At 43.5% G+C, this 72,089-nt stretch overlaps 1 non-coding gene across 1 annotated transcript; it reads right to left on the bottom strand.

The window, feature by feature from the left end:
• Positions 1-47,885: 47,885 nt before the first annotated feature.
• On the bottom strand, positions 47,886-47,992 carry LOC119926303. The gene has a single exon (XR_005450190.1). It is a non-coding gene; the product is annotated as a U6 spliceosomal RNA (small nuclear RNA).
• Between the last annotated feature and the right edge of the window lie 24,097 nt (positions 47,993-72,089).

Here is a 72,089-nt window from a genome sequence, read left to right as displayed (position 1 = left end):
TAGTCTAGTTCTTCGTGCTTAATAGGTGTTCAATAAATACCAGTGATTGGGATATTTCATTAAAGGCATTTGTTTGAATTTGGGTAGCTTCTTGAGATGAGGGTTTGCCCCAGGGAGATATGGAGGCTAATGAGTATTCAGTAATGAGCCAGTGTTGCCATTGACTATTTATTTACTCAGGCAGCTACTTCCCCTTCACTCTGAACTTCTTTCTGATGAACATGGCAGCTCCCCTTGATTGGAGGCAAATCTTCGTGGGTCAACTCCTGACACAGTGCACTAGCCATATCAAAGGCAGGTACCAAAGCCATCCTAGTCACACTTAACACAACAAGTTCCCTTATGTCCTTACACAAGCCTCTGTAATTATGGAGCTTCTAACCCCATGGGGCCTCTTTATGCCTGCCCCAGCACTAAATACCTCAGCTAGTCTTACCGATCCTAGGTGAGGAGTCCGCACCTCCTGTCAAAATGACTCCAAACATGAGGATTTCTGGAACCAGGAACCTTCCACCACCACTGTTCCTGAAACCACTTCAGCATCTTCTTTGGCCCATTTCATTCCTTCCTTTCTGTAAGAGCTTCTGTTACCACAGTGGTTTCCAACCCTAAAAAGGTCTTCTGTGAAGTAGAACCCTGTCCTACTCACCACTACAGCCGCTCCAACCTCCACAGTCTTTTGTCCTCCCTTCAGCCACCATTCCCCCTCCCACCATCCCCAGAGTCACTCTAACTCTTCCCGTGGTGCCCCAGCCATCAGAATGCCTCACTCTCCAACCCCTCTAGCCTTGGCAACTCTTTCCACAGCCATTCTAGCTCCCTTCCTTTCCCTACCTGCAGTCCCCTGCACCTTCCACAACTGCACAAGCCATGAAGTTACCTTGTATGCTCCTCAAGAGAATTACTGATTTTGTTTAAACTGAAGATTTTTCCCATCAGACAGTGTGAACTTTGATTCTTTCTAATGAATGTAGAAAGTGCTAGCACCATCTGCCTTGGAGTAGGCTTTCCATCAGTGCAGTCCTTGGCCTGGGCATATATGAAGACACAGTGAAGGGAATAGAAATAGATTTATCCCATATGTTGGATAGTAAAATGTCTTTCAGGTTAATAGAAATCTTTCTCCACCAATCCATCCATCTCTATGAGCACTCTTTTCCTATTCTTCTTTGACTTTTTTTTGTCAAAGGGAAGAAGGGACCGTAAGAGTTCACTTCGCCTATTCTTTAGACTCCACTCACATTGTACTTGATCTATCCTGAAATAATGGTTGTTTTCCCTTTAGGTATCCTGGAAAGAAGCTTCCATAATTTCCTCTCATTTTGCATTACAGCATCTCATAAGCAGTCCAACATGGAAGTTCTTCCTATTATCTAACATAAATACCTCCTTCTTCAGTTAAAGCAGTGTGGTCTAGTGGAAAAACAGAGGACTTGGGTTCTAATCCAGACTCTGCCACTTGTGTGCTGTGTGACCTTGGACAAGTCGTTTCATTTCTCTTTGCCTCAGTTACCTCATCTGTGAAATGGAAATTAAGACTGTGAACCCCACCTGGGACATGGGCTGTGTCCAACCTATCTTATATCTACCTCAGTGCTTAGTACAGTGCTTGACACATAGTAACCGCTTAACAAATACCAAAAAAAAAACCCCAAAACTGTAGCCTGCCAATTACAACATCCTTGGATGACAAATTCCTGGTGATGGGACTAATCATACTTCCCTTTAAAAATGATAGTTTGATATGTATGGGGCAAACCTTGAGAGCAGAAATTGTGTCTGCTTTATGTTACTCTCCCAATAATAATAATTGTATGTATTTTTTATTTAAATGGAATTTGTTAAACACTTAGTAAGTGTCAAGCAGTGTACTAATAGTTGGGGCAGATACAAGATAATCAGGTTGGATGCAGTCCCTGTCCCACAAAGGGCTCACAGTCTTCACCCCCATTTTACGGATGAGGGAACTGAGGCCTAGAGAAGTGAAGTGACTTACCCCAAATCACGCAGCAGACAAGTGGCAGAGCTGGGATTAGAACCCAGGTCCCCTGGCTCCCCAGCCTGTGCTCTATCCACTAAACCACGTTGCTTCTCTGATAAATTCCTACTCTTTGCCAAGCTCTGTACTAAGCACTGTGATAGATACCAGCTCTTAGTACAATGCTCAGCACAGAGTAAGCACTCCATAAATACCACTGTTTGATTGGTTGATTGAATAATTGCCATCCAGAAGCCCCTGGGCAATCCTGGACTTCAAGATGGTGTGGCTGCTCCTCTCCCTTTTCACCACTATCCCGTTTTGCCCCTCCCTCTCACCACTGTCCCAATTTTCCCCTCCCTCCCCCTCCTCCTTTCCCTTTTCACCTTCACCCTTCTCCTATCCAAACCCCCCATGCCTTCCTCTCACTTAGATGGTTATGTCTCTCACAAGACTATTTACTCCCAATAAATCCAAACCCCCCATGCCTTCCTCTCACTTAGATGGTTATGTCTCTCGCAAGGCTATTTACTCCCAATATTTCTGGCTAGCAGGACTGACAGCTCTTGCCCAGGGTTACGGGGACAGGGAAGGGCTGCTTCCTCCAAACAGACAGGGAGACATACTCCATCAACACTTCTACACAAAGACACTCTCAGGCACAAAAAACCACCCAGACAAAACACACTTCAGAATCCTCACCTAATCTCTCATCCTCTCAGTAAGTAAGCCACAGCTCTCCACTTTCTCACACAGTGAACAACAGACCCACCCTCTCACCCTACCCTCGGCACTCCCTCAATTTTAGACCCTAGCAGATACACTCATCCAATCAAACACTCACACATACCAACCTACTCACGGATGTATATGCATTTCCTCAGACACATAATCAACAGTGTTTATTCACACACTACACACACACACAGAAAGACATACTCACAGAGGTATATATACTTCCTCAGACACAATCAACCAACAGTATTTACACACACACACACACACACACACACACACACACACACACACACACACACACAGAAAGACATACTCAGCAGGCACCAGAGAAGTGCCTGCTCCTCTCCTCTGCAGGCACCAGAGGAGATAAAGGTGGGGAAGTAGAGCTATAATAGATCTAGTAACAATTGTGGTATTTGTTAAATACTTACTCTGTGCCAAGCACTGGGGAAAATCCAAGACAATCAAGTCAGATACAGTCCCTGTCCCACAGTCCAAGTTGACTTGAAAGGTTTCATCATCCTTATTGGTACTTACTGAATGCTTACTATGTGCAGGGCACTTTACTAAGCACTTAATAATAATAATAATGATGATGGAATTTGTTAAGCACTTACTATGCGCAAAGCACTGTTCTAAACACTGGGGAGGTTTCAAGGTGATCAGGTTGTCCCACAGGGGGCTCACAGTCTTAATCATCATCATCATCATCATCATCAATCGTATTTATTGAGCGCTTACTCTGTGCAGAGCACTGTACTAAGCGCTTGGGAAGTACAAATTGGCAACATATAGAGACAGTCCCTACCCAACAGTGGGCTCACAGTCTAAAAGGGGAAAAATCCCCATTTTACAGATGAGGTAACAGGCACAGAGAAGTTAAGTGACTTGCCCAAAGTCACACAGCTGACAATTGGCAGAGCCAGGATTTGAACCCATGACCTCTGACTCCAAAGCCCATGCTCTTTCCACTGAGCCATGCTGCTTCTCTGCTTCTTCTTTGTATTGGACTCTCACTTGGGAGAGTCCAATACAAAACAGTCGGCAGACACATTTCCTGCCCACAGCCGTGTCCGTCCCAGAACCCCAACATAAAGCTGCCTCAGCAGACAGCAAGACAGGTGAACCAATGGTAACACTCTTCACACACACATCCACACACATGTATTTATACTTGTTTTTATGTGTGTGCTATGGGAGGGGAGGTTGTCATCCATTGTGCAGGGATGGGTTTGAGGATCGGCATGGCAGGAGTGAAGACAGGAGTCAGAAAGTCTGAGCCATGTGAGATTTATTCTGTGTGGCGATTTGAACCTTCCTTTCTGGAGGAATACATTGAATTTGTTACTTGCATGTGGCACAGGACCTAGGTACCTCCCCACGAATGCTTCCCTCTCCATGTCCAACACGGTCCCTCTCTTCTAGCAGTTGGTGGAACCTTGAAGGAGACCCCATTTGTCTCCAGGGGCTACTTTTCAAATCACCCTGGCATCAGCTACCTTTCAAGTCTCCAGGGCTAAAATCATCCGGCCATCGAGTCTCCAGGGACACCTTTCAAATCACCCCAGCATAGGGCTACGTTTCAATTCATCTGACAACTGAGCTCCTTCCTCAAGGGGTTACTCCCTCCTCCTAGCTCCAGTGAGGAGATCCTATCAGTCACTCGGCAGGCACCATGCAGGGGCTGAAAGAGTGGGCGTCCCCGATTCTGGGTACAGGACACTCGGTGTGATAGACTTCCAACCTGCTACCAAGATGGAGAAGCAGCCTGGCTCAGTGGAAAAGAGCTCGGGCTTTGGAGTCAGAGGTCATGGGTTCAAATCCCATCTCCTCCAATTGTCAGCTGTGTGACTTTGGGCAAGTCACTTAACTTCTCTGTGCCTCAGTTATCTCATCTATAAAATGGGGATTAAGATTGTGAACCCTCCGTGGGACAACCTGATTACCTTGTACCCTCCCCAGTGCTTTGCACATAGTAAGCACTTAATAAATGCTATTATTATTATTATCATTATTATTTCGTGGCACCCCCTCCCCAGATAATAGCCTGCTACTTCTCCATCCTCCTCCCTTCCATATTTGCAGTGGAGGGGATCGTATGACAAGACCCAGAGAAATCTTCTTGTTGCCACCTGACTCCTGGGGTTATTAGTGACCTTGTGGGCCTGGAGGTAAGTGGTGTGTTCATTCAGAGCTAACACAATTTCATAAAGAGAGACCTTTCTGGCCAGGGCTTGACTAGCCACTGTGGTGGAGCTGAGAGACTGAGGTGTGGATCTGAAAACAACTGGGGGATTGCTTCAATCCATTCCTTGGTCTGTAAGAGATCAGTCAATCAATCACATTTATCTAGCACTGACTGTTTGCAGAGGGCTGTACTCAGTGCTTGGGAGACTGCAATATGTCAATGAGGTAAGCTGTTTTTCTACCTTCATGACCAGTATTTCTTTAATCTCCTTATCTTTCCAGGAAAAAGGATGTTTTTGGGGAGGGTAATCTCCCTAAGCCTCTAGCCCTCTGGCTAGGTGGTTGATAAAATGAGGCTTTTTCTTTTGTTTTTTTAAAATTGTATTTGTTAAGCATTTACTATGTGCCAAGCACTGTACTAATCGCTGGGGAAGATACATGTTAATCAGGTTTTTTTAAATGGCATTTATTAAGTGCTTACTATGTGCAAAGCACTATTCTAAGTGCTGGATTTGGACATAGGCCGTGTATCACATGGGGCTAATGGTCTTAAATCCCACTTTACAGATGAGTTAACTAAGGCATAGAGAAGTTAAGTGATTGCCCAAGGTCGCACAGCAGACAAGTGGCAGAACACAGGTTAGAACCAGGTGATTTTGACTCCTAGGACCAGGCTCAATAAGCCATGCTGCCTGTATCTGGACTACGGAGGAGACTGAGTTTTGACCTAATATTGCCTTATTATTTTCTTAAATCGTGAGCCCCTTGTAGCCAGCAACCTTGTCTAATTCCCATTTCTTGTATGCTTTCCCAGCACTTAGTACAGTGCTCTGCACATAAGCCCCACCCCCAACCCCACAGCACTTAAGTGCATATATTTAAAAAATACATTATGAATTAGTCATTCATATTAATTTCTGTTGCCCCCTGTCTACACTGTAAGCTCATTAAGGTCAGGGACTGTATCTGCTAATTCTCTTGTATTGTACTCTCTGAAGTGCTTAGTACAGTGCTCTGTACATAGTAAGTGCTCAATAAATACCATTGATTCAATACCATTGATTGAAAAAAGCCCTTAATAAATGATTTCACTTATTGAAACTTTAACCTGACTTGTGCCCCAAATCTTAGCTTTAGGACAGTCCTTTTGATTTCTCTTCTGGGCTCACATCATTTTAGGATTACGCTACTGGGAAGAGGGACAGAAAACCCTCAAAAAGTATTTTATCTCTTAAACTAAAAGCTTGGGTTAGGGAGCGCCTTAAAGTTCCTGCTAATACTTCTCATGCTGCTTTAAGAAGCTGAAATTCAAGACACAGGTTGGTGGCAAAACCTAAGGAAGGACCCCAGGATGCTCTAGCTAGTAAATTTTGATTTTTTTATGGTATTTTTAAAGTGCTTATTATATGCCAAGGCACTCTTCTTAGCACTGTAGATATACGTTAAGCAGATTAGATATAGTCCCTGTCCCACTTGGGGCTCAGAGTCTTAATCCACATTTTACAGATGGCATAACCGAGGTACAGAGAAGTGAAGTGATAAGGCCTAGGTCACACAGCAGATAAGCAGCGGAGCCAGGATTAGAACCCAGGTCCTTCTAACTCTCAAGCCCTTGCTTTAGCCACTAGGCAATGTTGCTTCTCAGGATTATGCACACTGACAGACGTGAGTTGGGAAAGTCATGGTTCATGTAATCAGTCAATCAATCATAATTATTTAGTGCTTACTGTGGGTAGAGTATTAAGCGCTTTGGGAGAGTGCAATATAACAGAGTTGGTAGGCCCATTCCCTGCACACAACAAGCATGGTGTAGTGGGGTTGGGAGTCAGAAGGTCACGGGTTCTAATTCCCGCTCCTCCACGTGTCTGCTGTGTGACCTTGATCAAGTCACTTCACTTCTCTGTGCCTCAGTTACCTCATCTGTAAAATGGGGATTAAGACTGTGAGCCCCACATGGGACAGGAATTGCGTCTAACCCAATTTGCTTGTAACAACCCCAGTGCTTAGTACAGTGTCTGACACATAGTAAGTGTTTAACAAATGCCACAATTATTATTACTGTTATCACTGTGCTCAACAAATACCAAAATTATCATCGTCATCACTATTATTATTTTTATTACAGTCTAGAGGAGCCTGCAGGTAGATTTGGTCCAGGCACTGCTGAACACTTTGAGGATTCTGCTTTTTAAAAAGAAATTCTGCGTGAATCGTCCTTTGTGATTGAGAGTGATGTCTCTGAGTTCTCTGTGCAAAGTCACTTGTTTCGAAGTCATTGTCTCCCCCGTGTTGTCTCCCCCTTCTAGACTGTGAGCCCACTGTTGGGTAGGGACCGTCTCTACATGTTGCCAACTTGTACTTCCCAAGAGCTTAGTACAGTGCTCTGCACACAAGAAGCGCTCAATAAATACGATTGAACGAATGAAGTCATTGGGTGTGAGAAGAAGCCACAAGAGAGCAGCATAGAGTCAAGCAACGGTATTTATTCATTCAATCGTATTTATTGAACGCTTACTGTGTGCAGAGCACTGTACTAAGCGCTTGCCCTTACTGGGGGCAGAACACTGTACTAAGCACTTGGGAAAGTAGAATACAATAGAGTTGGTAGATAAAATTCCCGTTCACATGGAGTTTACAGTCTTGGCACAGTAAGTGCTTCAATAAAAAATAAAATAAAACAGAAAAAAAAACATTATTCCTGCTGGGAACAACAACAACAACAATAATAATAATAATAATAATAATAATAATAATAATAATAATAATAATGACATTTGTTAAGCGCTTACTATGTGCCAGGCACCATACTAAGTGCTGGGGTGGACCCAAGCAAATCAGGTTGGACACATTCCCTATCCCACATGGCGATCACGGTCTCAATCCCCATTTTACAGACGAAGGAACTGAGGCACAGAGAAGTGAAGTGACATTCCCAAGGTCACACAGTAGACAAGTGGCAGAGGTGGGATTAGAACTCGTGGCTTTCTAACTCCCAGGTCTGTGGTCTATCCACTATGCCATGCTGCTTCCCAGTAATAATAATAATGAGGGCAACTTATTAAGCGCTTACTGTATGCAAAGCACCGTTCTAAGCGCTGGGGAGGTTACAAGGTGATCAGGTTGTCCCACATGGGGCTCACAGTCTTAATCCCCATTTTACAGATGAGGGAACTGAGGCACAGAGAAGTTAAGTGACTTGTCCAAAGTCACACAGCTGACAAGCGGTGGAGCTGGGATTTGAACCCATGACCTCTGACTCCAAAGCCCAGGCTCTTTCCACGGAGCTTTGCTGTTTCTCTAGATGAGTAGATGAGTGTGTCCTGGCATCATAAGCTCCTTGTGGGCAGGGACCGTGGCAACCAACTCTTTTGCTTTGTACTCTCCTAAACATTTAATTCAGTGCTCTGCACACAATAAGTGCTCAATAAATGCCACTCATTGAGCGATTGATTCAGCATAGTGATGGTGGTTTGCATAGAGTCACTTATGAGTGGCACAACTGTCCCCACCTTCAAAGGCTTGTTGAAGTCACATCTCCAGCCAGGGATTCCCTGACTCTGGTTCATTTCCCCATCCTATGTGCCATCTGAGTTCTTTCTGAGTTCTGAGGTCCGTCTACACTTGAGTCTGTTCTCCTTCAGTCACTCAATCAGCCAATCGTAATTGTTGAGTGCTTAGTGTGGAGCACTGTACTGAGTTCTTGGGAAAATACGATATAATAAAACCATAGATACAGTCCTTTCCCACAGGGAGCTGCGCACTGATTCATTCATTCATTCATTCAATTGTATTTATTGAGCGCTTACTGTGTGCAGAGCACTGGACTAAGCACTTGGGAAGTACAAGTTGGCAACTCACTCAATAGTATTTATTGAGCGCTTACTGTGTGCAGAGCACTGTGCTAAGCGCTTGGGAAGTACAGGTTGGCAACATATAGAGACGGTCTCTACCCAACAGTGGGCTCACAGTCTAGAAGGGGGAGACAGACAACAAGGCATTTTAACAAAATAAAATAGAATAAATATGTACAAATAAAATAAGTAGAATAATAAATACGTACAAGCATATATACAGGTGTGGTGGGGAGGGAGGTAAGGCGGGGGGGATGGGGAGGGGGAGGAGGGGGAGAGGAAGGAGGGGGCTCAGTCATTCATTCATTCAATCACATTTATTGAGCACTTACTGTGTGCAGAGCACTGTACTAAGCGCTTGGGAAGTCCAAGTTGGCAACATATAGAGACGGTTCCTACCCAACAGCGGGCTCACAGTCTAGAAGGGGGAGACAGACAATAAAACAAAACAAGTGGACAGGTGATGTTCACCCTTCCTTCAGCCCCACGGTATTTATGTACATAACCATCTGTAATTTATTTTAATGTTCATCTCCCCTTAAAGTCTGTTAGCTCCTTCTGGGACAGGAATGGGTCTACCTACTTTATTGTATTGTACTCTCCCAAGTGCTTAGTACAGTGCTCTGTACTCAGTAGTGCTCAATACCTACCGCTGAATGACTGATTGAAGTGTAATGAAGGCATTTTACATGAAGGACCCATTGTTAGCCCAAGGGAGCACAAGCACAGTGCCAATGCCTTACTTCAAGCACTCAAGCATGGAGGGGATTTTCTTGGTAACCCCTGCAGTCTTTTATTATTATTATTATGGAACCAATCAATCAATCAATCGTATTTATTGAGCACTTACTGTGTGCAGAGCACTGTACTAAGCGCTTCGGAAGTACAAGTTGGCAACATATAGAGACGGTCCCTACCCAACAGTGGGCTCACGGTCTAGAAGGGGGAGACAGAGAACAAAACCAAACATATTAACAAAATAAAATAAATAGAATAGATATGTACAAGTAAAATAAATAAATAAATAGAGTAATAAATATGTACAAACATATATACATATATACAGGTGCTGTAGGGAATGAGGTAAGACGGGGGAATGGAGAGGGGGACGAGGGGGAGAGGAAGGAGGGGGCTCAGTCTGAAGCAGCATGGCATAGTGGATAAAGTAGGCGCCTGAGAGTCAGAAGGTCCTGGGTTCTAATCCCAAGTCTCCCACTTGTCTGCTGTGTGACCTTGGGCAAGTCACTTCACTTCTCTGTGCCTCTGTAAAAATGGGGATTGAGACCATAAGCTTCATGTGGGACAGGGACTGTGTCCAACCTGATTTGTTTGTAACCACCGCAGTGCTTAGTACTGAGCCTAGCCCACAGAAATAACATGAAGAAATGTCATTATTATTGTTATTATTATTATATGGGACAGGGCCTGTGTGGTTAGGATTTATTTATCACAGTGCTTAGCACAAAGTAAGCACTTTACAAATACCAATCAATCAACAGTATTTATTCAACACTGTGTGCAATGCATTGTGGCAAGAACTTCATCCTGGTAACCATAATGAAATGCAAGTAATCATTCTGTTATTGTCTAATTCATCAGTTGTCAGTAATCATAATTCGGATTTTTCACTGTTACCAGTTTCAGTTACTGTTTGGTTTTGGTTAATTAATTGTCCAGCATTATTATTGATGTTCAGATCTATCAAATAAAAATGTCCCCTACTCACCTCTGCACGTCTACTGATTTAGAATTCACTATGTGTAGGAAGAAAATCTTTTCTTTACAGTTTCATCTGTGGACAGGGACCATTTCTACCAACTCTATTGTATTGTATTCTTCCTCTGCTCTCCCAAGTGTTTAATACAGAACTCTGCATTCAGCAAGTATTCAATAAATAGCACCGATTGATTAATTGATTGATTGATTCCATTGACTAAGCCAGGGAAGGAGATGGTGCCATTACTCAAGCTCGGCCCTAAGCAAGCCTCACACTGGGAGAGAGATAAATAGGGAACACACCTGCTAATTCTGTTGTATTGCATTCTCCCAAGCACTTAGCACAATGCTTTGCACACAGTAAGCATTCAATAAATACCTTTGATTTCTTACTGGGAGAATCAGATCATTCTCATAAAGCAAGGGTTTTGGATCATCCCTTTGTCATAAACATGGCAACAGTTTTATGGATAAATTTCTTTATCTTTCGACCTCCAAAGTTATCCTGGAGGAAATGGTGTTGTAAAAGTACAAAGTTATAACAAACGAGATGAAGCATGCACCTGGTTTGCCGGTGACTCAGATTTTATTTGCCAGTATTGTTGATGTTAATATCACAAATAGATGTTTATACTTTCCTTAAAATTTATGATGTGTGAATAACAAGCTATCCTTACAATACCCTGTTGTTGGGTAGGGATTGTCTCTATCTGCTGCCAAATTGTACTTTCCAAGTGCTTAGTACAGTGCTCTGCACACAGCAGGAGCACAATAAATATGATTGAACGAATACCCCAGTGAGTTAACATTTATTATTGCCATACATGACCCAGAGACAGCAAGTCAGATTTTCAAAGTCCCACTCAAATTTGGTATTATTATTATTATTAATAATAATAACAATGTTGGTATTTGTTAAGTGCTTACTCTGTGCCAAGCACTGTTCTAAGCACTGAGGTAGATACAAGGTAATAGGGCTGTCCCACATGGGGCTCACAGATTTGATCCCCATTTTACAGATGAGGGAACTGAGGCCCAGAGAAGTGAAGTGACTTGCCCAAAGTCACACAGCTGACAAGTGGCGGAGTCGGAGTCGGGATTAGAGCCCACGACCTCTGACTCCCAAGCCCGGGCTCTTTCCACTAAGCCATGCTGCTTCTCAAGGGTGTTGGCTACTGGATTCCTGCTCTTTTTTCAAGCTGAGGTAGACATGTTTCACTCTCAAAAATCTCCTAATCACCTATCCTACAAATATTTCATAATTTTCATTTTTTAACACCTTCGATTGAACTACTTTCAGGTTACACATCAAATTCCCTCCTAAAATCAACCTGGCATTATTACTATTTAGCTGGTAGATATTCTACCAAGGAATTAGCTAATTGCCCTGACTAATTTTGTTTTATATCATTGTTATAATAGTATAATTAATAAATGACATTTATTGAATGCTTACTGAGTGCAGAACACAATACTAAGCACTTTGGAAACTACAATAGCAGCATAAGCAGCTTGGTCTAGTAGAAAGAAGAGGCAGAGGACCTTGATTCTAACCCCAGCTCTGCCAATTACTTGCTGTGTGACCTTGGGCAATTCACTCAACTTCTCTGTGCTCCAGTTTCTTCAACTGTAAAATGGGGATTAAATCCTATTTACTCCTTTCTATTTAGACTGTGAGCCTCATGTAGGACAGGGACTGTGTCCAACCTGATAAACTTGTATCTACCCCAGCTCTTAAAACAGTGTTTGACACATAAATGAGCGTTTAACAAATGCCATTAAAAAAATACAACAGCGTTGGTAGACACATTCTCTGCACACCAAGAATTTACATTCTAGAGGGAATTCAGCATTAATAGGGCAATCAATTAAGGAATGGTGTTTATTGAGCATTTACTGAGACCAGAGAACTGTACTAAGTGCTTGGGAGAGTACAATACAACAGAGTTGGCAGACACGTTCCCTGCCCACAGTGAGCTTGCAGTCTAGAGGGGGAGACTAATAGAATAGACTATGTAGAATCAATGTAGAATTAAGATAATATTGTAGATAATATTCACAAATCTCTGTATAAAATGATTTGTACTTTCAACTGAATGATGACATTGATAAAACGGACAAGGATTCAAATATTCTCTTTCCCAACCAAATTCCTGTACTTCTTCAAGCTTTCTTGGGCAGACTTCATCATTAACACTTGGAAAGCATGCAAAGAAAGTAGCACTGCTTTCACAAACTTCCAGGTGGTAGTTAAACCAAAAGGAACCATCTTTCCTCTTCCCTTTTTCATTTATTTTTTGCTTTCCTCCTAATTCACCTTTTTATGAAGGGAAAGGACTGTCTCTCTGCTTGGTGAATTGGAATAGGGCAGTCTCGTTTTCTAGCTGAAGCTGGGTGGCTTTTTTTGTTCATAATTACTTTACACCAGATATTTTTCTCCCAGAGGTGTAGTCCAGGTTGTGAAATGATTATTGTACATTATCCTGCTCATTCCATACCTGTTTAGATGCATCATAGGCAACTTAGCACCAATTACATGTAGCATTCCCTAAAACTTCAGATATAAAAGGCTTGAGACAAGATGGTATGCGATTTTGAAGAAGGTTTAGAGCTAACAGGAGCTCAAGAATGGAAGGGAAATACAGAAAATATCCTCCAGATATTGAACAGCCACATATCAATCCAGTAAACCCAGTGAGTATTGCAAATAATAGAATCCTTTAACTGATGGCAAGGGTCTGCTTTATTCTTTTTCCATTTTTAATGAAAAATCTAATCACTTTATTTGAAAAAATATAATTCTTTGTTTTCATTTATATAGCCACAAGGAAGGAAATGAGCATAAATAATATGCAGAAGTTATATGCTGCAGTGTCTTTTGAATACTGTCTCATTGCTTTGTTTCTGTAGGACAGCTGAATTTTAAACTTTTTCAAAGCCCCTTCAGGAATTCTTTCTGTAGGGCAATGAGAACAATTTCAGGTTCAGCATGTTGATTAATGAAAGATGTGTGATTTAAAGTTATTATTATTATTGCTAATAATAATAGTAATATTTGTGGTATTTGTTAAGCACTTACTATGGGTCAAGCACTGTACTAATTGCTGGTGTAAATGCAATAAAATCAAATCTGTCACAATCCCTGTCCCACAAGGGACTCAAAGTCTACCTAGGTTAATACCTGAGATGGTTCGGAAGATGGCAAAGATTTCTCTTCATCAGGGAAATCCCGATAAGAACTGCTTTAAACGTTCCAGAAGGGAAAGCCAAAGCAACATCTTGTTCAGCTATAAACATTTCATTTAAAAGGTTTTTTTTGGCTCCTAGGATAATGAGCTCACTGTGGGCAGGAATGTATCTGTTATATCGTATTGTCCCAAGCTCTTAGTACAGTGCTTTGCACACAGTAAGCGCTTAATAAATACAATCGAATGAATGCACAATGTTTATTTAAATGGATACTCACAGATGATTGTTTAGTTCACCCATTCATAATTGGCTGGTAACAGCCCAAGATGTCAGAAATGCATGTAATTACTGGCACAACAGACTATAACCTCTAAAACAATTGGCAGGCAACTAAATATGCCATTAAAAGATCTTCCCCCCATAGGGAGAGATTAGCAGAAAGTATCAAGAAATAAATACTATTCCAAAAAGGTAAAAGAGTTACTGCATTAAAAGGGATGATTACATATATATGCTTACATTTGGATGGCTATGAAGAATTCCCCCGCAGACGGTTATATGAAGCCAGGTCAGAGATATTAGCAGCTCCATGATTTTATCTTTCTTCTACTGTCGGACGGATGAGTTTCTAGCAGGGCAGGGAGACTTCCAAAAACCGGCCTGGTGAGTAAGGATACGTTTTCCAAAAACATATCATATTTTCAAGCTCATCAGCCTCAGGCAAGTTGACTATTAATGGACTCTGAAGCCAAGAAAGGAAAAGACTCGATTTGTTCAAAGCTGCCTTTTGGTGAACAGGGGGAATGACTTTTTGGTCATATTTTCAAGAAACACTGAAATCAGTCAATCAATTATATAGATTGAGACTCTGAAATCCATTGAACAAAAAAGACTTACGGACCTTAGTTCTTTGAATCAGCATGGTCTAATGGATAGATCATGGGTCTAGTAGACAGAAGAACCTGGATTCTATTCCCAGCTCTGTGACCTTGGGCAAGTCACTTAACTTCTCTGTGCCTCTGTTACCTCATCTGTAAAATGGGGATTAGGACTGCAAGCCCCACGTGGGACAGGGACTGTATCCAACCTGATTTACTTGAATTCACCCCAACACTAAGTACAGTGCCTGGAATAGTAAGTGCTTAAGAAATGCCAGAGTTATTATTAATTAAGATTGAATACATTCCTAAAGAAATCATAAAAGCCAGAATCCATAGGCGTTTCCTTCTCCCAAAGGCATTTCATTCTCCGTGTTCTTCCCTGTGTTCCTAAAGGAAATCTAGCCACAGTGAAGGAAACTGGAATTCAGCCCAAGTGAATAGGAAAAAGTCCCAGAAAGTGGGGAGCAGGTGGGGCAGTTGGTTTTGGGGGAGGCAAGAGGGGTGGCAGCAGCAGCAGTGGTGGCACTGCCCCCAGAAACCATCTTCTGCTGCCTCTTTGGTAGGAGAGAGTCTCAGCTCTGTCTGGCCCATATTCCCATTTTAGGGGAAGCCAGCGTGGCCTAATGGATAGTGGGAGTCAGAAAGACCTGGATTCTAATCCCAGCTCCACCACTTGTCTGCTGTGTGATTTAGACAAATTTCTTCATTTCCACTGTGCCTCGGTGACCTCAGTTGTAAAATGGGTTTGAAGACTGTGAGCCCCATATGGGAAGGGACTGTGTCCAACCCAATTTACTTGTTTCCACCCTAGAGCTTAGTACAGAACCTGGCACATAGTAAATGCTTAACAAATACCACAGTTATTATAATTATTATTATTAGGGCCACAGGGTGATTTTCTGGATGCAGCTCAAACCCAGCTGCATCCAACTGGTCTGGACCTAATTGGGCTCCCGGGTTTGAGCGCCTAGAGACCTGTGGGGCAGGGCCGGATCCTTCCTAGCCTCCAAGATGTTGGATGGATGTTGGACGTGAGCCAGCCTGCTCCTCCTTTCTGGGAACCTGCATTCCAGTAATCCAACGAAGCACATGGCCTCGTGGAAAGTGCCTGGACTGGGAATCAGTAGTAATCCTGGCTCGGTCACGGGCTTGTTGTGTGACCTTGTCAAGTTAATTCACTTCTCTAAACTGGAAACCTGGAAACCTTTCCTCCATTACTCCCTTAGGTGGGCTAGTAATTTACTTTTACATTTCATCTTGTAGTAGTGAGTTCCAAAAATTGGCCTACCTAATGAGCTTGCATTCTCCTTATAGCAAAATTCTGAGTTTGGAATGTTTCTGGATGGTTTCCTTTCATGCATTTAGTGGTGTTTTCTCCCTGCAGTCATTCCTGAGTCCATGTGGAAATGTCACTCATGGCTTCACAAGTGATATCCCATCATCAGACAACAGCTGCGGAGGTGGACATCATGGCTCAACAGAAAGCTGCACAAATCCAAGACCTGTTTGTCACACAGGATATCTAAACGCAGAAGTCCGGGATGATGAGGTAACTTCTTTGGCCACACAATTTTGGCACGTTAGATGTAGCGGGCCCAACTTTCTTTCCCACGAATTGATTTTCATGTCCGTTTTTCCCCCTCGATTGTACACTCTTTGAATGCAGAGACCATGCCTACTTACTCTATTGTACTCTCCCAAGTGCTGGCTACAGTGCTCTGCACACAGTACCTGCTTGATTAATACCATTGATTTACTGACCAATATATTGGGGAGTCATCTGCTGATCTTCACAGAGGGATGCATTGTGCGGTTATGTGATATTTCACCCACAAGGGTTATTGGCCATGGTCTCTTTGAGAGCATATCAGTAGATCACTCACATCGTGTCTGGGACAAACTAAACACTTAACAAATACCATTTTAAAAAGAAAAAAGATAGCGAAGAAAATCAGGGGAGGCTATTCTCTCCTCCTTGGTTTGGGAATGGGCATCACAACTTTCTGACCTGGAAGAGTTGATCCAAATACTCAGTATTCTCCAACATTCTGGGGCAGGAATGGAGAGAAAAATAGGAGGGAAAGGTGACTTGATCTATTTTGCTTCGGGACAGTCTGTCTCCTCTCTCACTATTATCCGAGGGCATAGCAAGTGTCCTCACCAGTTGTTCCTTGGAAAATATTCAGTCACTCCAGGAGACAAGAATGAGACTAAACGCAGATACTGACTTGGAATGTGGGTCTTTTGGCCTATATGATGGGATGTCTGAGTGGTTTCCATGCAGAACTGAGTAATTCAAACAAGATGGTCACTTACTTTCTACTATATTGCAGTTCCTGGGGCCCCTGAATACTCCAGAGAAATCTACAGTATTGGTAAAAGTTCCCGCTTGGTTTAGAAAGTCTCTTGCCCTCTCCAGCCACATGTTTCTCCACCTCTGAATAAGCGTATGCTGGATGTCCTGGAGTAATTATAAGGGAATACGTTTCCTCTTCCTACCCAAGCACAGGGGAGAGAATAATGGAGTGAAAGGAATTATTTCTCACCCATTTTCTGAGACTGTCCAAGCAAACATTTTTGAACTACATTTGTTTCCCGGACAAGACTTTATGAACAGTGAAACCACTCCTTGAATAAAATGGTGGGCTTGTTTTCTTTTTTAATGAATTTGTTCATTTCTCACAATCCTTTCTAGTTCAGCGCAAGTGGCTGCAAGAGCTGGTCGCTGTGGAGGATCTTTCTGGTTTGTCTCTTAGCCTGTCTCATCACCACGGCCATAGGTGTGCTGATCGTGTGCTTGGTGTATCGCGGGACGAACAGCGGCACTCCGTCTGTGATCGTCCAAGTCCCCCTAGTCGATGGGAAGATGACGGTTAGCGTCCCTGGGACTGCTGGGCCGATTACATCAACGGCTGGTTCTGGGACCACTGGAGTGAGCACTGGAGCTACTGCTATGACTATAGGGTCTGCAAGCACTGCCGCAACCTCAACATCAGCAACCACAGTGACCACAGCTGGCACCACAACGGGGACCACCTCCACAACTGCAACAACAGCGGTGCCTGTGACTACTGCCACTACCACAACAACTGTGGCTACATCTACGGCAGCTGCCCCGGTCACTACTGATACAACCGCAACCGCAGCTGCCCCAGTCACCACTGATACAACCGCAACCGCAGCTGCCCCTGTCACCACTACTGCAACAACAACCACAGCTGCCCCAGTCACCACTGATACAACCACAACTGCAGCAGCCCCTGTCACCACTGATACAACCACAGCCGTAGCTGCCCCTGTCTCTACTGATACAACCACAACAGCAGCTGCCCCAGACACCACTGTTGCAACCACAACTGCAGCTGCCCCTGTCTCCACTGCTGCAGCCACGACACCAGCTCCTCCCGTCACTACTGATACAACCACGACAGCCGCTGCTACTGTCTCCACATCATAATCCTAATAGACCCTTTGGACACTGACCTTACCACCACAACAGCAGCCCCTATCACAACCACTGCAACAATGACTATTGAAGCCCCTCTGGCCACTGACCCAACCAGGTGAACAGTAGTTCTTGTCACCACTGATAGGACCATGACAACAGTAATCCTCATGGCCATGGACACAACTCAAACAATGGCACCATGTGTTATCACATCAAAGTCCTGTGCCAACTGTATTGGCCAAAATGATAGCAAAGATGACCATTGCAAATATATTACAGTCCATTAATCTGGATCCTGTGATAAGAATGGGCTAAAATTGTAATAGGAATGGAAATCCAGTCTTATACTATTCTCACAGCTTGCAAATTATTTAACTTTTACATAGATAAAGAATTTGGCTACTGGTCGACCCCCTTTTTAAATAACTTCTTAGAATTAGAAAGTGTTTGGAACCAAATAGCCATTTCTTCACACTAGAGAAAGATCTTGTCTGCTGAGCTTGTTTTAGGCATTTAGAATTCCCTTTGGCAATAAATAGATATTTCCTGAATGTTAGAAATGTCTGCAGGGTAATAGACATGAAGATTCTTTCCACCCTGTCTCCTCTGTGTATATGGGTCTTCACATCGGATGATTCCTGCTAAACCACTGGAACTCCCCACTTTGCCATTCTTGCTATTGGGTTCCAAACTCCTTCTAAAATTTTCATCTGTTTGAATAAAACATGATTCATTCCTGGGCACTTTTGTTGTAAGTGCATTTTCACTTTGCGTAAAGGGGAAACAGCTACTCTCTTCTCACCTACCACGTATTTACTCAGTCAGTCAACAAATGTTACTGAGCACTCATTACCTACATAATATTACCCTAGGTTATGCAGGTAATATCATGCATTTATACTTCAGACGCATGCTGCAGTTATTAGTCTCAGGTTTTTCTGTTTTGAGTAAGCAGGGAAAAAAATACATTGGCTTTCATGCATATCTGGCTTTCTGAAAGACCTCCCCCTACTTCCACTTGATTTTTGCAGAACTACTCTTCCCCTCCTACAGAGTTCAAGCAAAAATAACCACTTGCCCCAAGAAGCCTGTTCTGACAACGTGTTTCTAGTCAGAACAATCATCCTGGTAGCCTTCTCATTTTATATTTATCATCATCATCATCATCATCAATCATATTTATTGAGCACTTACTGTGTGCAGAGCACTGTACTAAGGCTTGGGAAGTACAAGTTGACAACATATAGAGACAGTCCCTACCCAATAGTGGGCTCACAGTTTAAAAGATAGTGGGCTCACAGTCTAAAAGATAGTGGGCTCACAGTCTAATGCAGTCATTTCTTCCTAACATGAGTTTCACTACGCATTTTGTGTAGTGCCCTGCTGGGGTATTTTGGGAAAAAAATTCTTCCAACAATGTGCTTCCATCTGAATAAAATGTGATTCAGTGCCTGAAGAAACCTGAGTACACAGATTTGGCCTCAGTCACACTGTATTGTAGCCTGAGTGTTCCCCTGTCCAGTGTTCACCAAATACATGGCCATCATATTATAGAAGAATGGGTTGTACTCACGCTTTTCTATCATTTTTGTGTTTGTTAGAGGTACACATCTTTATCGTCTATCTTGATTCCATTTCATTCTATAGATGCCTCCATTATCCAGATATATCTGCTTGGATCCAGTTTTCTCCCATTAGGTGGTAAGGGCTTTAAGCCCAAGATATGTGTCTTGTGCCCATAATGTCACACAAACACACACACCAAAATTCTGTAAACAGTGGGTGGGTCTTCAATCAATACTGTTGTCAGACTGCTGATTTCCTTTATGTTTGTTCTGAGTTCCGAGAGGCATATGGATCATTTAGTTATGCAGAAAGTTCTTGTAGCTATTGAACTCAGACTACAAATGGGTTCTTTCCTTCCCTCAAAGCTTTTTGATTTTCTAGCTCCATCCAGAAGTTTTTAAAACCTGTACACCACAGACAGTAAAGTCAAGGGCTGGGCAAATGATATGATAACCAGGCTAAGACAAAGAATGTTCATTAAATTATTTTACATAGGCTCCAAGACACTGAGACAGTTTACCTGTCCCAGAGTCGTGGTTGGTATTTAATTCTTCAAAAATTTAAAAGAAAACATTTTGGGTTTTTTTCTTTGACTGAGGTGAAGCAATCCCTCATATTAATACTTGCTTTTATGGTATGAGGGGACAATAAATAGTCCCATAATTTAATCATTCATTTTGATATGAATAAATATTAAAAACTTGAATAATTCATTTTTTTCCCTGCACATTGAACTCAGCTCTTGAGTCCTTACCTCTTGCGATTTGTGGGGACATGAAAGGGAGAGCTCTTTTTCCCTCTAACCAGTCCCTCATTTTCTGATTTCAGGAGATAAATTCTGCCCTGAAGTCCATAAAGTCACTAGACTTAAACCATTCCAATTCCCTCTTTCCCCTCCATTCCGCTCTCCCCCCTCAACCCTCCTTCCCACCTTCCCTCATTTTGAAGGGGAATAAGGGTCTACATTTTGAACTGAAGTGCTTACTTTGGAAAAAAAAAGTTCCACATCCCGAAATTAGTTTGGAGGAATATATTTGGAACCCCAGACAAATCCATTTTGGTACTACCTCGTGGCAACAGGTTGAATAAACTCCCAGACATTAGAGCTTTAGGTGACAAACTGAGGGTCCTAGGTCACAGGGTCGGGGATAGTCTTCACAGTATGGGAGGGAGTTTAGGAGGACTGCTCTTCCCACTTTCCCCCACTAAACACTTAGTACAGTGCTCTGCTCACAGTAAGCGCTCAATAAATATGATTGAATGAAGTTTGCTTACTTTCGCAGACCACCAGCAATGACATGACACATCTCTGACATAGTCCAATCTTAGAAAAGCAGCATGGCATAGTGTATAGAACACTAGCCTGGGAATCAAAAGGTCATGAGTTCTAATCCTGCCTCTGCCACTCTTCTGCTGGGTGACCTTGGGCAAGTCATTTAACTTCTCTGTTCCTCAGTTACCTCAACTGTAAAATGGAGATTGAGATTGTGAGGCCCACGTGGGACAAAAAGGACTGTGTCCAACCTGATTTGCTTATATCCATTCCAGTGCCTGGCACATAGTAAGCGCTTAAGAAATACCATCATATTAATAATTATTATTATGCATAATCTTTCTAAACACATTTGTTCTTTTGTTCAACTGTTCTGAATCCAAAAAATTGTCCACCTGTGTTTCAATATTCAAACCACAAGAATACACACATGGAACTTTATGAAATCAATCAATGGCATTTCCTGAGCACTTACAATGTGCGGAGCACTGAGTAAAATACAACAGAATTAGCAGAGACGTTCCCTGCCATAAGGAGCTTACAGTCTAGAGGGGGAGAAGACATCAATATAAATATATAATTTAAAATATATTATTTAAAGATATGTACATAAGTGCTGTGGGGTTGGGAGTGGGTTAAATGTCAAGTGTCTAAAGGTCACAGATCCAAGTTCAAGAAAGAGGTAACCAAAGATAACAATTTACTTAGAAACAAGGGGTAAATTTAGACAAAACCTGGGGGGCTTACTGCTATGACAATGAACTTTGAACATCAGCAGGATTTTATCAAAGCAATGGAAAGGTTTCTTTAGTAGGGGGCTCTCTGAAGGAATCAGCCAGCATTTAATGAGAGATTCTGGGGCAAGGCAAGGAATGGGAGAAGCAGTCTGCTTTGCAGCCAGAGCTAGACAGGAGTAGCCATTTGACTTTCCACAGCTCTGGCCAGAGGAAGAGGGGCTAGCTCACCGCCAACCCCTTTCCCACTTCCTCCTTCTGGCCTGGAACTCCTGCCGCCTCCATATATGCCAGGCTGCCCGTCATCTCTCCTCATCTTCAAATCCTTATTAAAGTCACATCTCCCTCCAAGAGGTCTTCCCTGATTAAGCCCTTTTTTCCCCGGCTCCCTCTCCTTTTTGCATCATCTGTGCACTTAGACCCCCTCTCGGGGTCACACCTGGAATATTTCCTGGACTCTAACAGTCTCAGCTAGAGGAGGGAGAGTCAAGCAGAAGCCTACCTATTCCATTCCTTTAGCTTGGGCAGTGGCTAGTGAGTAGAAGGCAATATGCTACAAGTCAAAATTCACCTGTGCTGGGCAGCAGCGGCATGGAAGAGAGCCAAGGGCAGAGATAATAATAATAATAATAATAATAATAATAATAATAATAATAATAATAATAATAATAATAGCATTTGTTAAGCACTTACTATGTGAGAAGCACTGTTATAAGAACTGGTGGGGGGGGATACAAGGTGATCAGGTTGTCCCTTGTAGGGCTCACAGTCTTAATCCCCATTTTAAAGATGAGGTAACCGAGGCTCAGAGAAGTGAAGTGACTTGCCCAAGGTCACACAGCAGACATGTGGCAGAGCCAGGATTAGAACCCATGACCTCTGACTCCCAAGCCTGGGATCTTTCCACTGAGCCACGCTGCTGTCTAGCTGACTGTGCGAAAGGAGGTGATGGTAAGCCACTTCTGCATTTTTACCAAGAAAACTCTATGGATGATGATGATGGTGGTGGCATTTGTTAAGTGCTTCCTATGTGCAAAGCACTGTTCTAAGCACTGAATACGCTACCAGAACGATTGAAGATGGAGGCGGGGCATTCTGGGGGAGATGTGTCCATGGAGCCGCTATGGGTTGGAAATGACATGACAGCATAACACAAGACAAGATGCATTTGGACCTGTGATCTTCGGATATTTGGTATTCGACCCACCCATAGGCCCAAAGCACTCTTATATAAATGGTATATTATGAATTATTTATTGATATTAAAGTCTGTCTCCCCCTCTAGACTGTAAGCTCACTGTGGGCAGGAAATGTACCTACCTTCTCTGTTGTACTGTACTATCCCAAGCACTTAGTCCAGTGAGTGCTCAATAAATACCAATTGATTGATTGATTGACTCTGGGAACCCATGGTTTTCTTGCCCTTTCCTGCTCCTGACTAAATACAGTTGGGTATATAGTTCATTCACATTTATTGAGCACTTACTGTGTGCAGAGCACTGTATAATTCTATTCATTTTGTTGGTGTTGACACCTGTCTACCTATTCTTCTAGACTGTGAGACCATTGTTGGGTAGGGACTGTTTCTATATGTTGCCAAATTGTACTTTCCAAGCACTTAGTACAGTGTTCTGCACACAGTAAGCACTCAATAAATACAATTGAATTAATTAGTTGCTTGGGAGAGTAGAATATAGCAATAAATGGACAAATTCACTGCCCAAAATGAGCTTACACTTTATAAGAGGAAACAGACATTAATATAAATAAATTAACTAATTACAGATATGCATTTTAGTGTTGTGCGGCTGGGAGGGGGGATGAATGAGGGGAGCAAGTCAGGACATCAGTTGTTTCATGTTCACACAGGCCCTATTGCAGGGAAGGGGATGTGGGATTCAGGAATATGAGTCTGAATACAAAGAAAAGACAGAGGAACTAAGGTCCATTTTCAACCGCATACTGCCCGAATCACAGGGAAGCTTCAAACCAAAGCATGGCCTATCACAGATGATCTTTGCAGCAGAGAAGTTTCAGGAGATGTGCAAGCCGCAGCCACTGAGACCTTTAGGTGGCTTTCACAGACCTTATTAAAGCACTTGATGGCAACCAGTCATTGAGAAATGGCTTAGCAAATTTGACTGCCCTAAAAAGTTCACTAAGAACCTGAGATTGCTTCGTCACGGCATGACTGTTCAGGATAAAGCTTGGGCTCCCCACCTCACCCACTTCCCATTGACAGTGGGGTAAAGTGGGAATGGGAAGTAGTAGCCTGTTTAATTTATTCTAGGTAGCTATGATTCAACAAGGGACCTGGATGTGAGCATTAGAGTGTGTGTTTGCTCATCCGGCAAATTTCCAGTTCCACAGACAATGGCCAGCCCTAAAGCATTAGAGAGGTTGTGGAAGAGTTACTATTGGTAGGGGATTGTGCTGTAGAGGCGCCCACTCAACAAACACAAATGAAACCTGATTTGACAAATCAGCCAGGCATTGATACTACTACGACCACTACTACTACTACTAGTGGTATTTGTTAAGTGCTTACTAGGAGTCAAGCATTGTTCTAAGCACTGGGGTAGATACAGGATGGTAATAACAATAATGATGATTGCTTTTATTAAATGCTTACTATGTGCAAAGCACTGCTCTAAGTGCTGGGGAATTTACAAAGTGATCAGGTTGTCCCACGAGGGGCTCGCAGTCTTAATCCCCATTTTACAGATGAGGTAACTGAGGCCCAGAGAAGTGAAGTGACTTACCCAAAGTCACACAGCTGACAATTGGTGGAGCCGGGATTTGAACGCATGACCTCTGACTCCAAAGCCCGGGCTCTTTCCACTGAGCCACGCTGCTTCTCCTGATGGGATGGGATTGGACACAGTCCCTGTCCCCCATGGGGCACACTCTTAATCCCCATTTTACAGATCAATACTCGTCCAAGTTCAAACAGCAGACATGTGGTGGAGCTGGGATGAGAATTTACATCCTCGGATTCCCAGGCCTGTGCTCTTTCCACTACAACATGCTGCTTCCTGCTTACTACTACTACTATTACTAATACTACTACCAATAATAATAATAATAATGATAGTGGTACCCGTTAACACTTGAGCCCATGACCTCTGACTCCAAAGCCTGTGCTCTTTCCATTGAACCACGCTGCTTCTCTTGTACTCTCCCAAGTGTTTAATCACTTAATGGTATTTACTGAGCTCTGATTGTGTGCAGAGCACTGTATTAAAGAGAGATGATATGGCTCAGGGAGCTGGGAAACTAATCCGGGACAATTTGTTGAAGGAGAAAGGATTTTAGGAGGGCTTTGAATGTGGAGTGAGAGAGCTGTGGTCTGCCTGATGGACGGTAGGAGCCCCAAGCCAAGGGAACAGTATAAGCGAGGAGATAAGAGTTCAGTGCTCACTAAATATTGACTGATTATTGCTTGACTGATAAGGTTCAAATCCCGGCTCCATCAATTGTCAGCTGTGTGACTTTGGGCAAGTCACTTAACTTCTCTGTGCCTCAGTCACCTCATCTGTAAAGGGGGGATTAAGACTGTGAGCCCCCCGTGGGACAAACTGATCACCTTGTAACTTCCCCAGTGCTTAGAATAGCACTTTGCACATAGTAAGCACTTAATAATTACCATTATTATTATTATTATTATATTAAAATGTTACAGAGTAGTAGACATGTTCCCTGCCCTCAGTGAGCTTCTGTCCTATCCAGGGTGCATGACCGTATTTACACTCATCTTACCACCCGCGTATATATTTATTAATTTTGAGAATCTTGTAAATCTTTTTATGTTTGTCTTCCCTAGTAGATGCAAGCTCCTTAGGAGAAGGCAACGTATCACTTCATTATTCAGTACTTCCCAAGCACTTAGTACAGTACATGACCAAGTGGGCACGCAATTCATGCTACTGCTACTACTACTACTACTATTACTATCACAGAATTACGTTACCACTGGCAAATGATGCAAAAAGAGCAAGGAAATAGAAAAATCCAATCAGGAAGGATGGCACAACTATGCCGAGGCCATCAGTGGTGACGTCATAATCTTCGATTTCAGAGGAAACTGAAGCTCAGTGGAGAATTATTTTGGCTGTCTAACCTCCTCAATGATTATTATTATTATTATGAGGTGAAATGGCCCCCAACGGACACCATGTCTTTATTTCTTGAATCAGTGGGGAGAAAACCGCTCTGCCCTTACCTTTGGTTGGCACAGCTCCATGAAGTGCAAGCTCTGCATCACAGAGAGGCAGTTTCTAGGGTGTGTAGAGATAGGGCAAACTGGGGACAGGGCAGTGGCCACATTTTCCTGACAATTCTGCCCTGTGATCATCGGGTGCCAGTATCCTCTCTGGCGGGAATCAAACTGGGTGTAACAAAGTTCAACTACCGGAAGTCACGTCAGGTTGCCAACTGCTAGGAGGAAAAGGTAGCTCTTGGCTCAGGCAAATGAGAATTCCTAGGCAAGGTGATTACGATGGCCCTAATGGAGGGTTGAAAGGTAAGATGGCAAGTGTTCCATTGGCATTCGACATCAAGTTGGGCTCTTCACGTGTGATTAACTGAACCAAAAGAGCTTCCAGAGGAGTATCCCCAAATGCCAAGACAATTCATCCTAATTCGCGCCAGCCTAAGTCATCGTGAGTAGTTTAAGGAACATTCCTAACCCTTCCTGACAATCACCTAATCCTTTCCCGTTTCCTAAACTTAGGTTTTCAAGACCTCCTTTTAGAACTAAGGGCACTCGACAAGCTAAGCACCTAGCTAGTGTTGCCACCAGAATCCAATTCCGCCTCGCGTTCCTCCTGAAATGTCTTCTTCCTGGTACATATTTAGAATGATACCTTAAGCCACGATAACCGATTTCTACTGATCTGCCGTCAAAGGTGAAATGATCATTTCCATCTTCAAATATCTCAAGGTACAATATTGACTAAGCTCCTTGGGTTGATAAATTTAGAAATTTTACATATTTATTGAGAGCTTACTGTGTGCAGAGCACTGGACTAAGCAGTTGGGAGAGTACGATATAACAATAAACAGACGCATTCCCTGCGTACAAAAGCATCCTCTCCCATTCTAGGTGAAATCGTTGAGGGGTAAATAGGAATGTTCCTCTGCAGACTTTGAGGGTCGCTTTATAGTGAGCTTTATTTTTCCCTCTTCCTGTACCCATGACAAGAAATCATACACTACCCAAGGTCACACAGCAGTGCAACACAGCATCATTTGGGTCACGTCTGCGGGTCTGGTTGCTTGGTGGAGTGGAGGTGGCCTGTTCACAAGATTTCTGGTGATTCAGTAGTCAGCATAACTGCCTCTGCTCTGCCCACTCCAATGCAGACTTCATAAAACTCAAAACACCTGTTTGGGGAGGGAGTGGAATGGGCTGGAATTTGACCACGCCTGTCTGAACAGTGATCTCTGTCTGTGGTGTATACCTAGTCCAGATGGAGAGGAGCCTGTGCTCTTCTGTTCTTTATGGCTATAAAGGGCACGGCAATATACCCTCAGGGTCCGGGCGAATGTCAAGCTCAATGACAATACCAAATCTGAGCCTTCTGTTGGAGGAGGAGAAGCAGCACGTTGTAGTGCATAGAACACGGGCCCGGGAATCAATCAATAAATCAATCGTATTTATTGAGCGCTTACTGTGTGCAGAGCACTGTACTAAGCGCTTGGGAAGTACAAGGTGGCAACATATAGAGACAGTCCCTACCCAACAGTGGGTTCACAGTCTAAAAGGGGGAGACAGAGAACAAAACCAAACATACTAACAAAATAAAATGAATAGAATAGATATGTACAAGTAAAATAAATAGAGTAATAAATACGTGCAAACATATGTACATATATATAGGTGCTGTGGGGAAGGGAAGGAGGTAAGATGGGGGGATGGAGAGGGGGACGAGGGGGAGAGGGGAATCAGAAGGTCATGGGTTCTAATCCCGGATCTGCCACTTGTCTGCTAAATGACCTTGGGCAAGTCGCTTTATTTCTCTGTGCCTCAGTTACCTCATCTGTAAAATGGGGATTGAGACCGTGAGCCCTGTGTGGTATTGGGACTTCAGGTGTACAACCCAAACTGCTTGTATCCACCCCAGCGCTTAGTACAGTGCCTGGCACATGGTAAGCACTTAACAAATACCTTTTTTAAGAGCACGGGCCTGGGAGTCAGAGGTCATGGGTTCTAATTCCAGCTCTGCCACTTGTCAGCTATGCCTCAGTTACCTCATCTGTAAAATGGGGAAAAGACTGTGAGCCCCCTGTGGGACAACCCAATTGCCTTGTATCTACCCCAGCACTTAGAACAGTGCTTGGCACACAGTAAGCATTTAACAAATACTTTTTTTTGGAGAAACAGCGTGGCTCAGTGGAAAGAGTCTGGGCTTGGGAGTCAGAGGTCTTGGGTTCAAATTCCGGCTCCGCCACTTGTCAGCTGTGTGACCTTGGGCAAGTCACTTAACTTCTCTGTACCTCAGTTACCTCATCTGTAACATGGGGATTAGGACTGTGAGCCCCATGTGGGACAACCTGATTACCTTGTGTCCCCCCCAGTGCTTAGAACAGTGCTTTGCACATAGTAAGTGCTTAACAAATGCCATTATTATTACTATTATAGTATGTTTTTTAATGAATACCATCATTAGTATCATTATTATTACTGGAAATAAGAAGTGCCAGGTTTACCAAATGTTATCCTATTCCCAACAATAAAAAAGGGAAGAATAAAATAAGAACAAGAGGAGAAAGTTATTGCCCAGACAGGCAATAACAGTTATTGCTCCTCTCTCTCCTGTCCCAAGTTCTCACGGATCCAGGATAGGTCAGACCCAGGGATCATTCATTCATGCAATCATATTTATTGAGCGCTTACTGTGTGCAGGGCACTGTACTAAGCGCTTGGGAAGTACAAGTCGGCAACATATAGAGCCGGTCCCTACCTAACAACGGGCTCACAGTCTAGAAGAGGGAGAAGTCATTTTCCCTCCTACAGTCTCTTGGAAGCAGTAATATACTGCCTGGGGGGTGGTCGTGTGTGTGTGTGTGTGTGTGTGTGTGTGTGTGTGTGTGTGTGTGTGTGTGTGTGTGTGTGTGTGTGTGTGTGTGTGTGTGTGTGGTGCTGGCTCCACTCATTACCTAAAGAAGTAGTGAAATGTGTGTGTGTGTGTACACATACTGCTGTTGGCGTCACTTCCTTACCTGAGGGAGCAGCGAAACTGTACTTCTCTGTGCCTCATTTCCCTCATCTTCAAAACGGGGATTCAATACTTGTTCTCCCTCCCAATTAGGCTATGAGCCCACTTGGGACCTGATTAGCTTGTTCAGTGACTAGCTTGTCACGTCACATCTCTGGGCCTCAGTTGCCTTATCTGTAAAATGGGGATTAAGAGTGAGCCCCACGTGGGACAGGGACTGTGTCCAACCTGACTAACTTGAATCTACCCCATTGCCTAGAACAGTGCTTGGCATAGTAAGCGCTGAGCAAGTACCATTACTATTAGTATTACTCCATCTCTAAGAACAGTGTCTGGCACACAAGAAGCACTTAAATACCATTTAAAAAAAGTTTCAAAACACCCAGAAACAAAGTACTGTATAGTACAGTTCAGTGGGGGCAGAGGCAGGATAGTTGAAAAGCCTCACGCCTTGACCAATGCCATCCAAATGCACCCAATCGTTTCTTCCTGCAGCCAATCTACTTGGACCAATGTTTGGATCATGGTTTACCAGAACAAATGTGTGTTGTGGGAAGCATATTCTCTGATACTTCCACTGGGGTATTTCCAAATCATGGAATGAAAACATGGGCTAAAGAAGAACTGGGTGTATATTTCTTATATACTGGTTCTGTCCAGAGACAGTGTGGGAGAGCAGCGCCTTAACTCGGTAATTCACTCATGCCAAAATCAATTTTTTCACTAGAATGGAAGGGAGATTTTCTGTCAAAAGCATCCTTACTGATTATCAAGGGGTGGAGTTGCCATTCACCGTAACTGTAATATCCCATCTGGCTCTGTGGAGACAGAAACATTTGTGGCCAAGCCAAAGAATTTCTGCTTCCTGCCCATTTGATTTTAGAGGGGAAGCAGCATGGCCTAGTGGATTAAACATGGGCCAGGAATCCACAGGACCTGAGTTCTAATATTGGCTCCTCCACTTGCCTGCGGTGCGATTTTGGACAGGTCACTCAGCTTCTCTGTGCCTCAGTTTCCTCAACTGCAAAAACAGGGATTTGACTGACACTATTTCCGTATTTTTACCAAGAAAACTCTATGACTAAACTACCAGAACGATTGTAGATGGAGGTGGGGCATTTGGGGAGAGATGTGTCCATGCATGGTGTTGCTATGGGAGAGACACGACTCAATGGCATAAGACAACAACATTAGTACTCTCTGCAGTTCTTTTAAGCAAAACAATGGACTTGCTGAACCTTTGGAGTGGAACAATTTGCTGTAATGCACAACATCATTTCCCTAAAGTTGGCTGTCCTCAAACTTAGGATGCAAGGACTATCGAAGGATCAGTTTAGTCACGTGGCACTGAAGAGGCTGCACCTCATAGTAATAAAAATAATAATGATGGGATTTATTAAGCTTATTATGTGCAAAGCACTGTTCTAAGCACTGGGAGGGTTACAAGGTGATCAGGTTGTCCCACATGGGGCTCACAGTTTGAATCCCCATTTTACAGATGAGGTAACTGAGGCACAGAGAAGTTAAGTGACTTGCCCAAAGTCACACAGCTGACAGTTGGAGGAGCCAGGATTTGAACCCATGGCCTCGGACTCCAAAGCCCGTGCTCTTTCCACAGAGCCACATTGCTTCTCCTAATGATTTCATGTCTCTGAGACAACCTTTTCTGTGGCCCTTCGCTTTTTCAATCCCCTGAGATGGTACCAGATTTCGATTGGTGAATTTCCCGCTCTTTCACTGGGGCAGAAAACAGCCACAAGTCATGCACAAGAATAAACATCCCTGAACCTCATTTGTACCTTCATCTACCCACCACTCTCTTCTGTAAACTCTTTGTGGGCTGAGAAAGTATTTGCCAACTCTGTTGTATTCTACTCTCCCATGCACTCAATACAGTGCTTTGCACACAGTAAGCACTCGAGAAATACCTTTGATGATGATAATGATGATGATGATGATAGAGCACGGTCCTGGGAGTCAGAAGGACCTGGGTTCTAATCCTGACTCCATCATACGTCTGCTGTGTAATCTCAGTCAAGCCATTTAACTCTAATTTCAAAGAAGAGTGACCTATTGTTAAGACCACGGGCTTGGGAGTCAGAGGATGTGAGTTCTAATCCTGACTCCACCACTTGGCGCTGTGTGACCTAGGGCAAGTCACCTAACTTCTCTGTGTCTCAGTTACCTCATCTGTAAAATGGGGATTAAGACTGTGAGCTCCATGTGGGACAATCTGCTTACCTTATTTCTACTCCAGTGCTTAGAACAGCGCTTCCCATGAAGTAAACGCTTAACAAATGCCATAATTATTATTATTGTTCTTTGGTCCTTAGTTCCCTCATCTGTAAAATGGGGATTAAGAGTGTGAGCCCCGGGACTGTGTCCAACCTGACTAACTTGTATCTACCCCAGTGCTTAAAACAGTGCTGGGCTCATATCAAGCACTTAACAAGTATTATTATTATTATTATTATTATTATTATTATCATCATTACCACCATTATATTGAGCTTTCCTAAGCAGAAGACAGGATTTTCAGGCCTCCACATCTCTTTAGGAAGCACCTGAGAACCAAAGTCTCTCTTTTGCCAATCCCAACACTATACTCTTGCCACCACCATCATTAATCATCAATGATATTGACCAAGTCCCTCTGAATGTAGACTATACCATAGTAGGGACTTGAGAGCCACAATAATATCAGAAGATATGCTCCCCCAACCTCTAGATTTTTATCCTTTAATGAGATTGACAGGCAGATGCAAATCAAAACAGTGTGGTTTAGTGGATAGAGTAAGGGCTTGGAAGTCAGAAGGACCTGGGTTCTAATCCCAGCTCCACCATTTGTCTACAGTGTGACCTTGTGCAAGTCACTTCACTTCTCTGTGCCTCAGTTACCTCATCTGTAAAACGGGGATTAAGACTGTGAGCCCCACTTTGTGACTTTGTCCAACCTGGACTAGCTGATATCTACCCCAGTCCAGTGTCTGGCACTTAGTAAGGACTTAATGAATAACTTTGGAAAAAAAATGAATGAAAGCAGAAAAAATAAATGAATGAAATGAATAGATTTATACACTAGAGCTAAGAGTGGTTCAAGGAATGACATGGCTGGAGATAAGGGATTTAATGGAGGAATACCTCTTCGAGAAGATGAATTGTTGAAAGAGAGTTTTGGAGGTGGAGAGGTATGTGGTTTGGAAAGAAGAGAGTGATTTCCATTCTTAATGAAGTGGAGACGGAAACGGCCAAAGCCAGGTTCAGTTAGGAGGCTAACTGGTGGGGATGGTGGGAGAAGCGAACAGAAAGATAAGTCCACAGCCCATGGTCAGGAGAGACATCTTAGCCAATTTAGATTTTTGAGGAGGGGAGTGATGCATTCTGATCTGCACTGTAGGATCATGCAGGCAGCTGAATGTAGGATAGATTGAAGAAGGAAAGAGGAGACTGATGTCCATCATATTTATTGAGCGCTTTCTGTATGCAGAGCACTATACTAAGCCCTGGGGAGAGTAGAATATAAGAATACATATACACACTCCCTGCTGACCATGACCATAGAGTCTACCATCTCTATTGTTTTGTGCTCTCCCAAGCACTTAGCATAGTGCTCTGCACACAGGAAGCACTCAATAAATACCATTGATTGATTTTTGGGAAAGAAGAGAAAGATCCAGGGAATACTGAGGAGGATAAACTGGCATGATTTAGGGGCAGACTAGAAGTGAGGTAAAAGAGAGAGGAGTGAAAGAAGACAAGCCTGCAGAAATGAAAATCCCACCCTGGTGAATCTCTTTCTCTGTTTTTTCTCTTTTCCCATTCACTATCTTCATCTTTTCTTGGATGCTCCTAATAAGGAGGAACTTCTCACATGAGGGACATATGAATAGAAAAATGGCTAGCCTCTATTTTCTTATCTGGTCACTTGGGTTAGGCCAATATTCTTTTCAGGGGTGAGAAAAAACTCAAAGATCTATTGCTTTCTAAGGTGGTGATTGTCAGATAGAAAGGCAAGATCCTAACTTAAGTTATGGGAAATTGTGAAGGGGGTTTTAGAAACAGCATGGCAAGGCTCCTTAAAATTGTTCAGTGGTGGCAGAGGCAAATTGTGGTTCCACCAACAGGGTAAATCGGCCTCTGACCCCTTCAGGGCTCCCCCCTGCACCCCTCTCCCAGCTCTCCCCTACGCCTTCTCTCAGCCTTTACCCTGTCATAATGTTAGTGGGTGGAGACAAAGTGGAGGGTTTTTTTTGTTTTTGGGGTTTTTTTTGTGACAGGGTAGTGTAGGTCCCAAGAACATTAGGAAGATTTGAGGATGAAAAGTTTCAGGAACACTGCTGCGAACTCTAAAAAAAGAAATCTGGGTTGCTTGTGACTCAGATTTCATTTGTTATTATTACTGACGTTGGCATGTTGAATAAATGTTTCTACTTCCCTTACCATTTGTTCTGGGTTTACAGTAATCTAATCCCTACCCTAGTGAGCTAATCCTTATTATCTATATTTTACCAAGTGAGAGGCAGTAATATGAGAGGTTAAGTGGCATCCTTAAAATCACACACAAAGTCAGCAGTAGCATCACAGCCAGAATTTTGACTTCTCTGTCCCTGATTTTCGGTGAGCTAAGACATATTGACTTCTAGCTCTTTGTCTCCCCAAAGGCTGACTACAGTGATGGATTTTTCATTTTTTTCTTTCTTAAAGATGAGTTTTGACCACTCTGCTGTTAGGCTACCTATCTTTCCAGCTGGTATTATTGACATCTAGCTTGTTAATGAATCCTGGTACTTATATGCAGCTAGTGATTGTACTAACGCAGTAGCGAATTGGATGGAGAGGAGAGGGCAGATCTTGGAGAGGTTGTGAAGGTGAGACTGGCAGGATTTGGTGACGGATTGATCCTCCCTCCCAGCCCCACAACACTTATGTGCATATCTGTAATTCATTTGTTCATATTAATGTCTTTCTCTCCCTCCAGACTGTAAGCTTGTTGTGGGCAGGGAATGTGTCTGTTTATTGTTAAACTGTATTCTCCCAAGTGCTTAGTACAGTGCTCCGCACATAGTAAGCGCTCAGTCAATATGATTGAATGAATGACTGCTGGATTGGAAGAGGACAGTCATGTTTCCTATCAGATGAGGATTTGATTGTTTTCCACAGTCTTTCATTTGCACCAAATCTCTTCTAAGAGGTGTAGCCGAGAATGGGAAGTGATTACTTAATTATTCGGCCTAATCCACACCTGTGTTGATGCATCATAGGCTACCGAAGGTTAATTAAATTCAATATTCTCAAGTCTTCCAATTATAAAAGGCAAAAAAACCACAGAATGGTTAGGATAGTTGAAGGAAGACTGGAGATCCTGGGAGCTCAAGATGAAAAGGAATTATAAGATCCATCCGGTGGACATTGAACAACCTGCATCCCACTCAGTGAGTATATGAAGCAAATTTGGATCTCCTTTAGGTTGCTCATTCATTTCACATGAAATGTATTATTTGGAACTGTAAACGGCCTGTGGGCCGGGAACATGTCTGCCAACTCTGTTGAATTATGCCCTTTCAAGTGCTTAGTACCACTGTAAGCCCTTAATGAATACCACTGATAGTTTGATGAGTGAAGTAAAGGAAAAATTGATGAGAAATTTTTATTTTTGATCAGAAGTTTAAGAAGAAAATGGGCATAATGACAGGGAAGTCATTGAATGCAGTGCAACTCTTGTTTGTTAATTATTGCTGGGTTTTTTTAATGAATTACTGTAATGATACACAAGTCTGATGGTAGCATTTTTCTTATCACAGTATAGCACTATGTTAATTTACTAGCAGCTCCAGATTCCTAAAAAAAAAAAAAAAAAAACCACCCACAAAATGGACTATCCACTGTGGGTAGATGAACTGGTTCAGTTAAGAAAATTCTGTACTTGCTTGGAATTCAGTCTTCCATTGTAAGAGTTATTGAGACTGTAGAAAGAGAACATTCTATGGATCATTTGATTTATTTAGATCATTTTTATCTGAGACATTGATTTCGTTTATTGGAAAATGACACCACTGGTACAAAGTGTTGCACGGAGATAACTATTTCAGTAGCAAAGTCATATAAGCAGAAATAAAGTTATCATTCTGGAAAATGGGGGAACAACATGTTTATTAAGGCAACATTTGATAACCACAGCTATAATTGATTTGTCTTCCAATAACATTTTCTCTGAATAGAGAAAAGGAAACTTTCATTTAAGCAGAAACTCAAAACTACAAAATAACTGGAGTGGGAAGAGACAGGAGGCATGGAGGCTAGCAAGGAGGGTGAAGCAGTAATCAAGGTGGAATAGGAGAAGTGCTTGGATTAAATTGTGAGTAGTTTGGATGGAGAGGAAAGAGCAGATTTAATTCTGTTGTGAAGGTTGAACTAACAGGATTTGGTGACAGATTGAATATGTGTGTTGAATGAGGGAGATGAGTCAGAGTAATTCCAAGGTTATGGGTTTGTGAAACAGGGAGGATGGTAGAGCTGTTTATGGTGATGGGAAAGTCTGGAGAACGGATGGGGTTTTGTGGGGAAGATGAGAGGTTCTGTTTTGGACCTTTTATGTTTGAGGTGTTGTCAGGACATCCAAATAGAGATAATCTGAAGGCAGAGAAGGAGAGATGTCAGAGCCAGAAAAAACAGATTTGGGAATCATTCACATAACATTGTTAAGGTCATGTTTCCTCCAAGAGGTCTTCCCTGATTAAGCCCTTTTCCCCCTTATACATCATCTATGCTGTTGGATCTGTGATCTTGGGGCTGGTGAGCAGAAAGGGAGAGTACCTACAAGAAGGACAGCACTAATGTTTTAAAGACAGAGTGCAGTTCAATCTCAGTCAGTAGGTTAATTGTATTTATTGAGCACTTACTACATGCAGAGCACTGTCCTAAGCACCCGCTAAAGTACCTGTAACAAGGAAAAGGAAGCGAGAAAGAAAAAGAAAAAAGGGGAAAAGAAAGAAACAAAGACAATATAAAGAGATAAACAAAATAATAGAAAGAAAACCAAAAGAAGATAAAGAAAGGAAGAAGGAAAGTGTACTGCTCTCATTATCTATCAGCCAGTTAATCAGTGGTATTTTTGAGGACTGTGTGCAGAGCACTGTACTAAGCCCTTGGGCATGTATGAAACAACAGAGTTGGTAGACACATTCCCTACCCGCAACGAGCTTACAGTCCACCCGTGGTTAGTGCAGAGTCCTGTTGGGACTCAGCAGTTGGCTAACTTATCCATAAGATAAGAGGCCTTTTCTACATAGACTTTGGAGTGTATTTGTCCATTACTCATTTTTTTCTAATTGTTTTGTATATATGGTTAATATTTCACCTTCAGGAGCACCACCCTTTAACAATGAAGGCTCTGTAGACTGTAAACTCATTGTAGGCAGGGAATGTGTCTACCAACTCTGTTGTACACTCTCAAGTGCTTAGTACAGTGCTCTGTGCACAGTAAGCACTCAATAAAGATCACTGATTAAACTGATTGATAGATCATGAATAGTAGGGCATGTTCCTCTTTCCTTTTTCTTGCTTTGTTTTTCTTTCTATTATTTCATTCCTTTATTTTCTTTGTTCCTTTCTTTCTTCTCTCCTTTTTTCTTTCTTTCTCTCTTTATTTCTCTCTCACACTCTTTCTCTCAGTCTCTGGCTCTCTTTCTCCCTTCCTTTCCCTTTTTTGGCCTCCATTCCATCACCCCAATCATACATCTGCACTCACAAATCTTGTTGGGTTGTGTTTCCATCCTCTTCCACCGAAAACTCTAGGCAATAACTTAAACTAGGACAGCGTAGGTTTGGACTCACTGAGGGAGTAGCAGATGAGAAATATGTCTCATAGCCAGCTGAAAAGGGATCAAAATAGTTTTCCTTATCAATCTATCCATCAATCAATCAGTGGTATTTATAAGAGCACCTTCTCTGGATCTCTATCATAGGTTCTAAGCAATTTGGAAAGAGCACTAGGAGCAAAAGATACAGTCCCTGACTTCAGAGGCTTTATGTTCTATCGACGGAGATAGAAAGACACAAATTATTTACAGTAAACAGGAGCAGAAATAAGAGCAAGGATAGAACAGGTCAGTGCCTGAGGGTGAAAGAATAAAAAGTTGAATAATTTGAATGTACAGTGATGATATCTACATACATGAAAGTGCTTTGGAGGACTAAGTACACAAATACACAAAACTTTTTGTCAGGTTGTTGTCACATGGGGTGTTGAGAATTAATTAAGGAAGGCTTTTTGGTGGAAGTGATGTTTTCAGAGGGCTTTGATGGTAGACAGAACTGTGGCCCAGTGAATTTGAAGGGCAAGGGAATGACAGACTCAGGGAGCCATGTGAGCTGCCAGAAGTGGGAGAGGAAAAAGTGAGGAGGTGAGCTCGGGAGGAACGAAGAGAGATGATGAGCAGTGTGATAAGAGAGCCGAAATTTAATGCAGGAAAAGCAGGTGGCAACCCTTGGATCCAATGGAAAGAAATTCCTGCTTGTTGTGGAGGGAGATGGTTAGCGGTGGAGGTTTACCAGGAGAGGAAGGTCTGTGCCAAGTAATGCTTTAGCAGATAGAGCACAGGCCTGGTACTCAGAAGGACCCGGGTTCTGATCCTGGCTCTGCCCCATGTCTTTTAGGTGACCTCGGGCAAGTCACTTCACTTCTCTGGGTTGCCTCATCTGTAAAATGGGGATGATGACCGCAAACCACACATGGGACATGGACTGTGTCAACCTGATTACCTTATCTATCCCAGTGCTTAGTACAGCGCCTGGCACATAGTAAGTGCTTAATGAATACCATGTAAATGACAACTGGGGCAACAAGCAGAGTGTGATACAAATGGAAGCCAGAGAGATCCGAGGCTGGGACACCACTGGAGAGGCTGATCCTGACAGAACCAGTGCTTAGATGAGGGTAATGGCTCTTGGGATATCCTTATGGAAGCTGTGCTTACCAGCTCTTTATGCTTTAATTTACCATAGAAACTTCATGAGGCTATTTCTGTAGATAAATAAAGTACAGGATTAAGTAACCAACGCACAACAAATGTGAAAAAACACTTGTGATCCCATTAATATCAGACCATGCTGAGGAAAAAGAGACCATGACTAGGCTCTAAGGTTCCTAATTGAGTGATTCTAAAGGCAAAAACAAAAAATGGGAACTGTTTTTGAATTATTCCTTGAAATTCACTTTTCACGGGGAAAAGTGCTTATTTTAGGATTTAAATGTTAGGTATTTTCCTGGATGATTTCACTGCGAGGATTCAATTCTCTCCAGGCCTCACAGTCAGTTTGGTTTTCTCTCTGCAGCCATGTGGGAATTTAGCTCTCGGCGCAGCTCCCAGCTCGGTGAGTGGATTTCTGTCATCCAATAGACTCGGAGATGGAAGCTACAACTCAAGAGAGAGCTGTTCAAATGCAGGAAACTTTGCATACCCAGGATCTTCGAGCACAGAACTATGCGGTAGACAGGTAAATGTTAGCTCTGGATATGCCTTTGAAGCTCCCGATCTCCTGTTTCAGAGGCTACCACTCTCTTTGGACCCCCTCTAGACTGAAAGCTCTTTGTGGGCAGGGGACTTTCTACCAATGCTGTCATACTGCACTCTCCCAAGGTCTTTGTACAGTGCTCTGCAAATGGTAAGTGCTCCAAACTTGGTTGACAGATTGGAAGAGAAAGCGAAGGTCTTGTATAGTGGTAATGGTATTTATTAAGGTTTACTGCATGCAGAGCACAGTACTAAGCATTGGGAGAGAATTTACTGGTGGAAATTAGACATGGTCCCTGTCTCTTGAGGGGAGAAGGGTGGCCGGGGGGTTCCATGTAAGCAGTGATGGACCAGTTTTTGATGGACGTCTTCCGTGTGATCTATCTGATCCCAGGAGTGCCTAGAGAGTCACCGCTCACTCCTTCTCTCACCTCAATTCCTCATTTCAATACTCTGGGGTGGTCAGGAATGGAGGAACATTGTATTGTAGTAATAACAATAATAATAATACTTGTTAAGTGCTTACTATGTGCCAAGCACTGTTCTAAGCCCTGAGGTTAATACAAGTTAATCAGGTTGGACTCTCCCAAATGCTTAGTACAGTGCTCTGTGCAGTAAGTGCTCAGTAAATATCATTGATTGATTGATTGAATGCCGAGTGTCATCACTTCATTATTTATCATTTACCCAGTGACTGACGTAGCTGGAGGAGATGCAAAAACCCAAGAATCCTTGTGTGACAGCTGACTGGGGGATTTCTGGCTTGTCTTTAAAGGAAATGGATTAGGTTTTTCAAAATCCAACACGAAGCCCCTTCTCCTCTCTGTAAGAGGACGGGCTACCAGCAATCCACCTTACCTTCCCCTTTGGGATAGGCGGCTGGGATTCATTCTCTTCCCCTTCCCTTTTTCCTTCTCTTTGGTCCTCAATTCCCTTTAGGCTTTTGGTGCTGCATGAACCAACATTTGGTCCCTTGATTTCATTTCTGGGCAGCGCTTCATTCCACTGGACCTTCTCTGCATAGGCTTATAATAATAATAATGATGGTATTTGATAAGCACTTACTATGTGCAAAGAACTTTGTCTGTCTTTCTTCTACAGCCTCTCCTCTCTGCACTGACGCTAAGACTATTCCGACCTTCTAGACTGTGAGCCCACTGTTGGGCAGGGACTGTCTCTATATGTTGCCAACTTGCACTTCCCAAGCGTTTAGTACAGTGCTCTGCACACAGTAAGCGCTCAATAAATACGATTGATTGATTGACCAAATTTGGTTTTTGGGACATCTTAACTGTCCCTGTCACTTGCGACTTTTCCATTTTAACATTTCTATTTGTTATTTCAACTGTCCTTTTGACCTGTACCACTCTGGGACAGCCAGAAGGGAGAAGAGCAGGTGGCATCCCTACCTCTGCCGCACTGTGGTCTAGTGGCTACAGCACGGCCCAGGGAATCAGAAGGACCTGGGTTCTAATTCTGGCTCTGCTACTTGTCTGCTGTGTGACCTTGGGCCAGTCACTTGACTTCTCTGGGCTTCATTTCCCTTATTTGTAAAATGGGGATTAAGACTTGGAGCCTCATGTGGAACATTGATTGGGTCCAACCCGATTAGCCGGTATCTACCCCATTGCTTAGTACAGTCCCTAGAACGTGGTATGTGCCTAACAAATACCATAAAAAAAGTATTCATTCGACCACGTTCACACCTCTTACCTTGCCCCAGCTCTGCCTCCTGTTGTGTGACCACAGGCAAGTCTAACTTGACTAACTTTGCTGTGACTTGGTTTCCTCATCTGTGAAATGGGGATTCAGTGCCTGCTCTCCTTCCCCCTTAGGCTGTAAGCTCCACGTAGGGACAGGGACTGGGTCTGCCATGGTGATTTTGGATCTACACTAGTGCTTGGCGCAGTGACAGGCAGAGAATGAGTGCTTAACAAATACCGCAATTATTATTACTGGCGCTCGATGTCTGCTCAGGGAACCGCCGACGTTGGCGGCAGCCCGGATTCCAAGCCGGAGCTGAGGGAAATCACTGATTGTCGTTTTCTTGCTTCCTTCTTAACTTTTTTGTGGACATCCTCTGTAGGTTCCGGGGCGCTGCGTTGGGGGCTGGTGGCTGTGGAGAGCCCTCCTGCTGGTCCTGCTGGGGTTGGCGGTGGCCTTGGCGCTCGCAGCGCTCATTATTTCCATTCTGAACTTGGAGAAAAACCGCGATGGCCCCACGGTCATCATCCAGTACCCCACCGGGCCCGCCGGGCCCACCGCCATGGCCACCACCGCCGACACCGCGCCCGCCACCACTGCGGCCACCACCACCACAGCCACATCCGCCACGACTACAGCGACAACAACCACAGCTGCATCTGCAACTACTACAGCAGCAACGACCACCACGGCCGCTCCCACAACTACAGCGACTACCACCACAGTCACACCCACGACAACTACAGCAACAACTACAACAGTTGCACCTATGACAACTATGACTACCACCACAGCTGCACCCACGACGACTACAGCAACAACTACCACACCTGCACCTGCAACAACTACTGCAACTACAGCTACAACTACAGCAACAACTACCACACTTGCGCCCACAACAACTACAGCAACTACCACCACATCTGCACCCACAACAACTGCAGCAACTACCACTACACTGGCAGCAACCTCAATGACAACTACCACCACACCTGCTGCCACAACTATAGCTGCTACCACCATACCCACAGCAACAACAACAGCAACAACTACCATACCTGCTCCTACAACTACAACTACCACACCTGCAACCACAACAACTACCACAACTGCTACCACACCTGCACCAATAACTACAACAACTATCACATCGGCTGCACCCACTACAACAGCTGCTCCTGTGACAACTGCGGCCCCCGCCACAACTGCTGCTCCTGTGACCATTACTGATACAACCACATCTGCTGCTACTGTGACAACCCCAGCCCCCACCACTACTGCTGCTCCTGTGACCGTTACTGATACAACCACAACTGCTGCTCCTGTGACCACCAGCAAATCCCCGTAACAACAGCACCTGTGCCATCAATGCTTTGCATGTAGTAAGCACTTAACAAATACCATCATTATTATTATTATTATTATCAACACCTATTTCTACAGCCGATCGCTGTGCCAACTGCAAAGGCCAAAGCGGTGGTAACTGACACAGTACGACGAGGAAATGATCAGAAAGTGATGACTTCCATCGGAGGTTGTACCCCATTACTAGGGGAAAGGGACAGCGGGTCTATGATCTCCTGTAACAACTGCGGCCCCCACTACAACTGCTGCTCCTGTGATCGTTACCGATACAACCACAACCGCTGCTCCTGTGACAACTGCGGCCCCCACCACAAGTTATTTGATTTGTTTCCTCTCGGCAGTTTGACAGCAAGCTTTGAATGGGCAGGGAATGGATCGCTTTGTTATTCGGTACTTCCTAAGCGCCTAGTGCAATGCTCTGCTCTAGGTGTGTGCTCAATAAATGCTACCCTACTACTACAACTGCTACTTTATTTGTGCGTGGGTGTGGGTGTGTGGCATGACCCAGTGGCTAGAGCCTGGGCCTGGGGGGTCAGAAGAACCTGGGTTCTAATTCCAGCTCCTCCACTTACCTGCTGGTTGACCTTGGGTGAATCACTTGACTTCTCGGTCCTCAGTTTCCTCATCTCTAAAATGGGAATTAAGACTGTGAGCCCTGGGTGGGACAGGGACTGTGTCCCATCTGATTAGCTTTTATCTACCCCAGTGCTTAGAACAGTGCCTGGCACGTTGTAAGCACTTAACAAGTACCATTTTTGATATTATTATTATTGTGATTATTAACAAATACCACATTTATTATTATTATCCCATCTTCTATGAGTTTGTAATCTCCCCAAGGGAATACCCGAGCCATACCTCCAATAAGCCCTCTAGAATTCATTCATTCATTCATTCAATCATATTTATTGAGCGCTTACTGTGTGCAGAGCACTGTAGTAAGCGCTTGGGAAGTACAAGTTTGAATTCTCCCCAGTAGGTCTTTGATCAATATTGCTACCAGGCAGCTGATTTAATAGCCTTCTCTCATCTGTCAAGTTATGCTGCACACTGATTCTTCCTCGCACACAGCCAGTTCTACTCTATCTTTGAACCCACACTGCCCTATTTTGAAAGCATAAAACCTGCACGCTAAAGACAGAAAAGTCGAGGATAGCAATGCCGGCCAGAAGAAAGGAATTTTACCAGGTTAGGACACGTCTGTCTACACAGCTGATCCGTCAGTCAATTTTTCTCTGAACGATCAAGTCATCATCATCATCATCAATCGTATTTATTGAGTGCTTACTATGTGCAGAGCACTGTACTAAGCGCTTGGGAAGTACAAATTGGCAATATATAGAGACAGTCCCTACCCAACAGTGGGCTCACAGTCTAAAAGGGGGAGACAGAGAACAAAACAAACATACTAACATAATAAAATAAATAGAATGTACAAATAAAATAAATAAATAAATAAATAGAGTAATAAATATGTACAAACATATATACATATATACAGGTGCTGTGGGGAAGGGAAGGAGGTAAGATGGGTGGGATGGAGAGGGGGACGAGGGGGAGAGGAAGGAAGGGAGTCAACTCTCGAGTCCCGGCCCTTGGGGTGCAGATGGCTCACTCATATAGAAAAAGTCTTACTCTTTGGCAGTGCGGCCTGGGACTCAGAGGGCCTGGGCTCTAATCCTGCATCCACCATTTGTCTGCTGTGTGACCTTGGACAAGTCCCTTAACTTCTCTGGGCCTCAATTACCTCATCTGTGAAATGGGGATTAAATCCTCTTCCCTTCACCTCAGACTGGGAGCTTGTGAGGGGCAGGGACTTTTTCCAATGTGATTATCTTGTATCTACCCCAGTGCCTTCTAACAAATTATTTCTTTCTTTATATGAATGTCTGTGTTCACCTCTAAACTGTAGGCTCATTATGAGCAGGGACCGTGTCCATTAATTCTACCGTTACTGTACTCTCCCAAGAGCTTAGTATGGTGCTCTGCACACAGTAAGCACTCAGTAAATACCATTGGTTGATTGACTGATTGTTTAGTACAGTGTATGCCACATAGCAAGTGCAAAGTATGTGCCATAAAAAATAGAAAAAAAATGCTTGGAAGCCCTGCCCACAAGCATTCTAAATGTTCACAATAACACGGTTTTCCATCGGTTTTTCTTGGCTCGTTTCTTTACTTCATCTCTGGTAGTTTTCCTCCTGACTTTAATTGACCAGCTCCCATCACGCAGAACAGGCTAGGATTCAAGGACTCTGTAGGGTTTTCAACTCCAAAGGAGAGGAGGAATGTTTGCTCCCCTCTCCATCCCCACTGACCTGCAGTGTAATGACCAACAAAGACGATCAGCACCAAGTCCCAAGTTCCATGACTTTTAGTGGGCTGGGAAAGAACTGCTCTGGGCAGTAGCACACTCTCCTCTAGACTGGAAGTTCCCTGTGGGCAGGGATTGGATCTACCTATTCCTTTGTACTGCACTCTCCCAAGTCCTTAGTACAGCACTCTGTACACAGTAAGCACTCAATAAACACCACCGATTGATCTAGGCACATCTCTGCCCCTGTTTTTCCATAGAAGCCTGATCCTGAAAGTGAGCGTCATCCAGATTGAATTGGGGAAAGAAAAATGACCCATCTTCAAAGCCCTATTAAAAATCCCACCTCCTCCTCCAGGAGGCCTTCCCCGATTGATTTCTCATCTTCCCACCTGCTATTCCTCCTCCTGCTACTTCAGCAGTTCTATGCCTCTTCAGCTCTTAGGATTCACACCCCAAACACATAACACAAAGCATGCGCTCCATATCTTCTCTTATTTCCTCCAATCTGTAATTTATTTTCCTTGTCTTCCCGGATAGATTGTAAGTTCCTTGAGGGTGGGATCATGTGCACTACTGCACTCTTGCAAACACTTAATAGAATGCTTTACACTCGGAAGATGCGCCATAAATATTATTGAGCTGATTGACTGCCGACACTTCTCTGACAATTCTGCCCTGAGAGCAATGGGTGGCTGGCATTTTCCTTGGCAGAATTTAAGTGGGTTGCTACAGAGCTCTACTGCCAGTAAGCATGTCAGACTGCCAGAAGCTGGGTGCATTTTATAACATTTAGCCTCGCACTAGATGCAGGTAAGAAACTGTGAATTCTTAGTACCAAGTGATTATGATGGTCCTTGTGGCTGGTTTGAATGGTAAAATTGGGGGCGGGGGCGGAAGTCTTGTGTTCTCTTTGTCTTCAAAATGAAGTCAGGCTTTTCTGGTTTCATTGGTTGAAGCCAAAATAGCTTCCAGAGGAGTAGCCCAAAATGCCAAAAGACAAGTCACCTTAATTCGCATCTGAAAAAAAGGCATCATGAGTAGTTTAGGACACATCCCTAACCCTTCCTAATAACTACCTAATAATCTTTTCCTGTTTCCAATCATTCAAAGCCATAGGCATTCAACAAGCTAAACTCCTGGATACTGTAGCTCTCTGTGCCTCCTCCATGACACTCTCACTTGAAATCTTTCCTCTCCAGGAAGACCTTTGAACCGACAACGAAACGTCTTAACCATATGGTGTCAAGGAAGAGATGAATGACTTCTCCTTCAGCCTTGCCGAAAGATAACTACCCTCACCTCTTGGGGTGGGAAGAGTGGACGTTTTAGGAAAAATGTAATTGGCTCCAATTGTTCCCTGCCTTTCTAGGTGAAATTGTTTAGGGCTAAAGAGAATGAGTGTTCAGAAGTTGAGGATAAATGCATATTGAGTCTGATTTTCCCTCCTGTCTGCATAGGAGGGCTGTCTTGGGCAGATGGGGAGGTCCCCATCTTTCATCAGAACCATGATGCAACCCAATATCATTCCTTAGGGCAAGATTGAACTCCTTGAACGAGTCGTCTACATGTGCTGCCTTGAATTCCTCAACACCAACTCTCTCCTCGACCCCCTCCAATCTGGCTTCCGTCCCCTACATTCCACGGCAACTACGCTCTCAAAGGTCACCAATGACCTCCTGCTTGCCAAATCCAACGGCTCATACTCTATCCTAATCCTCCTCGACCTCTCAGCTGCCTTTAACACTGTGGACCACCCCCTTCTCCTCAAAACGCTATCCAACCTTGGCTTCACAGACTCCATCCTCTCTTGGTTCTCCTCTTATCTCTCCAGTTGTTCATTCTCAGTCTCTTTTGCAGGCTTCTCCTCCCCCTCCCATCCCCTTACTGTAGGGGTTTCTCAAGGTTCAGTTCTTGATCCCCTTCTGTTCTCCATCTACACTCACTCCCTTGGTGACCTCATTCACTCCCACGGCTTCAACTATCATCTCTACTCTGATGACACCCAAATCTACATCTCTGTCCCTACTCTCTCCCCCTCCCTCCAGGTTCGTATCTCCTCCTGCCTTCAGGACATCTCCATCTGGATGTCTGCCCGCCACCTAAAACTCAACATGTCCAAGACTGAACTCCTTGTCTTCCTTCCCAAACCCTGACCTCTCCCTGACTTTCCCATCACTGTTGACGGCACTACCATCCTTCCCATCTCACGAGCCTGCAAACTTGGTGTTATCCTCGACTCCGCTCTCTCGTTCACCCCTCACATCCAAGCCGTCACCAAAATCTGCTAGTCTCAGCTCCACAACATTGCCTAGATCCGCCCTTTCCTCTCCATCCAAACCACTACCCTGCTGGTTCAAGCTCTCATCCTATCCCATCTGGACTACTGTATCAGCCTCCTCTCCGATCTCCCATCCTCTTGTCTCTCCCCACTTCAATCCATACTTCATGCCGCTGCCCGGATTGTCTTTGTCCAGAAACACTCTGGGTATGTTACTCCCCTCCTCAAAAATCTCCAGTGGCTACCAATCAACCTACGCATCAGGCAGAAACTCCTCACTCTCGGCTTCAAGGCTGTCCATCACCTCATCCCCTCCTACCTCACCTCACTTCTCTCCTTCTACAGCCCAGCCCGCACCCTCCACTCCTCTGCAGCTAATCTCCTCACCGTGCCTCGTTCTCACCTGTCCCACCATCGACCCCCGGCCCACATCATCCCCCTGGCCTGAAGTGCCCTCCCTCCCCACATCCGCCAAGCTAGCTCTCTTCCTCCCTTCAAGGCCCTACTGAGAGCTCACCCCCTCCAGGAGGCCTTCCCAGACTAAACCCCCTCCTTCCTCTCCCCCTCATCCCGCTTTCCATTGCCCCCGCCTTACCTCCTTCCCTTCCCCACAGCACCTGTATATATGTATGTATGTTTGTAAGCATTTATTACTCTATTTATTTATTTATTTTACTTGTACATATCTATTCTATTTATTTTATTTTGTTAATATATTTTGTTTTGTTCTCTGTCTCCCCCTTCTAGACTGTGAGCCACTGTTGGGTAGGGACCGTCTCTATATCTTGCCAACTTGTACTTCCCAAGTGCTTAGTACAGTGCTCAGTAAGCGCTCAATAAATATGAGTGATTGATTGCCAGGGCACAGCTTGTTGTGATGTCCCAGGAAGTCAGGTGGGTAGTGCACTTTGCTCCTCCTTCAGGGGAGAGACAGGAACAGGCAGAAGCCTCCACTTATGATACGGTGGCATGTATATGCCTACTTCTAGTGAGAAGGCAGAGGAAGGGAATCAGTTTTGCTCTGCCTGGTTCTTGGCTCTGTTGGTGTGCTGTTGGGAACCCCAGACAGAAGAGGAGAGCTGAGCGATAATGTCTCGGTCATCACTTTATCCTCTTATCCCCCTCCCTTGTTCCTCTTTGATTCTTTCTTCATTCACTCCCTACACCTCCAACAGAGCTCGTCATCTTTCCACCTGAACTTCATCCCTTCACCAGACTTTCCCATCACCTCAGACATCACTAGCATCATCTCTGTCGCACAAGCCTGCAGCCTTGATATTATCTTCAACTCATCTTTTTCAATCAACTACATATTCAATTTGTCACCAAATCTTGTCAGTTCTAACTTCCCGGCATCTCTAGAATTCACCCCTTGCTCTCCATCCAAATTGCCTCCATGTTAATCATATCCCATCTTGACTATCACATCATTTCCTCACTAATCTTTCATTCATTCATTCATTCAGTCATATTTATTGAGAGCTTACTGTGTGCAGAGCACTGTAGTAAGCACTTGGGAAGTACAAGTTAGCAACATATAGAGACAGTCCCTACCCAACAGCGGGCTCACAGTCTAGAAGGGGGAGACAGACAACAAAACAAAACATATAAACCAAATTTAAAAAATAGAATAAATACGTACAAGTAAAATAAATAAATAGAGTAATAAATATGTACAAACATATATACATATATACTGGTGCCGTGGGGAGGGGAAGGAGGTAAGGTGGGGGGATGGGGAGGGGGAGCAGGGGGAGAGGAAGGAGGGGGCTCAGTCTGGGAAGGCCTCCTGGAGGAGGTGAGCTCCCAGTTGGGCTTTGAAGAGAGGAAGAGAACTAGCTTGGCGGATGTGCAGGTGGAGGGCATTCCAGGCCAGGGGGAGGATGTGGGCTGGGGGTCGGCGTTGGGACAGGCAAGAACAAGGCACAAAAAATATGGAACGCTTTACGAATTTGTGTGTCATCCTTGTGCAGGGGCCATGCTAATCTTCTCTCTAACGTTACAATTTTAGTATATGTGCTGCCGAAGCGAGCACGATCTTCTTTCCTCCAGTCTGTCCCCATTCCAGTCCATATTTCGTTCTTTTGCCTAGATCATTTTTTCTAAAAAAAACCCTCAGTGCACATCTCCCCATTCCTCAAGAACGTCTAGTTGTTGCCCATCCACTCCCGCATTAAAGTGAAACTCTTTTCCATTGGCTTAAGGAAAGTCCATCAGCTATCTCCCTTCCACCCTCGCCTCACTGATCTACAACCCAACCCATGGCTCCTCTAGCACCAACCAAGTCACTACACCTTGATCTCATCTATCTTGCTGCCGACTCCTTACCCACATCCTCCCTTGTATTTATTTATTTATTTATTTTACTTGTACATATCTATTCTATTTATTTTATTTTGTTAGTATGTTTGGTTTTTTTTTTCTCTGTCTCCCCCTTTTAGACTGTGAGCCCACTGTTGGGTAGGGACTGTCTCTATATGTTGCCAATTTGTACTTTCCAAGCGGTTAGTACAGTGCTCTGCACATAGTAAGCGCTCAATAAATATGACATTGATTTTTTGATTGTTAAGCTCATCTGTGGGCAGGAAATGTGTCTGTTTACTATATAGTCCTCTCCCAAGTGCTTATTACAGTGATCTACACACAGTAAGTGCTTAATACATATGATTGACTGACTGATTGACTGACTCTGGCCTGGAACCTCCTCCCCTTTCTTATCTTTCAGAAGCAGCGTGGCATGGTGGATAGAGCCCAGTCCTGGGAGCCAGAAGCTTGTGGATTCTAATCTAGGCTCTGCTACTTGTCTGCTGTGTGACCTTGGGGAAGTCACTTCACTTCTCTGTGCCTCAGTTACCTCATCCATAAAATGGGGATTAAGACTGTGAGCACCATGTAGGCTAGGGACTGTGTCCAACCTAATTTGCTTGTATCCACCCCAGCGCTTAGTATAGTGCCTGGCACACAGTAAGCACTTAACAAGTACTACAACTATTATTATCATTATTATTATTATTATTATAATATCCGACAGACTTCTACTCTCCCCACCTTCAAAGCCATCCCAAATCACATCTCCTCCCAGAAGCCTTCTCCGATTAAGGTCCCTTTTCTTTTACCCACTCTCCCTTCTGCATCTCCTATGCACTTGGATCTATAACTTTAAGCATTTGATATTCACCCCACTCTCAGCCCCACTCCACTTATACCCCACCATTTTTCCCCTTTCCGCAATTTACTTCATAGTCTGTATCCTTAGTATAGTGCTCTGCACACAGTAAGCGCTCAATAAATATGATTGAATGAATTAATGAAAGCTCCTTGTGAGCGGGAATTGAGGGTCTACCAACTCTATTAAATTGTACTCTTTCAAGCGCTCAGTACAGTGATCCACACACAGTAAACACTCAATAAATACAACTGATTGATTGATTCCCCTGCTGCTGTTTATTGTTGGGAAAAGATAGCTTTCAATACATCCGGTACCTTTTATTTATCTTTTAAATAAGTAACCTCTTAGAGAAACAGCATTGCCTAGTGGACAGAGCATGAGCTTGGGAATCAGCAGGACCTAGGTTCTAATCCTGCCTAACCACTTGTCTTCTATGTGACCATAGGCAAGTCACTTCACTTCTCAGTTCCCTCATCTGTAAATTGGGGATTAAGACTGTGAGTCCCATGCGGGACGTGGACTGTGTCCAACCTGATTTGCTTGTATGCATCCCAGAGCTTAGTGCAGCACCTGGCACATAGTAAGTACTTAACAAATACCGCAATTATTGCTTTTATCATCTTCTGTCTGCCATCTTGCTGAAGAAGTTAGGAGGTAGCAACTGAGTTCCCCTCTCAAAGATAAGGCCCATTTAGCTGCAGACGAAAAAAAGGAAACAAATGTAGGAGAGATAATCAAACTCACTAGAAGCAGTGGCATGGTCAGAACTAGAACCCAGGACTTTAAATAGACAAGGGAGTGTGCCTTCCACTAAATTATGGAGTCTCTCATCAAATCCACAATTAATCCCTTACCTGTCCTGTCCTGTCAACCTCTCAGTCACCTTGTACTAACAAGAAGGATCTAATTTCTTAATATGGATTTATTTATAATAATAATAACAATAATGATGGCATTTGTTAAGTGTAATAATAATAATAATGATGGCATTTGTTAAGTGCTTATTATGTGCAAAGCACTGTTCTAAGTGCTGGGGGGTTACAAAGTGATCAGGTTGTCCCACATGGGGGCTCACAGTCAATCCCCATTTTACAGATGAGGTAACTGAGGCACAGAGAAGTGAAGTGACTTGCCCAAAGTCACACAGCTGACAATTGCCAGAGCTGGGATTTGAACTCATGACCACTGACTCCAAAGCCCGGGCTCTTTCCACTGAGCCACGCTGCTTCTCTGCTTTGCTGCTTATCCACGGATGTTCAATGCTTCTATCAACTCTTATAACTATTGTTTTGCAGGCTCTTGCCTGAGTATTTTCAGCAGTGAACGCTAAGCAGTTAATACTGAAAATGGTAATAATGGTACTTGTTGAGCACTTATTGTGTACCAAGCACTGTTCCAAGTGCTGAGGTGGATACAAGTTAATCAGGTTGGTCAGAGTCCCTGTCCCACATGGGGCTCACACTCTTATCCCCATTTTACAGATGAAGTAGCTGAGGCACAGAGAAGTAAAGTGACTTACCCAAGTTCACACCACAGACACGCTGGGATTAGAACCCAGGTCCTTCTGATTACCAGACCCATGTTCCGTCCACTAAGACACACTGCTTCTCTATGCAGAGTCAGCCTTGATTTTTTTCTGAATGTTCCTCAACCACTTAATTCAGTGCTCTGTTCTTACAAGCAATGAAAAACTACCAATGTAATGAAAGTCCTTGTATTTTCCTCTTGCATATCAAAAAGGCCTGGATGCTCATTTTGGCTTTTTTTTTGCAAGAAAATGTATTTAGAGACCTATTATCAGCGCTTAGTACAGTGCTCTGCACACAGTAAGCACTCAATAAATACGATTGAATGAATGAATGAACAAAGAATGTCCTTTACAAAGAGGGGTGTGAGAGGCAATGTTGCCTATTTTTTAAGGAAGATGAACGAGAAGTGTGGATGGGATCACTGACCACAAAGATATTCTCTAGTCTATGAGAATTTTCAGCCCTTTTAGATTTCTTTTCACTTAGAAAATGTTTCAGATTATTATCACACTAGTCCAGTTATTGTACTGGAACGGCAATTTCTTTTGAAAGTTAGAACATGAAATCAACTACATGTCAAACATATCTGCTTACTTTGGGTACATTGTGCCTTAAGCTGAGTTTCCACTTGTTTAAAAATAAACAGTTTTACCTCCACGGAAGGAAGTGTTCCAAGCAGAAGCATCCTGACAGGGAAAAATGCCACGTTGCTTTATAAATCAATCAATCAATCATATCACTTACTGCATACAAAGCACTGGACTAAGTGCTTGTGAGAGTATAACAGAACTGGTAGACATGTTCCCTGCCTACAAGGAGCTTTCAGTCTAGAGGGACTTATTTCACCATGCATCTGGCTACGTGTGAACAGAGTATTTAGAGGATGAAGAAACTCTTTTAGCCAAGCAGTAGTATTTGTTGCCTGCTGTTGGTTTGGTCTTAGTGTCAGTGACTAGTCAGGAACTTCTGAAGGGCCCATCTTTCATTACAGACTCTGCTGTTAAAATGATCAATCGTATTTACTGAGCACTTGCTGTGTGCAGAGCACTGTACTAAGTGCTTGGGAGAGTACAGCATAACGGACTTGGGAGACACATTCCCTGCCTATAGTGAGCTTGACTGCTCTCTTCCTTGGTCTCCCTCTACCTCACCAAAAGAGGCCAAGGAGAAATCCTAGGCAATGAGTCTCTTTTCCTCTTCGGCTTGACCATTCTCCCACAGTGCAGCAGGCCAAGGGAGGGGAAGAGGAGATGATTCAGGAGCCGGGGTCAATCAATCGATCAATCAATTGTATTTATTGAGGCTTACTGTGTGCAGTGCACTGTACTAAGTGCTTGAGAGAGTAAACCACAATGTCACAGACACATTCCATTTATTCATTCGTTCGTTCAGTCATTCATTCATTCGATCATATTTACTGGGTGCAGAGCACTGTACTAAGTGCTTGGAAAGTACATTTCAGCAATAGAGACAATCCCTGCCTACACTGGGTTTACAGTCTAGGAGGGGGGAGATATTTATTGAGCCCTCACTGTGTGCAAAGCACTGTACTGAGAACTTGGGAGAGTAGGATATCATATTAAGAAGGCACATTGCCCACCCACAAAGACTAGCTTACAGTATAGTGGGTTCTGCAGAGACCAATTAATTACCATCTTTGGTTATATCTTCCCTATATCCTTCTCCACCCCTATCATTTTACTGTTCCTTTGCAACAGGTACCACAGACTTAGAGAGATGAGTCGGTAGTGGTTTAACGCCCTGGATTTTCTCTAATGACCTTTGGTCACCCCTGGTTTGAAAGGGCGGGTAAATTCAGTTCTGTGGGATTAGAGAGGCCAAAGGAGGGCATTTCACCTTTGTCCCTTATTTGACCTTATGCACTTTTGACATAATGGAGGAATTAAGCTTATTCAGTCCCTAATTCGTTTCAAGAAGGAAGGGGAAGTGATGATTATTTAGAATAATGGATGTGTAAGGTTTAGGATCCAAACCTGATCTTCCTCTCTGGAGGGCAGAGATCATGCCTTCTACCTCTATTGGAGTCTCCCTAGTGCTAACATGGCGCTCTGGATAGACCGAGCACTTCTCGAATTCTATTTACTGATTGACTGAGCACTGTAACCTCTCATATAAAGATTAGCCAAGATTTTTTTGTGATTCACTTTGTTTTAACAATGTTGTAAATAATTTTGTTTGCTCCTCCATTTCAGTGTAAGTTCTATGCGTGCAGGGAATGTCTCACTTTGTTATTCTGTATTTTCCAACTGCCTGGTAAAGTGCACCATATCAAGTGGGTGCTCAATAAATACTACTAGTAGTATTTAGTGCTTTACCATTACTACTAGTAGTCATTCATTATTGCACACACACCGCTTCATCCAACACCACAGCACTCTGTATCCAAATGGGCTCACATGGTCAGATTCATTCATTCATTCATTCCATCGTATTTATTGAGCACTTACCATGTGCAGAGCACTGTACTAAGTGCTTGGGAAGTACAGGGTCTTTGATAATATTCAAGCCAAATACATAGAGAAAACACGCATTGCAGAACTGCATGTATATTTTCATATACACTTTCACCCCAACTCCCTTCATACCTCCTAAGGGTAAGGGTCTCTCAGTTGCCTTTGACAGTGGGCACCACCCCCTTCTCCTTGAAACATTATCAAATCTTGGCCTCCATGTCACTGTCTGCTCCTGGCTCTCTTCCTATCTTTCTGGCTGCTCCTTCTCTGCCTCATATCTGACCTAATCATTGGACTCCCTCAGGGCTCAGTTCAGCGTTCTTTTCTATTCCTCCATCTACATCCACTCCCTTGGAGATCTCATTCGCTCCACGAGCTTTGACTAGAATCTCTCTGCAGATGATTGCCAAATCTTCATCTCCAGTCCTGACCTCTCACCTTCTGTGCAGTCTCACATTTCCTCCTGCTTTCAGGACATCTCTACTTGGATGTCCCGCTGATACCCCAAACTTAACATGTCCAAAATAGAACTCCTCACCTCCACGCCCAAACCCTGTCCCACCCCCAGCTGCCCCCAGACTTTCCCATCCCTGTAGACGATACCCTCATCCTCCCTGCCTCACAGGCCTGTAACCGTGGCATTACCCTCCACTCATCTCTCTCATTCAAACCACACATTCATTCTGCCACCAAATCCTGTCAGTTCTCCTTTCATAACCTTTCTAGAATTTCACTCATTTCTCTCCAGCCAAACTGCCACCACATTAGTTCAAGCACCTGTCACATGTCTCCTTGACTGTATCGACTTCCTCCCTGACCTCCCGGAACCCAGTCTCTTCCCACTTCAGTCCTTGCGTCATTCCGCTGCATGGCTCATTTTTCTAAAAAATAAAATCCATGTCTCCCCACTCCTCAAAACTCTCCAATTGCTTCATATTCATCTCTGCATCAGAGACTTTCTTTACCATTGGCTTTAAGGGACTCAATCCATTCCCCCCTTCCTACCTAACCTCATGAATCTCCCGAATGATCCATGAATCAATGGATCAATCAATCAATCAATTGTATAGAGTGTAGAGCATTGTACTAAGCTCTTGGGATAGTACAACATGACAATATAATAGATATATTGCCTGCCCGCAACAAGTTAGCATTCTAATCTCCCCCTCAGCCCCCACACTTTGCTCCTCCAGTGTCAACCTGCTCACTGCAAGTCAATATTGTCTGCCTTGATTTTGACACCTTACTCATGTCTTTCCTCTGGCTCGGGATTCCCTTCCCCCTGATATCTGACAGACCAACCATCTCCCCGGCTTCAAAGTGGTACTAAAATCACACCTCCTCCAAGAGGCCTCCCGCAACTAACCCCTCACTTTCCCAAATATATGCCCCCCCATTTCTGTTTCACCTATACACTTGGGGTCAAACTCCAAACTTTGATTCTCTCATCACCCCAGTCCCACATCCCTCTTAAGTGTTTTGACGCCCAACCCATCTCAGCGCTTAATGTATCTGTCCTATGCTCTGTCATTTCTTCTATTGGTAAAAATTGATGTCTGTGTACCCATGGAGACTTTAAGCGCTCAGAGGGCAGGTGTCACGTCTACCAATTTTTTCACATTGTATTCTTGCAAGTGCTTAGCATGGTAGAGAAGCAGTGTGGCTCAGTAGAAAAAGCCCGGGCTTGGGAGTCAGAGGTCATGGGTTCTAATCCCGGCTCCACCACTTGTCAGCTGTGTGACTTTGGGCAAGTCACTTAAGTTCTCTGTACCTCAGTTACCTCATCTGTAAAATGGGGATTAAGACTATGAGCCCCACGTGGAACAATCTGATTACCTTGTAACCGCCCCCCCACCCGCCCCACCCAGTTCTTGGAACAGTGCTTGGCACATAGTAAGTGCTTAACAAATACCATTATTATTATTATTATTATTATTATTATTATTATTATTATTATTATTATTATTATTATTATTATTATTAATTACTGGCCTAGTGGATAGAGCACAGGCCTGAGAGTCAGAGTATATATGTTCTAATCCCAGCTCTACCACTTGTCTGCTGGGCGACCTTGGGCAAGGCACTTCACTTCTCTGTGCCTCAGGGTCCTCATCTGTAAAATGGGGATTGAGACCATGAGCCCCACTTGGGACAGGGACTGTGTCCAACCTAATTTGCTTGTTTCCACCCCAGCTCTTCCAACAGTGCCCAGCATCTAGTAAGTGCTTAACAAATGCTACAGTTATTATTATTATTAATATTACTAAGTTGCACACAGTATTTTCTCAATAAATCCAGCCTATTGACTGATCAATCACGGTGCTCTAACTTTAGTTTTCTACAGATTCAGTTTGAGAAGCAGCGTGGCTCAGTGGAAAGAGCCTGGGTTTAGGAGCCAGAGGTCATGGGATCTAATCCCAGCTCTGCCACTTGTCAGCTGTGTGACTTTGGGCAAGTCACTTAACTTCTCTGGGCCTCAGTTAACTCATCTGTAAAATGGGGATTAAAACTATGAGCCCCACGTGGGACAACCTGATCACCTTGTATTCCCCCCAGCACTTAGAGCAGTGCTTCACATATAGTAAACAAATAACAAATGCCATTATCATTATTATTATTTATTTTATTATTGTTATTTATTATTTTATTATTCAATCGGTAGTGCTTTGCTGAATCCACAGAGTGATTCACAATCATTGGCAGCTCCTCTTGTGTTAGGACGTTAAGAGCTCAACTGTCTCCGCAGGCCAGTTCCCAATCCATTATCTCATAGACTTTGATGATCCCCATGGCCTGATGACTCCGATGGCGATGGTGAAAAGGTCAGAATAATACCTTTATCTGTTAATAGACCATATCAGTTCGTACTATGTAATAATTACAATGGTGGTATTTGTTAAGCGCTTTGGGGAATCAATCAATAAATCAATCAATCGTATTTATTGAGCGCTTACTGTGTGCAGAGCATTGTACTAACCGCTTGGGAAGTACAAGTTGTCAACATATAGAGACAGTCCCTACCCAACAGTGGGCTCACAGTCTAAAAGAAGCAGCATGGCTCACTGGAAAGAGCCCGGGCTTTGGAGTCGGAGGTCATGGGTTCGAATCCCAGCTCCGCCAACTGTCAGCTGTGTGACTTTGGGCAAGCCACTTCACTTCTCTGCGCCTCAATTCCCTCATCTGTAAAATGGGGATTAAGACTGGGAGCCCCCCGTGGGACAACCTGATCACCTTGTAACCTCCCCAGCACATAGAGCAGTGCTTTGCACATAGTAAGCACTTAATAAATGCTATTATTATTATTATTTAAAGGGGGAGACAGAGAACAAAACCAAACATGCTAACAAAATAAAATAAAATAAAATAAAATAAAATAAAATAAAATAAAATAAAATAAAATAAAATAAAATAAAATAAAAAAGTAAAATAAAGCAGCATGGCCCAGTGGAAAGAGCATGGGTTTGGGAATCAGAAGGTAATGGATTCAGGACTCAGAGGGTCATGGGTTCTAATTCCATCTCTGCCACTTGTCAGCTGTGTGATTTGGGACAAGTCACTTCACTTCTCTATGCCTCAGTTACCTCATCTATAAAATGGGGATTGAGACTGTAAGCCCCATTTGGGATGGGGACTGTGTCCAACCCGAATTGGTAGTATCCACCCTTGCACTTAGTACAGTGCCTGGCACACAGTAAGTGCTTAATGAATACCATACATTATTATTGCTATGTGCCAAGCACTGTACTAAGCACCGGGTTAGATAACCAGGTCCCAGATGGGACTCACAGTCTAAGTAGGAGGGAGAGGCACACAGTCTAAGTAGGAGGGAGAACAGATATTGAATCCCTAATATTGAATCCCCACTTTGCAGATCAGGGAACCGAGGCACTGAGAAGTGAAGTGACTTGTCCAAGATCACTCAGTAGGTGAAGCCAGGATTAGAATCCAGGTCTTCTGACTTCTAAACCAGTGCACTATCCACTAGGCCATGTTGCTTCTTTATACTCTTACACCCAAAACATACCACCCTGCTCCAAGCCCTCATTCCCTTTCCACTAGAACTCGCTGCCTAGCATATCAAAGTGCTTTACGGTTTTTCAACACTATCTACAGAAATTTCTTTTTCAAAAGTGGGACCACCAAAGTCACACTTCCATATTCTGGCCACTTTTCTATGTTTTGAAGAGCTTGCTCCTTGATGGTCTGTTTGGGACAGGACATTCTTTGTCATTCTTTCCAGCTGGGGAGATTCCCTCTACATTTCTGAGGAGGAGTGTTTCCACTTGCAGTGTTTGGCTCTGCCACAGTAGGCTAGAAAGGGCTAGTAAAGCTTGTTTGGTGTTGAGGTAAAGTCCAGAGTTGGACATCATCAGATATCCTTGAATTTACTCAGCTACGGTGTCCCATGGCAAGTTTCATCTGTTTCTTCCTTCACCATCTTAATCTTTCCACTCTTCCTCCTAAAAGGGGGAAAGACTCCCAAAATTGGTATTTTTCATCCCGTCACTCTGTAGTAGCAATAGAGGACCGGTGTGGTGTAACTGAGAGATTAATTTACTGATTAATTACTAGCATCCCATGCCACATAAACCCATCAGTCTTCTCCAAAGTCCATAGTCCTTAAGTACATATTGACGCTGGTAGTAAGTGGAACCAGCCAGAACTTGATTCTGTTAGAAGAAAGAGTCCTGGAGTGGCCATCCTGGGTGACAGAGGTGATGGCTCACTCCCTTCTCATTCACCCCCAACTTTGGAGATGCAGCTTGGCCTAATGGATAGAGCACAAACTTGGGAGACAGAAGGACCTGGATTCTAATCCCGGCTCTGCCACTTGTCTTCTGTGTGACTGTGGGCAAGCCACTTCACTTCTCTGGGCCTCAAGTACCTCATCTGCAAAATGGGGATTAAGATTGTGTGCCCCATGTGGGAAATGTACCGTGTACAACCTGATCAGTTTGTATCTACCCCGGAACTTAGAACAGTGCTTGGCGCATAGGAAGCACTTAACAAATATGATCATTATTATTCCCATAAAAAGTTCATTAGCCACTGGAGTGTTGGCATTCAAATTTCATTTCTCTACTTTCTGCACTGGTACGACTACTGCAACTACTACTACCACAACTACTACTAATAATAATAATTGGGGTATTTTTTAAGCACTTGCTGCATGCCAAGGACTTAGAAGCTGCGTGTCCTCTGAAAATCAGCACAACTTAGTGGATAGAGAGCAGGCCTGATAGTCAGAAGGACCTGGGTTCTAATCCTGGCTCCACAACTTGTCTTCTGTGTGACTTTGGGCAAGTCACTTCACTTCTCTGGGCCTGTTGACTCATCTGTAAAATGGGGATTAAGACCATGAGCCCCATGTGGGACAGGATTCTGTCTGACATGATTTGCTTGTATCCACCCCAGTGCTTAGTACAGTTCCTTGCACACGGTAAATGCTTAATATACCATACCATTGTACGCTGGGGTAGATACAAGATAATCAAGTTCCACAGCCTAAGTAGGAAGAAGAGCAGATATTGAATCCTCATTTTGCAGATGAAGGAACTGAGGCATAGAGAGGTTAAGTGACGTGTCCAAGGTCACATAGCAGACAAGTGGCAGAGTTGGGATTGGAACCCAGGTCCTCTGACTCCCGGGGCCATGCTCTTTCCACTAGGCCACGTTTCTTCCCCCCAAATCACATCTCCTCCAGGAAGCCTTCCCTGACTATTGTCTCATCTCTCCAATTTATCTCACTCCCTACTGCAATACCTATGGATTTGAGTCATGATCCCCTAACCACTTAGGTACTCACCCCAAGCCCCCTCCCCACAGCATTCATATATCTATCTTTATATTTGGTGACCTGAGATTTATTTTAGCATCTGCCCCTCAACTAGATGATGGCATTTACCAAGTGCTTACTACGTGCCAGGCACTGTTCTAAGCACTGGGGTTGATACAAGGTAATCAGGTTGGACAAGGTCCCTGTCAATCACTCAATCAATCAATCAATCATATTTATTGAGTGCTTACTGTGTGCAGAGCACTGTACTAAGCGCTTGGAAAGTACAAGTTGGGAACACAAAGAGACGGTCCCTACCCAACAGTGGGCTCACAGTCTAGAAGGGGGAGACAGAGAACAAAACAAAACATATTAACAAAATAAAATAAATTGAATAGATATGTACAAGTAAAATAAATAAATAAATAGAGTAATAAATATGTGCAAACATATATACAGGTCCTACATATATACTGTCCTACATATATACTGTCCTACATGGGGCTCACAGTCTTAATCCCCATTTTACAGATGAGGTAACTGAGGCCCAGAGAAGTGAAGTGATTTGCCCAAGGTCACAGAGCAGACAAGTGGCAGGGCTGGGATTAGAACCTATGACCTTCTGATTCCTCAGCCTGGGCTCTATCCACTACGCCTTGCTGCTTCTAAACTCCCTGAGAGCAAGGATTGTACCTAATGACTACTGTACCCTCCCAATATGTTGCCAACTTGTACTTCCCAAGCACTTAGTACAGTGCTCTGCACACAGTAAGCGCTCAATAAATATGATTGAATGAATCTCTCAAGCATTTAGTATAGTGCTCTACACTGAATATTCGCTCAATAAACACCATTGATTGATATTAAAGGGGAGAGAAATTGAGGTTTTTCTACTCTAGGTCAAAAGAGAATTAAGAAGATCAGTACAGGAAAAATTTCAGAAGCAGAACTGTAAAGTATGCAATCAATCTGGGCTGCCGATGACTCAAATTTCATTTGTCATTATTATTAGCATCAGCATTAGGAATAAATGTTTCCAGTGCCTTTACCACTTGCCCAGTATTTACACCGATTTAATCTTCAGTGAGTTAACTCTCATTATCCCTATTTACTGAGGACCCAGAGGTACAAGAGGTTAACGGCCTCTAAAGCCAACAACAGCCTCCTGGCTAGAATTCTGAATTATCAGTTCCTGATTCTGAGTGTATCTGATTGAAATATGCAGAGTATTACCTTCATTTAATTTTAAAAGTCTCACAAATTCATTTTCTTCAGTTGGTACTGACTACTCGTTTGTTTTTTCAAGAAACAGGACTTTTTCCTATTTTTCCTGTCAACCTACCACATCTTCCTACCTACAAGCATTCACAGTGGGGTCCTCGATAAATGTTGACACACATAATTACAGAGAGACATCTGTCCTATATTTTTGAAGATCACCCTAAGTGTTAGCAAAGACTGTGAGCTCCACGTGAAACAGGACTGTGTCTAACCTGTTTATCTTGGATATTCCCTACGGTTCAGTATAGTGCCTGACACATAGTAAGCACTTAACAATTACCATTAAAAAAAAACCAAAGAATTCATCACTCATTAGCTTCTTTATAAGTTCATGTATTTTTACTCCTCCTTTATTCAAAATATCTCTTAGAGTTTTGCTGTTTCACAATTCAGTCCCTCCAACTGATGGTTCCCCACAAATATCTTCCACTTTCTCTCTATTCAAGCATGCATATGTTGGGGTCTATCATAAGCACTGGATGACCACAGAATGAAAATTGTTAGATTTTAGATGAATGAGAGTGACCTTTTTTTTTAATAAAATTTCCTTCTCCTTTCCAATGTTTCCCCTCTCTATTCACTTGCTGTTTTGGTAAAAATGAAGATTTGCTAGTCATTTTCCTGGATGGCGAATTGGATGGCCACAACCCTATCACCTCTCCCTGTCTTTGATCATTTTTTAGCTGTAATTATTTTGCACCAGATTTCTTCTTCCAAGAGGTGTAACCCAGAATGGGAAATCATTCCTTATTAATTCAGCTTAACCCACACCTGAATAGGTGCATCATGGTTTACCTAATGTTAATTAATTCCAGTATTTCTTGAGTCCAGCTATAAAAGGCAGAGAACACAATGGTCAGTGTAGTTTAAAGAAGACTGGAGATCTCAGCAGCTCAAGAATGAAAAAGAATTATAAGAACCGTCCCGTGGATATTGAACAACCTGAAATTCATCCAGTGAGTATCTGAAGCATACTTTGACCTTTATGTACCTAATGTCTTTCATGCAAAGCCTAATCTTTCAAATTAGGAAAGAAACATATCCTAAACCATTTTTGATAAGAATAATAATTGTGGTATTTGTTAAGCGCTTATGGTGTGCCAGGCACTATACTAAGCTCCGGGGTGGATACAGTCAAATCAGGTCGGACACAGTCTGGGTCCCACATGGGACTCACAGTCTCATTCCCCATTTTACAGATGAGGTAACTGAGACACAGAGAAGGTAAGTGACTTGCCCAAGGTCACGCAGCACACAAGTGGTGGAGCGGAATTAGAACTCATGACCTTCTTATGCTCAGGCCTGTGCTCTATCCCCTGTGCCATGCTGCTTCTTCATGGGAGAAGATTCAGACTAAATTGGGCATAATGATGGCAGGGTTTACCAACTGCTATCAATTAATTCTCACTGTCATTTTTTATTCCTGCATGATATATTCTGATTTTGTGTTCACCCCAGTGCTTAGTATGGTGCTCTGCACAAAGCAAGCACTTAATACATACAATTCTATTGCTATTCTATATATTTAGGGACATTCAACAAGTAGCACTGTCCATGTGACAAAACACCATGTTTGTTTAGCAGAAATTCAAAATTTCTCAATAAAAAGACCCAGCACACCACTAGTTGTTAAAGAAGAGGTACTACTGTTGGAATAAGAGGTTTCTCTAGATGCTTGCAAATCAGTTTTGCATGATAAGGCTCTTTCAGGGCACAGAATGGGAACTATGCTAGAATAATTCAGCTTATTTAGAAAACTGTGATCTGAGATCATTGGCTTATGTAAAAATGACATTAACCTTATGATGGGAGACTAAAGATAATCATTAAAATCTAAGCAGAATTAAAGCTACATGTTTGAAGAAAAAGGTGAGTGGGGTTTAGGAAGGTGACAATCTATAACCGATCATAACTGACTCAGTTATGGGAAGGTTTTTTTTTTCCCAGTTAGAGAAGCAGAGTATACAAAGTAAGCAGAAATGAAAAGTATGGAAAATTCCAAGAAGCATCACTTCAGAAAGGCAAGGCAGTTCATTGCTTGAAGGTCTAAAAAATTATACTTGATGAGTATGGAGCAGCAAAAAATCCCACCTTAAGTGATCACTTCCAGTTGATGGATCAATCAGTGGCATTTAATGAGCGCTTACTGTGTGCAGAGCTCTGTACACATGGGAGAGTACAGTAAAGCAGAGTTAGTGGACGCACTCCTTGCCCGCAAGGGGCTTACAGTCTAGTTGGGGAGACGGATGATAATATCAATCAATAAATTACAGATATATAGGGAAGTGCCAATTGTTCAGCTCTAATCCTATATGTTGCCAACTTGTATTTCCCAAGTGCTTAGTACAGTGCTCTGCACACAGTAAGCGCTCAATAAATACAATTGATTGATTGATTTCAGCACTTTTGTATCTCCATTTAGCCAATTGTACAGTCAGATTCTTATTTTGGCTTACTTGTAAATCTTTACATGTCTGTCTGTCCCATTAGAACGTAAGCTCCTTGTGGGCTAGGAACATGCCACTTTGTCATTTAGTACTTCCCATGTACTTAGTAAAGTGCACTGCATCTAGAGCGTGCTCAATACAAAGTATTCCTTCTTTGGGAGGGATGAACTTCCAACAGGGCAGGGTGATTCTGGCAAGTCAGTGTAGTGAGGAACTCTAAGTTCTCGTAGAGTGCAGCTTATTTTCTCAGCTGGCCAGCCTCAGGCAAGGTGACTGCTAATTGAAGATTCATCTCCGAAGCCAGCAGTTAGGAATAGTGCTAATAGTTTCAATAAAGCAGAATCTGGATGTATTCCAAGCCATCCTCTGGAGAGGAAAGGGACTTGCTTTGAGTAATTTCTAATGAGGAGCGCCATGCTTTTTCTCAGTAGCTATCCTCTGATTAGCTCATCTCACCTGTTTGTACATATGAGGCTTTGCTTATTTATTCCACTGATTCTAAGTTTTATTCATTTTTGGCTCAAGTTTATTGAAACCGGTTGCATCACTATTATCCCTCTTGTTCCCATCATACCTAGACTCTGTACTTTGGCCTGTTTTAGACTCTGTATTTTTGCCTGCCTTTTTATGGTGACTGTTAAGCGCTTTCTATGGGTCAGGCACTGTACTAAGCTCAGGGGTCGAAACAAGGCCATCGGATCGGACACAGTCCCGCTCCAATAAAGGGCTCACAGTATTAATTCCCATTTTAAGGAAGGGGTAACTGAGGCACAGAGAAATGAAATGACTTGCCCAAGGCCACACAGCAGACGAGTGGCAGAGTTGGAATTAGAACCCAGTTCCTCTGACTCCCACGCTGCTTCTCTCCCCTGCTTCTCCCATTTCCCAGAAGTTTCCGCTGTTTCCCCTATTAGATTGAAAGTTCCTTGAGGGCTAGGACTGTGTCTTCTTTCCTTCTTGCAAACACTCTAGGACCCACAGATAGCACCTGCTCAGTAAATACACTCTGCTCCCATAAATCACTCCGCAGTAGAAATCCAGAATTTAACATGGCCTGAGTAGTTGTCAGAAATATCAGAAAGTCAAAACTCCCTTAACTAACTTTCTTTCCCTGTGAAATATTTATTTCTACTCTAAATAAGTGATGCACAAGATTCGATTCAGCACAGATTAGACACAGCCCCTTCTAAGAAATAAGCATTTTGAGTATGTTAATGCCAAATTGCACCTTTGTTGCCTAATGGGAATCTCCAACACCAATCCTTTCTTCACCTTTCACCTTTAACAGTGAGCATCATCGGTTAATTTTAGGATTTAAATGTTAGATATTTTCCTGGATTATTCTGCTGCGAGAATTCAATTCTCTCTGGACCTCATAGTTGGATTTTCTCTCTGCAGCCGTTTGGGAATTCAGGTTACAATGCAGCTCCCAGCTCGACGAGTGGGTTTCTGTCATCAAATCGACCCGGAGGTGGAGGCTACAGCTCGAGAGAGAGCTGTTCAAATGCAGGAAACGTTGCATACCCAGGATATCCGAACACAGAACTTCTGGATGGACAGGTAAATGTAAGCCCCATTTTTTTTTCTCGCATCGTTTGGATACGCCGGCGCCTTTGAGGCTCCTTATGTCACATTTTCAGAGACTACCCACCCTCTTTGGAGGAGAAACTGAAGGTCCGTGTAGAAGTAGGAGTATTTATTAAGAGTTTACTGCATGCAGAGCACTGAGAGAGAATATACAGGCGGGAATTAGACAGGGTCCCTGGCCCTTGGTGGGGGGCGGTTGGGGAGGAAGCCCACATAGGCAGGAATGGACATCTGCTGTGTGACCTATCTGGCCCCAGGAGTTCATGGAGAGTCACCGTTCCTTCTCTTTCCTCAATCCCTCGTTCCAATACCCCGGGATGCCCGGGAAGGGAAGACTGTTGTACTCTCCCAAGCGCTTAGTACAGTTCAATCCATCATTAAATCCTTCTGTTCGACCTTCACAACATTGCTAAAATCCACCCTTTCCTCTCCATCTGAACTGCGACCACATTAATGCAATCACTTATCCTATCCCCCCTTGATTACTTTATCAGCCTCCATGCTGTCTTTGCAGCCTCCTGCCTCTCCCCATTCCAGTTCATACTTCACTCTGCTTCCTGGATCATTTTTCTACAAAAACGTTCAGGCCGTGTTTCCCCACTCCTCAGAACAGTGGTTGTCCATCCACCTCAGCATCAAACAGAAACTCCACACCGTGGGCTTTAAAGCACTCAATCACCTTGCCTCCTCCTACCTCAATCTATCAATCAATCAATCAATCATATTTATTGAGCACTTACTGTGTGCAGAGCACTGTACTAAGTGCTTGGGAAGTACAAGTTGGCAACATATAGAGACAGTCCCTACCCAACAGTGGGCTCACAGTCTAGAAGGGGGAGACAGAGAACAAAATCAAACATACTAACAAAATAAAATAGAATAGATATGTACAGGTAAAATAAATAAATAAATAAATAGAGTAATAAATATGTACAAACATATATACCTCGTCCTGCCTCCGTCCTGGAATGCCCTCCCTTCTCAAATATGACACACAATTACTCTCTCCCACTTCAAAGCCCCTTTGGAAGGCAGATAAGTGCTTAGCACAGTGCTTTGCACACAGTAAGTGCTCAATAAATATGATTGAATGAACCTCCTCCAAGAGGCCTTCCCTTACTAAGCCCCCATTTCCTTTTCTTCAACTCCCTTCTGCATCACTGTCACTTGCTCCTTTTTATTCATACTCAGCCCCACAGCACTTATGCACATAACTGTCATTTATTTATTTCATTATTTATTTCTATTAATACCTGTCCATCGCCCCCGAGATTGTAAACTCGTTGGAGGTAGGGAATGTGTCTATTATATCGCTATATTGTACTCTCCCGAGTGCTCAGTACAGTGTTCTGTATTCAGTAAGTGCTCAATAAGGGCAATTGAATTGAATCGAATGCCAACTGTCTTCACCTCATTGTTTATCAGTTACTGGGTGATTGACGTAGCTGGGGGAGATGCAAACACCCAAAAATCCTGGTGCGGAAGCTGACTGGGAGACCTCGGGCTTGTCTTTAGGGAAGACGGATTAGTTTTCTCCGAGAATTGAGAAAAATCCAACACGAAGCCCCTTCTTCTCTCTGGATGGGCAACCCCAGCAATCCACTTTACCTTCCCCTTTGGGATAGACGGCTGGGAATCATTCTCTTCCCCTTTCTCTTTCTCCTTCTCTTCTTACCTCATTTCCCTTTCGGTGTTTATAACATTGTCACAGTGAATTATTTCCAGCTCTTTCTCTCAGTAGACATTGTTTTCATTCCAGTGCGGTGCTCCAGTCTCTTTCAACAAATCACACGACCATATTTATTGAGAACTTACTGTGTGCTGAGAGCCGTACTGAGTACTTGGAAGAGTACAACACCACTGTGTCACAGACACATTCCCTGCCCAGTAGGAGCTGACAATCTAGAGGACGAGCATCTTTTCCGTGTTCTTTTCTGTCTTCTTCCCCTCACTTCCCAAGCACTTAGTACAGTGCTCTGCACACAGTGAGCGCTTAATAAATACGATTGATTGATTGATTGATCTCTGGTATGATCCTTGTACTGCGCTTACCAAACCCTTCTCTTGGGGATGTTCTGTAGGCATCAAACAATGGTATTTACTGAACACTTCCTATGTGCAGAGTACTGAGTGCAGAGTACTTCTAGACTGTGAGCCCACTGTTGGGTAGGGACCGTCTCTATATGTTGCCAACTTGCACTTCCCAAGCGCTTAGTACAGTGCTCTGCACACAGTAAACGCTCAATAAATACGATTGAATTCATGAATACTGTACTAAGTACCGGAGAGAGTCCAATACAACAGAGCTGTTAGGAATGTTCAGTCTAGAGGGAGAGACAGGCATTAAAATGAAATACAGCTATGTACGTAAGTGCTGTGGGGCTCGGGGTGGGGTGAATATCAAGTGCTAAAAGGGTGCAGATCTAAGTGGATCTAAGTTGAACTATGCCCAATCTAATTTGTTTATATCCACCCAAGAGCTTAGTACAGTGCTTGATAATAATAATTATGGCATTTATTAAGCGCTTACTCTGTGCAAAGCACTGTTCTAAGTGCTGGGGAGGTAACAAGATGATCAGGTTGTCCCACGGGGGGCTCACAGTCTTCATCCCCATTTTACAGATGAGGTAACTGAGGCCCAGAGAAGTGAAGTGACTTGCCCAAAGTCACACAGCTGACAATTGGCAGAGCCGGGATTTGAACCCATGACCTCTGACTCCAAAGCCCATGTTCTTTCCACTGAGCCATGCTGCTTCTCGCAGTGTAGTTTATATCCACCCAAGTGCTTAGTACAGTGCTTGGTAATAATAATAATAATAATAATAATAATAATTATGGCATTTATTAAGCGCTTACTATGTGCAAAGCATTGTTCTAAGTGCTGGGGAGGTAACACGATGATCAGGTTGTCCGACTGGGGGTGGGTTCACAGACTTCATCCCCATTTTACAGATGAGGTAACTGAGGCCCAGAGAAGTGAAGTGACTTTTCCAAAGTCACACAGCTGACAATTGGCAGAGCCGGGATTTGAACCCATGACCTCTGACTCCAAGGCCCGCGCTCTTTCCTCTGAGCCATGCGGCAAATACCACGATTATTATTATTATCATTATTATTAAGGGCACAGCTGATGTGGAAGGGAGAGGGAGTTGGGAAATGAGGGCTTAGTCAGGGAAGGCCTCCTGGAGGAGATGTGACTTTAATGAGCCCGCTGTTGGGTAGGGACCGTCTCTATGTGTTGCCGACTTGTACTCCCCAAGCGCTTAGTACAGTGCTCTGCACACAGTAAGTGCTCAATAAATACGATTGATTGATTGATTGATTGAATAGCATTCTGAAGGTGGAGAGAGTGGTGGTCTGTCAGATCTGAAGGGGGAAGGAGTTCAAGGCCGGGGGGGGAATCAAGCAATGGTATTTATTGAGCACTTATTGAGTACAGAGCACTATACTAAGTGCTTGGGGGAGTACACTACAATAGAGTTGGCAGCCCCTTTCCCTGCCCACAGCGAGCTTACAATCTAGAGGGCATGGTCAAGGGGTCGGCAGGGAGTAAGCACTATGCCTACATCTGGCCCTTGGTTTTAAACAGAGAAGCAGAAGCAGCGTGGCACAGTGGGAAAGAGCCTGGGGTTTGGAGTCAGAGGTCATGGGTTCAAATTCCGGCTCTGCCAATTGTCAGCTGTGTGACTTTGGGCAAGTCACTTAACTTCTCTATGCCTCAGTTACCTCATCTGCAAAATGGGGATTAAGACTGTGAGCCCCATGGGGGACAACCTGATCACCTTGTAACCTCTACAGTGCTTAAAACAGTGCTTTGCACATAGTAAGTGCTTAATGAATGCCATTGTGTGATGATTGTGATAAAGAGCACAGGTTTGTATATACATGTTTGTATGTATTCATTACTCTATTTTATTTGTACATATTTATTCCATTTATTCTATTTTGTTAATATGTTTGGTTTTGTTCTCTGTCTCCCCCTTCTAGACTATGAGCCCACTGTTGGGTAGGGAAGGTCTCTAGATGTTGCCAACTTGTACTTCCCAAGCGCTTAGTCCAGTGCTCTGCACACAGTAAGCGCTCAATAAATATAATTGAATGAATGAATGAATGAGATAGAGGAGATGGAGGTACGGTGAGTAGGTTGGCATTAGAGGAGCAGAGTGTACAAGCTGGAAAGCAGCATGGCTTAGTGGATAGAGCGCGGGTTTGGGAGTCAGAAGGTCATGGGTTCAAATCTCGGATCCACTGCTTGTCTGCTTTGTGACCTTGAGCAAGTCACTTCACTTCTCTGGGCCTCAGTTCCCTCATCTGTAAAATGGGGATTGAGACTGTGAGCCCCACGTGGGGCAGGGAATTGTGTCCAACCCGATTTACTCATATCCACCCCAGAGCTTAGTACAGTGCCTGGCACATAGTAAGAACTTAACAAATTCTTCTAAACTGTGAGCCCGCTGTTGGGTAGGGACTGTCTCTATATGTTGCCACCTTGTATTTCTCAAGCGCTTAGTACAGTGCTCTGCACACAGTAAGCGCTCAATAAATATGATTGATTGATTGATTGAAATACCACAGTTATTGCAATTATTATTGCTATTATTATTATAGTAGGAGAGAAGCAAGGTGAGGTAGGAGAGGGAGAGCAGATTGAGCAGATATTTGCTTGTATCCACCATGGCACTTAATGCAGTGCCTGGCACATAGTAAGAACTTAACAAATACCCCAGTTATTGCAATTATTATTGTTATTATTATTATTATAGTAGGAGAGAAGCAAGGTGAGGTAGGAGAGGGAGAGCAGATTGAGCCAGATATTTGCTTGTATCCACCACGGCACTTAATGCAGTGCCTGGCACATAGTAAGCGCATAACAAATGCCATTATTAATACCTTTATAAAAATAATAATGGCATTTATTAAGCACTTACTAGGTGCAAAGCACTGTTCAAAGCACTGGGGAGTTTACAATCAATCAATCGTATTCATTGAGCGCTTACTGTGTGCAGAGCACTGTACTAAGCGCTTGGGAAGTCCAAGTTGGCAACATATAGAGACAGTCCCTACCCAACAGTGGGCTCACAGTCTAGAAGGGGGAGACAGAGAACAAAACCAAGCATACTAACAAAATACAATAAATAGAATAGATGTGTACAAGTAAAATAAATAGAGTAACAAATATCAATCAATCAATCAATCGTATTTATTGAGTGCTTACTGTGTGCAGAGCACTGGACTAAGTGCTTGGGAAGTACAAGTTGGCAACATATAGAGACGGTCCCTACCCAACAGTGGGCTCACAGTCTAGAAGGGGGAGACAGAGAACAAAACCAAACATACTAACAAAATACAATAAATAGAATAGATATGTACAAGTAAAATAAAGAGTAATAAATATCAATCAATCAATCAATCATATTTATTGAGTGCTTACTGTGTGCAGAGCACTGGACTAAGCGCTTGGGAAGTACAAGTTGGCAACATATAGAGACGGTCCCTACCCAACAGTGGGCTCACAGTCTCGGAGTGGGAGACAGAGAACACAACCAAACATACTAACAAAATACAATAAATAGAATAGATATGTACAAGTAAAATAAATAGAGTAATAAATATCAATCAATCAATCAATCGTATTTATTGAGCACTTACTGTGTACAGAGCACTGGACTAAGCACTTGGGAAGTCCAAGTTGGCAACATATAGAGACAGTCCCTACCCAACAGTGGGCTCACAGTCTAGAAGGGGGAGACCGAGAACAAAACCAAACATACTAACAAAATAAAATAAATAGAATAGATATGTACAAGTAAAATAAATAGAGTAATAAATATCAATCAATCAATCAATCGTATTTATTGAGTGCTTACTGTGTGCAGAGCACTATACTAAGCACTTGGGAAGTCCAAGTTGGCAACACATAGAGACGGTCCCTACCCAACAGTGGGCTCACAGTCTAGAAGGGGGAGACAGAGAACAAAACCAAGCATATTAACAAAATACAATAAATAGAATAGGTATGTACAAGTAAAATAAATAGAGTAATAAATATCAATCAATCAATCAATCATATTTATTGAGTGCTTACTGTGTGCAGAGCACTAGACCAAGCGCTTGAGAAGTCCAAGATGGCAACATAAAGAGACGGTCCCTACCCAACAGTGGGCTCACAGTCTAGAAGGGGGAGACAGAGAACAAAACCAAGCATACGAACAAAACACAATAAATAGAATAGATGTGTACAAGTAAAATAAATAAATAGAGTAATAAATATGTACCAACATATATACAGGTTGTCCCACGTGGGGCTCACAGTCTTAATCCCCATTTTCCAGAGGAGGGAACTGAGGCCCAGAGAAGTGAAGTGACTTGCCCTAAGTCACACAGCTGACAAGTGGCAGAGCTGGGATTTGAACCGGTGTCCTCTGACTCCAAAGCCCGGGCTCTTTCCACTGAGCCATGTTGCTTCTATTATTATTATTATTATTATTATTATTATTATTATTATTATTGTCATTATTATTATCATTATCATTATTATTGTTATCATATGCACACATCTGTATCGTTTGAGCTCCTCCCATTCCAGCACCCAAGTTGGCCGCTTCGACGAGCGTCCTCTAAATAGGCAACTATCGCATGACCAGAGGGGGACGAAGGGGGAAAAACGGGGGCAGCCCTGATCTCCGAATGGGCAAGCGCTTCCCAAATCCTTCCAAAGCATCCAACATCCCGGGCCCATCTCATCAACCAATCAATCAAATGGTATTTATGGAGCGCTTACTATGTGCAGAGCGCTGTACTAAGCCCTCGGGAGATGTGTTTAGTACGGCGCCCTGCACACAGTAAGTGCTCAATAAATACGATTGATGACGATGTGTTCCCCGCCCGTAACAAGTTTACAGTCTGGAGGGGGAGGCCAACATTAATACGATGAACGATTAATCGGCCATCGATAACGTGTCATTTAAAGACAGGGATGTAACCTCGGGGGCTCCCAATTTTTTATTCTCCTTGGAAACCTGGGCCATTCCCACCCCGGCTTCATTCCGCCCCGGATTTTTCCAAGCAAACGGAGTGCGGCTCACGGCTCGCCTCGACCCTACGCGACAACGCTAATCCGTTTGGTGTAGCTTAGTTCAGCACGCTAAGTGCTCAATAAGTACGATCGAATCCCTCCTTCCCTTCCCCACAGCACCTGTATATATGTATATATGTTTGTACATATTTATTACTCATTTATTTATTTTACTTGTACCTATCTATTCCATTTATTTTATTTTGTTAGTATGTTTGGTTCTGTTCTCCGTCTCCCCCTTCTAGACTGTGAGCTCACTGTTGGGTAGGGACCGTCTCTAGTTGTCGCCAACTTGTACTTCCCAAGCGCTCAGTCCAGTGCTCTGCACACAGTAAGCGCTCAATAAATAGGATTGATGATGATGACGATGATGGCTGCGTCGCCGTCGTGTCTTTTGGGTTTTTTGCTCTTTTCTGAACGCTGTCCCTGTCCCCGCGTGGGGCCGTTGGTTGTTGCGGGGGTGTCTTGCAGTGTCGTGGACGGCGCCGGTCCGGGGTCTGGGGGCTGTGGAGGCCCCTCCTGCTGCTTCTGCTGGGGCTGACGGTGGCCTTGGTGCTCGCGGCGCTCGTCGTTTCCATTGTCAACTTGGGGAAAAACCGCGACGGTCCCACGGTCATCGTCCAATACCCCGCCGGGCCCGCCGCCACAGCCGCTCCCACGACAACTACAGCGACAACTACCACAGCTGCACCGACGACGACTACGGCTACCACCACAGCCGCACCCACGACAACTACGGCGACAACTACCACAGCTGCACCTACGACAACTACGGCTACCACCACAGCCGCTCC

Source organism: Tachyglossus aculeatus, chromosome 3 (genome assembly GCF_015852505.1).
Source record: "Tachyglossus aculeatus isolate mTacAcu1 chromosome 3, mTacAcu1.pri, whole genome shotgun sequence".
NCBI lineage: Eukaryota > Metazoa > Chordata > Mammalia > Monotremata > Tachyglossidae > Tachyglossus > Tachyglossus aculeatus.
Note: the sequence above shows the minus strand (reverse complement) of the source record. Positions and strands in the feature narration are given on the sequence as shown.